The 72089-nt window shown below is 36.1% G+C and overlaps 2 protein-coding genes across 2 annotated transcripts; both read left to right on the top strand.

Annotated features, from left to right (window-relative positions):
• Positions 1-24286: 24286 nt before the first annotated feature.
• On the top strand, positions 24287-27841 carry LOC128549914 (uncharacterized). Its single transcript, XM_053527691.1, has 5 exons — positions 24287-24509; positions 26159-26320; positions 26671-26898; positions 27373-27431; positions 27686-27841. Exons 1-5 carry the CDS (start codon positions 24314-24316, stop codon positions 27839-27841), a joined length of 801 nt encoding a protein of 266 aa, XP_053383666.1. The 5' UTR covers positions 24287-24313.
• A 437-nt stretch (positions 27842-28278) lies between these two features.
• LOC123537590 (uncharacterized) lies at positions 28279-54747 on the top strand. The gene is made up of 7 exons (XM_053529236.1): positions 28279-28483; positions 28882-29046; positions 42395-42450; positions 43308-43362; positions 43664-43849; positions 51183-51521; positions 53206-54747. The coding sequence occupies exons 1-7, from the start codon at positions 28393-28395 to the stop codon at positions 53277-53279; spliced, it is 966 nt and encodes a 321-aa protein (XP_053385211.1). The 5' UTR covers positions 28279-28392; the 3' UTR covers positions 53280-54747.
• The last annotated feature ends 17342 nt before the right edge of the window (positions 54748-72089 follow it).

Genomic DNA, 72089 nt, shown 5'->3' with positions numbered 1-72089 from the left:
CAAGTCGTCTGTGTTCAAGGGTGCGCCAACCCAATGTTTCTGCTTAGCTGGAAAGAGGAGGAGAAATCTCTTATGACCTACTGCATTGCACAGTGTTGAACCGTTTCTAATGTATGTGTTAAGTATATTGATGCAAAATGGTAGGTGCATATTTCTGCTGATAATGGACAAGGGTTTAATATACAAGGGAGTTGACCTATATAATCATTTATAATTTCTAATGTCGGTTCTGTGTTTCTGCTGGCCGGTCTATTTAATTGTGCTTATATCGTTATTACGAGATTACGTGAAGTTGTCCGAACTTTGTATACTGTTGTTCTCAGGCTGAGCAAAATAACGTGCTTGAAATAAACTGGTATATATTATTACCGTCTGTTGTCATGTCATTCTGTTGTTTTCTTTTTTCTCTGTTTATTTTGATTGTGTAAATTAATGCGGATACTGTATTTGTTTCATGCTATATACAGTGGTATAAAAAGATTTCATATCTGCCTTCGAAGTTTTCATTTGTTGATCTTTTCCGACATTTTTGACGCAACTGAGATGACACTGGTGTAAAGATTTGTCAAATTTGATTAACTCGATTTGAGGCACGGGCTGCACGTGCAAAATGACTTTTTTCCAGCAATGTCGACATGTACGAACATTCTATCGCAAATCATTCATCGCACTTGAAAGTTAGTCGACAGACTAAAAGGAATACGTTAAAAAAAAACAGAATATCATTACTAAGAATGCCATGTTTAAGGCACGATCAACGCAATGAGGCCATTGGCATGGTTGACGCTGAACTTTCATGTCGTGAAATTGCACGCCGTATGTGCTGTTTTCACCTGACAGTCATGAAATAGGTTAGGAGACATGATCAGACAGGGTCCATGAGTAAAAGACCGCGCACAGGCCATGAAAAAGTGACCTCGATATTGTATAAATAAGAGGGTCATGGTGACCCTGGATCGCTCACCTGAGTAATATGAGCTACATGTTTTAAATGTCAAACTGAAGAAGTTTAGAAATATTTTGGAAGATTTTCCGATGTACAATCAAGTAACCTCTAGGGCGGGGCCAATTTTACCCCGGGGGTCATGATTTGAACAAATTTTTTAGAAGTCCACTAGGCAATGCTACATGTCAAATATCTAAGCTCTAGGCCTTCTGGTGTATTTTTAGAAAATTTTGAAGATTTTTCTATGTACAACCAAGTAACCCCATGGGGCGGGGTCAATTTGACCCCGGGGGTCATGTTTGAACAAATTTGTAGAGGTCCACTAGGCAACATGGTTATTAAAAGAATGTCTTGACGAACTAACACCAGTGATAACAACAATTATGAATGCATCTCTAGATGCTGCGTATGTGCCCAAAGCGTTCAAACATTCACGAATAAGACCTCTTCTAAAAAAGCCAAGCCTAGATTCTAATGTCCTAAAAAACTATAGACCTGTGTCAAACTTGCCGTTTCTGTCTAAAATCTTAGAAAAAGTGGTAGATGTTCGAATTGAAAATCATCTGAGGAACAACGAACTTCATGAAGTTAATCAATCTGCTTATAAAAAATTCCACTCAACCGAAACCGCCCTATTAAAAGTTCAAAATGACATTCTTCAATCGTTGGATAAGAACAATGTGACTATTCTTGTGATGCTTGATCTCTCTGCAGCATTGACACTATTGACCACGGGACGTTGATTCATCGCCTTGAACGTCACTTTGGTGTTACAGGCAAGCCACTCGCATGGATGATGTCATACCTTAGTGACCGCTACCAGACCGTATGCATAGATGGCGAGCTATCACAACCAGTGCTAATGAAGTACAGTGTACCCCAAGGGTCTGTCCTGGGGCCAAAGAACTACACAATGTACACAAAACCAGTCGGAGCTATCTGCAGAAAGCACGGACTGAACAATCATTTCTATGCGGACGATTCGCAGTTATATCAATCCTTCAAACCAATAAATAAAATGTCTATTGAAGAGACCATTCATCGCGTTGAAAGTTGTTTAAAGGATATAGTAAGTTGGATGAATACTAACATGTTGAAACTCCATGCTGAAAAAACAGAATTAATCATATTTTCATCTGAACACAAGACACAATCTGTTTCAAACATATCTGTGAAAGTGGACGGCTCTGAAATCAAACAATCAGGCAGTGTCAGGAACCTCGGTGCTTTCCTGGATTCGAACATGAGGATGGAGCAACATGTGAATAGTGTGTGTAGGAATTCCTATGCACAGTTGCGGCAAATTAGTCACATCAGACAATATATAACCGCAAACGCAACCAAATCTCTAATCAACTCTCTTGTTACATCACGTTTGGATTATTGCAACTCTCTTCTATATGGAATTCCAAAACGGTCAATGAACAAACTGCAATATGTCCAAAACACGGCAGCTAGAATCGTAACCAGAACATCCAGATACGACCATATAACGCCTGTTCTGCGTGAACTCCATTGGCTTCCTGTGCAATGTAGGGTAGAATACAAAATTATAACACATACATATAAGGCACTCAAAGATCAATCACCAGCTTATGTAGCGAACATGCTAGAAATATATACACCATCCAGAAATCTGAGATCGCAGAATAATGCATTAAAACTAGTGGTGCCCAAATGTCGAACAATACGATTTGGTGACAGGAGCTTTCAGACAGCTGCTGCGAGGTTATGGAATGCCCTCCCATCTGGCATAAGAGAGTGCAAGACCGTGCAAAGTTTCAAAAAAGCGCTAAAGACGCATTATTTCAAACAATTCTTTGGCAACTAACATCTCACTGATTACCTGATTTATAATGTAGGTACTTTGCCGGCCAATTAATTACTTTAATTAAGAACTCCAGTGTGACAGAATAATATTGGCGGTGTTTTTTTCTGTGGGATGTATCGTGGATGTTCTCCGGACCGTTTAGGTAGGGATTGGCCCAATCATCCGGGACGGTTTGCATGCTGTGATGCATGTCGCAGACATCATACCGTTTAATTCTGTCTGTTCAAAATGTAAGATATCTTCTGTTCTATTCTCCTCTGACCTGTGTCTTTGATAGGTCAGTTAATGTTTTATGATATTGTATTTTGTTTCATGTTTTGATCTGCCTACCTTCCAATTTAAAATGCTTGGTATCTTATTACCGTAATGTAATTTTAATTTCTTCTATAATAGTTCAATTCCCATTTTTTATTGAACATTATATAAATGTTTTTATGTAAAGCACTTTTGAACGTATTTTTATATGAAAAGAGTGCTATATAAATGTGGTATATAATAATAATAATAATAATGCTACATGTGAAATATCTAAGCTCTAGGCCTTCTGGTTTATTTTATTTTTTTAATTTTGAAGAATTTCCTATAGAAATCAAGTGACCCCTGGGGCGGGGCCAATTTTACCCCGGGGGTCATGATTGTAGAAGTCTACTAGGCAATGTAACATATCAAATATCTAAGCTCTAGAGCTTCTGGTTTATTTTTAACAAATTTATGAAGATTTCCCAATGTACAATCAAGTAGCCCCTGGGACTGGGTCAATTTGACCCCGGGTGGGGTGGGGGAATCAAGATTTGAACAAATTTTGTAGAGGTCCACTAGGCAATGCTACATGTCAGATATCTAAGCTCTAGGCCTTCTGGTTTATTTTTTATAAAAAATTTGAAGATTTTTCTATATACAATCATGTAACCCCATGGGGCGGGGTCAATTTGATCCCGGGGGTCATGATTTGAACAAAGTTTGTAGAGGTCTACTAGGCAATGCTACATGTCAAATATCTAAGATCTAGGCCTTCTGGTTTATTTTTATAAAAAATTTGAAGATTTTTCTATGTAAAATCAAGTGACCCCTGGGGTGGGGTCAATTTTGCAAAATGCTACACGTGAAATATCTAAGCTCTAGGTCTTCTGGTTTATTTTTAGAAAATTTTTGCAGATTTTCCTATGTAAAATCAAGTGACCCCTGGGGCGGGGTCAATTTTGACCCCGGGGGTCATGATTTGATCAAATTTTGTAGGCAATGCTACATGTCAAATATCTAAGCTCTGGGCCTTCTGGTTTATTTTTTAATTTTTGTTTGAAGATTTTCCTATAGAAATCTATGTAAAATCAAGTGACCCCTTGGGCGGGGTCAATTTTGACCCCGGGGTCATGATTTGAACAACTTTAGCAGAGGTCCACTAGGCAATGCTACAATCTATGGCTTCTGGTTTTTGAGAAGACTTTGTAAGATTTTCCTATGTAAAATCAAGTGACTCCTTGGGCAGAGTCAGTTTTGACCTCGGGGTCATGATTTGGTCAAACTTGGTAGAGGTCCACTAGGCAATGCTTCACACTAAATATCTAAGCTCTAGGGCTTCTGTTTTTTGAGAAGAAGAGTTTTAAAGTTGTTCCTTTCGGTTGCCATGGCAACCAGAGTTCTGCATGGAATTCTATTCTTTGAACAAATTTTTGTAGAGCTTTACCCAAGGAATATTCCTGTGAAGTTTGGATGAAATTGGCCTAGCGGTTTATGAGCAGATGTCGTTTAAAGTAAAAGTTTACAGACGACGGACGCCGGACGCCGGACGGTGAGTGATCAGAATAGCTCACCCTGAGCCTTTGGCTCTGGTGAGCTAAAAAGTAAAGAGGTATATATTAAGTGGTAATTTTTCAATGATGCCCAGTATATTTATCTATGTCGCTGCTACAACGGAGATTGATTCGTAGAATGTACATTGTACGTTTTGTGTAAAACTCAAATATGTAGGACAAAAAGAAATATTCACTAAACTTCAGAAACGCCTTATGTCGTTTACTTCGAAGGATATCGAACGTCTTGTAATTCCATATGTTTGTCATCACGCTCGGAGTGCCAACCCTCTTGTGATGTTGAATAGCAAATAAGTTGTTGAAAGAAATGTTCGTACTCCTAAGATAATTTATGACGATATCATTACTAACCTAATACCAAAACATCAAACATGTATAATAATCTTTTTGTCTAGATGAAGTTTGCTTTAGGGTTAGAAAAAAAAACCCATATGAGCCGCGCCATAAGAAAACCAACATATAGTGGCTTTGCGACCAGCATGGATCCAGACCAGCCTGCGCATCCGCGCAGTCTGGTCAGGATCCATGCTGTTCGCTAACGGTTTCTCTAATTGCGATAGGCTTTGAAAGCGAACAGCATGGATCCTGACCAGACCGCGCATGCTGGTCTGGATCCATGCTGGTCGCAAAGCCATTATGTTGGTTTTGTCATGGCGCGGCTCATATCATGACATCCATCGTTTAAATTTACGAATAGTTATCTGTATCATTTACATCAGTCTTAGTTATTTTATTTCACACTTTTCAGTCTTCAAAGCGCTTATGAATTATCACCATGGAAACACAATATCATCATACTGAGGCATCAGTGTTGTTATATTTTCTGGTCCTTTGAGAACATGGAGTCCATTCAATATATGTGTAATAGAGTTCCGCTTAAACCGGTGCTAGGGGAGTTGAGAGCTGTTGCACATTTCATTACCTTTCAAGAACAAACTCAATCAAACCGAATCTGCTATTACTCTTCTTGGCTGCATTTTTTGCTTCCAAAGGAACTTTTTAAGATTTTATTCATATGAAGGTACATTATGTACAGAATCCTAAACGGGGCCTCCGTGGCCGAGTAGATCAGGTCGCTGACTTCGAATCACTAGCCCCTCACCGATGTTGGTTTGAGCCTCACCCAGGGAGTTGAATTCTTCATGTTAGGAAGCCATCCGGCTGGCTTACGGAAGGTAGGTACCCGCTTGTGATAAAATGATTTACGGAGGGGCATCTTGGGTTTTCCTCCATCCTTAAAGCTGGAAAGTCACCATATGACATATAATTGTGTCGGTGCGACTTAAACCCAACAAAAACAAAACAACAACAACAACAAAAAAAGCCAGAAACCAAAATTAAAGTATTAAAAAGACTTTCTTAACACACAAATTTTCTGTATTCTATACACCTTAACTTTGCTTTTGCTAAATTCATATTTGAAGTTTTTATCCAAAATTTAAGTTTGTGAAACATATATTTTTTTATGAAGATTTAGTCTAAAGTTTTTTAAAAAAAATTTCTTTTCATATATCTTTAGAAAGTACTTCTGAAGCAAAAAAGTACATTCATTATTCATCCAGAAAGAAAACATGAAACGCTTTAAAATTCTCTTTTTTTTCTTTGATCAAACAGCTTTTTAATTGTTTAGAAAACAGCGCAAAGGCCAAACAATCAATCTTAGACGTCAGAACACTAAACAAAACCACACAAAACTATGGAACGCCAAACACGAGTTTGATATTTTATTTTCATTCGGCAGACGGAAGTTTTCATTCTGATGTCGTCATTTTACATCATTTGGCTGTAGTGAGTGCTTACTTTGTCATTCACCAGTGGTAACCTGTCATTCGTTTGTTAACTTATCACCCGACAGTGGTAACTTGTCATTCGGCAATGCTTGCTTGTCACTTGGCTTTGATAACGTTTCATTCAGACGTTGTCACTTTACATTATGATATGATCTGATGTCATTTGACAGTGGTAACTTGTTATGCGGCAGTAGTAACTAGTCATTCGGCAGTAGTAACTTTTCATGCGGCAGTGCTTACTAATTATTCGGCAGTGGTAACTTGTCATTCGGCAGTAGTAACTTTTCATGTGGCAGTGCTTACTAATTATTCGGCAGTGGTTACTTATCATTCGGCACTAGTAACTTTTCATGTGGCAGTGCTTACTAATTATTCGGCAGTGGTAACTTGTCATTCGGCATTGGGAACTTTCCATTCGGATGTCATTCGGCAGTGGTAACTTTTCATTCAGCAGTGTTTACTTGTCATTCGTTAATGCGAACTTCTACGGTGCTAAGTAGTCATTCTGATGTTGCCACTACACATCATTCGGCTTTGGTAAGTTTTCATTTGGCCATGGTTACTTGTCATTTGGCAGTGCTAAAATTTGTCATTCAGCAATACTAACTTGTCATTCAACAGTGGTAGCTTGTCATTTGGCAATGTTAACTTGTCATTGACAGTTGTTACTTGTCTTTCGTAATTGGGATATTGTCACTTACATTATGATGAGGCATATTTCATTCTGATGTGGTTCGAGGTAACTACTCACTCGACAGTGCTAACTTGTCCTTCGGCAATGCTAACTTGATATTCGGCTAAGCGTTTTCATCATTTGGCAGTGGTAACTTGAGCCGAATATCGTAATAGCAATGCCGAATGACAAGTTAGCATTGCCGAATGACTACAAACCATCAAATTCGTGTTTGGCGTTCCATACGAAACGATGACAAAACATAAACTTTGACTACAAAAAAAAAAAAATAAATAAAAAGTGTTCTTTTGTATGTTAAGGTGACATATTTCGTGCTGGCATATAGGAATAAGATTTAATGAACGCAAATCACACAGAAAATCATAGATATTTGGCACAGCTAGCTGTCAAACTGATATTAGAAATCATAGAGTATGGAAGTGTATATGATTTTATACCTTTGTGAGTATATAAGATATTTTACTATTGTATATTACTTCTGTGAAAGGTGGATTAGGTTTTAATTATATGCACAAATCATAGGTATGAAAGAACTATTTCAATTAAATTGGTGATATAAAACGAAATTGTCAAAAACATGATTATACGGGGATTTTGTAGGTATAAAAAAAAACCCAGGAAAGTTAGACAATTTTGATTATATCCTTTGGTAATGATAAGTGTTTTGTAAATATTTTCTTAAGCAAATTCATATTCAGTATCTTGTGAAATATAAAATGGATGAGCGGAACAAAATATGAACGATGCGTTTGCTGCCAAGTGAGGTAGTTTTACCGTAGGGAACGAGCTGCAATATCGCGTTTTCCAGCTGCAGTCTCGAATTTTCAATATGGCGGACGCTAATCGACAAGAGACGTATGTAAGTTTTATTTTGGCACAAACCATGATACTTTTGTCGGCGTTATAGCTGATTAACATGGATTTTGACATAGATTCTGTAGTAATCTGGACACGGAACTTTACATTATCACCGCTAGAGAAATCGAAAGAAAACTTCTTCCCCCGTTGCGTATCTCGCTTATGGATGAATGAGTTGTGGCTTGTTGTAACTGTAGAGTCAGTGTACCCGGTGTCGGACTGTACGCGGTTTCGCACACACGGCAAATTCATGTTCTTCGTGAAAATAAAGCAGAAAATTTAACAATTCTTTGTTATTATTTCACGAAACTGAGTTATTCCCTACATAATTTGACACCAGGGGCCGTATTCATAAAGCATCTTAAGTATAAGTATAAGAAATTGATTATTTACTTAAGTATTACTTAGGTAAGAAATTTATTTTACTTATTTGTTATTCATAAAACAACTTAATAAGTAATTCTTGGCTTTTATTGTGGTCGAAAACATTAAAAAACAGCATTAACTTCAGACAGATACAACATGCACAATTATGTTTAAAGTGCTTTTATCTGAAAAACAACACTTTAATCGTACTCACGATGCTATTTTGTTTTCTGACTTAAGTCATTTCTTAAGTTTAAGCTGTTTTATGCATAGGACTTTTCTAGGAAGTTTTTTTACTTAGACTTAAGCTGAAATCACCACAGACTTAAGTAAAATCTTCAACTTAAGTCAAAACTTATACTTAAGATGCTTTATGAATACGGCCCCAGAGGCCTTTCCCCACTAGAGCCTCGCTCTGGCAAGTGCAGACAAAAACAATAACACCAATGGAGGCCAGTAGGTCAGCTGAAAATTTTTAAATTTCATGAAAATAATGACTATGCAAACAACAACAATGTGCAAATTAAATTTAAAAATCACTATTCCATCATATATTATTATGTAAGTATTTACCTATTACTTTACCCAAATAAAAACGATTTCAACATTTATTGAAAGTATCCCAATCTGCATATGTTTGTTTTTTTGCTTTAAGTTTTTTTTTTAAACTTAGAACTTAATCAAGTAATTAGAGTTATGGGGGTCACTACTAGTGATTTAAAAGCTAGGGTTTTATTTTCATGTCAACTGCTTTAGCCTTTTCCAGTCCAGCTAATTGTACGCTGGTCGGCATATTGTGCTAGTGGGTTACTTATGGGGGATTCTGACCCAACACGAAATTATTTCAGAATCAGCCCAGGACGTCAAATCATGTTGACCTTCTATCGCTGAAAGGAAACCTCTTGATCATTTAAATTTGCTGCCTAGTTGAAATATTGCAAATGAATAATGTGTTCATATATGCATATCCAAATCTTTTTCGGCGACGCCGTCTAAATTCGTTTTCGTTACCTATGCCACGTGACTTCAGTTAGCAAATCAAACTACTTGATAACGCATTATAGATAATTTATCAAAATGGAAGATTTATGCAACGCTCTGCCTGATTGGACGAGAGTGTCGATTTCTTTCACTCTGTTGATTGTGCTATGCTGAGTGAAATGTAGACAAAGCGTTTATCCTAAACGACGCTGTTTACAGTTTTAAAGCTAACTTTGGCTCAGTATATTTAGCAAGAATATTGATATATCTCAAAATGATATGTAAGTTTAATAAATATGATAAAAACCTGTTCAAATACCAACATATATCAAATTAAAGAAAGAGCTGAATACGGTCTGCGTATCACATGAATAAGTGTGTGATAAGAGTCTTTTATGTATAGAAGTGCTTTTTAAAAGATTTTCCTTGTTACAATTGTCGTCTGTATATGAAAAAGTTTCTTGCTTTTGTGGCTTGTTCAGATTGCATATTAAAATGAGTACTTGTTTGCTTTGATATATTTGTTATAAATTATTTAACTGATTTATTATATATGAATATTTTTCTTTAGTATGGTATGCAAATATTGAACTCAGCTGAAATCTGTTTTATTATATATATGCTATATAATGACTGAATCTCATTACACTGAAACGAAGGTACGCTGCATACAGTTTATCTGTGTGATATGACTACGGTCAAACTTTGCTTATGAAACAGAAATATTGAAATAATTACAATTGTATGTTTTGCTTGACCTTCACTTTTTTATAGGTGTCCAAAGATTCATGAATAGCGAATATGCATTTGTTAAATGGGATCAGTTGGCCTATTTTAGAAATAAATAAAAATAATAAATAAAAAAATCCTTTAATTGATTTTTTTCTCATGTATTCTAATCAAACTTGATTTGTAGCATCTTTATTAGACCCGCAGCCAACTTTGTTCAGCTGGGACATTTAACCCCTTTTAGGGGCTGCTAGAGCTAAAACTAGAAATGCCTTTATACAGCGTCTCATGAACAGCTCGGTGGATCTTTGTCATACTTGGTCTGGAGCATCATTATAAGGTCCTCTTCCAAATTTATTTATATAGGAACTTGGGCCCTGTTAGGGACCACTATAGCTAAAAGTAGATATGCCTTTCTTCGGATTAACCACTAAAATGTAATGGATTTTTATCAAACTCGATGTGTAACAATATCGTAAGGTCTCTTGCTATTTTGTTACAAATGGGGATAGGGACCAATTTAGCTAAAAATATAAACACGTTTAATGACCTATTCTCATGAACCGCTTCATGAATCTTCATCAAACTACTGCTGTAATTATTCGTCTAAGGATAAACGAAACAAAATTGCAACCCTACGAAACCTTTGCGAAAAATTAAAAGAGAGCCATTTAAATTTTTAAAGTGCGTTGTTTAGTTTTGCAAAATGTTAGATGAAAGATGAATGTTAGATGAAAAATTTATAAACTTCTTTCCTTATTACAATTCGCCGACCATCATTTTTAAAGATATTTCTTGTTTATCGGTACATCCTGTTTAATTCTTTTTTATTTTCATGCGCCAAACATTATTACCTCTACGCCGTTTGTCTTTTTAAAGACATTTCTTGTTTAAAATTGCAAACGATGTTTATGTGTCCCGCTTGTGAGGAAATGAACCTTGTATTTGGCCATTTACTTCTTCATGTTCTAAATATCGGCACATAAATGTTTCTGAATTGAAAGTTTGAAAAATTGACATTACATAGCCGATCAAAACCCTTTTTCTGTCTCGTTAAAAACGTTTGAAAACATAAATAAAGTTACAGACATGACTTCGGCGATTTTTGCCTTTTTACATGTTAGCTCCAACTAGTTCTGATATACATCTGTTTTGGTTACAGATTAGAATCTAAAAGCTGAAAGGTTACAATGTTATGTATTAAACACATTTTCGTTCTAATTAGTAAAATAGAAATCCTGTCTTAGACTTCGTTTGTTACGAAGCAAACATACGATATTCAAGAAATTTTGGACCATTTAGTGGCATGTCATGGAGATAAAGTTTTAGAAATAAGGACAAAAGCAGTAAAGGAAAATTCGGTCTTATCAAAAAAAATTCAGAATCGTTCCTGTAGAAATTCTTGTATTGTCTAACAATAAATGACTCTGACTGGACAGTTGATGTAAAAGAACATGACTAAACAAATAAAGACCAAAGTAACGCACATTAAAAAAAAATGCTTCTCTCTTGCTCTCGCAGCGTGCACGTCGCGGAGAAGGCATGCGGCTCCACCGGAAGTCTTCATAATTATACTGAGGTCAGCTGATGCAACTAATTGCGAGAGCGGGGGTGCCTCCCCTATGTTTATTGTCATGATTAACAAACGACGAATATGGTACTCCACCATGACTACGAAAAGACGCCCGTTGCGGCTCTACGTACGATCAGCGACGAAGGCCCATATGGGACTTCCGGCGGCGAGTATAAACAAACTCGACAACAACAACGGTTAAAAAAAGAACGTCCTGCATTAAATGATGTAGGTGGGGATGAAGAATGTTTACTTAAAACATAAGAATATTTGCTTAATAATTTAATCATTGACAGTATTCATACTCCATTTCCGAAAGAAATGTTCTACTCCGTATAAATAACACCAGCCTCAGTATTTTGAAACCTCCGACAGTCCACCTTGAAACACATCTCCAGATAAACTACATTGTAATTGTAATGATTCCTTATTTTTCTGGTGACTACGGTGTTCCGTTTGGACAATCGTGACTTTTTATTTAATACTAATCCGCAGTGCACGATGGTACGATGACGAAACCGCATGGCGCGATGGCACGATGATGAAACAACGATGGTACGATGGTGAAAACGCGATGGCACGATGATGAAAACGCGACGGTACGATGGTGAAATGTCGATGTAATATCGCGTTATCATCATCGTACCATCGCGTTTTCACCATCGCACCATCGTGCCATCGCGTTTTCAGTAAAATGATGACAGTAAATTGATTGCAGGTGCAACATGCCAGCGGGCATTATCTTGTTACACAAGCAATTAGGGCCTTGCTTAACACCTTGAAGGCGACAGCACGACTAAAGTATAAGGGAGGGATTATCTAGTTTGTCCATCGTGGCCTCGTAAGCGGTTACGTATATGGGAGTTTTAGAACAAATGTAATACAGAGCAGCTGTCAATGTCGCCGGTGTTAACCTATCATGTACGTACGTCAACATGGGCTAGGTGCACGAGGTCTGCCGGACCTAGAAAGTTCATGCACATCACCCGTCCTCCGATTACAACAAACGACCTACATCCGAAACGCCTCCCACAACCGTCCAATGATTCCATTTTAATCAGCTTTTGTCGGATAATTTAGTTTAAACATATACCAATAAATGTGTACTATCATATACAGAAATTATCTGATCCGGGTTAATGCTCATAAGGCCCCCTTGCAAATACGAAAAAAATTGAAACTGGTTGGGTATCCCATAATGTTAAAACATAAGATTATGGCATGTTCGTACAAACTCAGGCTTTGTACATATTTATTTAGTCTGCGTTAGGTTTCATATTTTCAAGGTAGTGTGTACCATAGGTGGTTTATTGTTTTCTTTTAATTAACCTTTAAGACTTGAGTCGCGTAGTAGTTTGATATTTGGATGGTACCCTACTGATGTTCGAAATGTACAAAAGCCATATCTGTAAACATTTGATAGCCGGTGTAATGAAGTATTTCGACCCCCATAGAATAATGACCCCCCGGTCATTATTCTATAGAAAAAGTGACCCCCCGGTCATAATATTATGACATCATAGTACTATGACTCCCCCACGTGAAGTAAACTGAACCTCACGAAGAATATTGATTCCCATAAAAAAAAACGACCCCCGGTCATTTGGTCAAATTTAGTGATAACTCATGTATCTAAGGCCTAATTGCTGCATTTTATGCCCCCACTCGGGGGAGGGGGGGGGGGCATACAGATTTGCCCTTGTCCGTCGTCCGTCCGTTTCCGTTTGACCATTAGCCCCAGATACCATCACAGAAATTAGAGCATTCCGCAACGGGAAAAGGGATTCTATTTCTAGATGTATACATTTTTTTCAGGAAAATAACAATTCACAATACGTTCACAAAACACACCAGTGTCAATAATCCCTGCAAACTTCGGTATGAAGTAATTCTTCAGAAGAAACTGCACAAGAAACTGCTAGCATAGAACTTAGTATTAATAGAAGTTGCAATACTTAGCAGTGGCAGTAAAGTACGGTAGCGGCAACAATAGAAAGTAGTAGTAGTAGTAGTGTGTAGTGGTAGTGGCAGTTGCTAGTAGCAGGCAGCAGCAGCAGCAGCAGCAGCAGCAGAGGAATAAGTGACAGCAACAACAGCAGCAGGAGAAGAAGAGGTAGATGTACAAGACGTATTAGTGGAAGCAGGTATAGTAGTATCAGTAGTAGCGTGAGTAGTAGTAGTAGTAGTAGATAGTAGAAGAGAAGAAGTACATGTAGTAATAGCAATAGAAGTAGCGGCACCAGTAGTAGTAGTACAATCAAAATGTTAACTATTGGCAATGGAGGGTATTAGAGGTGTAGATCTAGTAGAATTGTCCGTTAGGTTTGGTGGGGATCACTTTTTAATAGATATTATCGTCGAAAGTCTTTTTAGGAGCCGGTGTTTTACACGGAAAGAGTAACATTTTTAAATAGAATAATGTCCGGGAATCGATATTGTATGAGAGTTCGAATGTAGTAATTTCGGCAGTGAGTATTTTACATGGAAGGAGTCACTTTTTCTATAGAATAAAAACCGGGGTCGTTATTCTATGAGATTCGAAGGGAGTCATCTTTAGGGATTCAGTATTTTACTTGGAGGGGTCAGTTTTTCTGTAGAATAATGACCGGGGGTCGTTATTCTATAGAGTTTTCTTTTAGGGAGTCAGTTTTTTATAAGGGGAGTCAATATTTTACAGGAAAGGAGTCACATTTTCTATAGAATAATGACCGGGGGTCGTTATTCTATGGGGGTCGAAATACTTCATTACAAGTCCGGCCCCCGATGAGTCTCATTTTAGTGGTTTACTGTGGTTTGACTCCCGAATGCCGGGTGGGACGTAAAAGACAATGTGAAAAGCATTGTTATGAAAGAGGGAGTCATTTTATCTTTTTTGAACCAAGCCGGATGAAAATGTCCGTAGTAAATAGGACAATGAATCCATTATTCTGCTATAAGTTAGATTAATGAATGAAAGCCACTCTAACCTGTATTTACCTGTAAATTTAGGAGGCACGATAACAAAAAAAAATGCATATTGAAACAACTCTAGCATAAATGCAAACGTTATTTCAACACTTGTATCTCTAGCATAAATACAAACGTTATTTCAACAATAAAAGTTGCTTTATCTAAAACCTTTTCATAATTAACTTAAATTGAAACAAAATTTATCTTTCACGTGACAAATATAGTTATACATGAATATTAAATGAGTGCATTATACACAGTTCAACTACAATATTCAGAATCAACTAAAGTGTTACATGAAGACAGAAATATCAATGGGGACAAATATCAATGTTTCTGTGTAGGGATCATTATAAAAGAACACAAAGAATCTAAAATCCATTAAAAAGCACAAATATTCATTGCAAGTGTCTTTTTCATTGCTGAGTGATAATAGCTAATCTTAAAAATAGCGACTGGAAAAAGAAATATTATGGACCAAAAATAACTCATTGAATATGCATATGTTATAGGAGTGAATATTAAAATAGTGTCAATATGTGGTATTCGTTCAATATTCAAGGTTTTGTAAAACACATTACCATGTGAAGACTAAATCAAAGCCCTGAAAGGACTAATAGCCTGTGCTTATTGAGTGATATTTCAGGGTTAAGGTTAGGGCTAACTTCGACTTTCCTAGAATATGGCGCCATTTTATGCTGTTAACCAATAAAAACGCCGTCCTTCCATGCTGTTAACCAATCAAAGCGCACATAATTTTATTTATGCGTGTTACATTACGAGTAGAATTTTAGGTATGCGCGAGAGTGGGTTCATGTAGAAAAACTGATACAAAAAACAGTGAGCGGAGAGATTCCGAATATTTCGAATGTGAATATAAAGTTTATAATTATTCCAGAAATCATTGTTGCTTGTTTTTGTTGTTTAAAACATTGTTACAATGTCTTCAGTTGCTCACACACTCACACAATACCAAGATTATAAAAAAATAATATGGGACTATTTTAACACGTCCAGAATATTTGTGTTGAAGCTTGAGAGTTGATTTAGAGCTATAGCCACTGGCTAAAAAGGCTGTTTTGGCAAGTTCTACTTTTACAAAGGTACATTTGTGACTTCCGAAAGAAGTATTAATATCTAATCATGCTAAATACGGATTTCAAGAATATATACCGTCATAAAAAATTCTACGAATTAAAATGACACCAGTCCTTTAGTTATAAAAATATTACTTTTAAAACAGAACTGCACGCTAGCTTTTGAAGCTATCGATTATTCAAATACTATAGTATTCGTATTGAAAACATGTAAATCTGTTTTAGAGCACGTATTATGATGTGTTTTGGTGGAGTTCTTAAATTAACAAATTCCTGTTTCACAGGCATATTGAAAGCGTTGTTGGTTCGAGCGTCACAAGAGGGATGCACAGGTTCTAACGTAAGTCGAAATTAAATGTTTTTCCTCCGTATACTGTACTTATCTAGCAACAGTTTTCTGTTGTTTAATCATTAAGATACTTTTATTGACGGAAATGATTTGATATCTAAAATAAGATAGGAATATTCATTGAACTTGAATAACATAAAAAGAATACAGTTTGAAGTAGACAAAATCATTAAGCAATAAAGATTACAGAGAATAATTTTAATGTAGTCATGCAAGTGAGCATGGCAAAAATAAACAGAATATCACCTGAGGCAAAAAAAAAGCTGTCAAACTCACCGGTATGTGCTATATGTTATGTTCTAAAGAAAATTAACTTTTATAGCAAGCATAAAACCTTTTTGCACTGAAATAACACAATTGTATTTGCTAAAGGTATTACAATGAAAATAACCAGACGCTTGAATGGGTAACGCTGAAAATGTTAGGTTTAGTCACATATTATGTGACATTCAGTATTGTGCTTCGTTTATATTTAGATTTATTGAGTCTCCACCGGTAAACCATATGGACTTCTCCTCTGTAAGACTGTTAGTGTGTTAGTTATGTAAGTCGAAGCAAGATACAGAAGACGCTTCAGTGGTTCGTTAGCGTGTCAGGTGTAATCGACTTACATAACTAATACACTAACAGTCTTATAGAGGAGAAGTCCATATGGTTTACCGGTGGTCATCTAAATTTCAAAGCTGTATCTTAAAAAAACAAGAAAGTAGGTCAGTAGGTCACATTCATGGTCACTGAAAGTCAGTTTTAAGATCGCTGTGCAAAACTGTACATGTCATCCAAATTTCAAAGCTGTATCTTAAAAAACAAGAAAGTAGGTCAGTAGGTCACATTCATGGTCACTGAAAGTCAGTTTTAAGATCGCTGTGCAAAACTGTACATGTCATCCAAATTTCAAGGCTGTATCTTAAAAAACAAGAAAGTAGGTCAGTAGGTCACATTCATAGTCACTGAAAGTGAGTTTTAAGATCGGTGTGCAAAACTGTACATGTCAACTAAATTTCAAGGCTGTATCTTAAAAACAAGAAAGTAGGTCAGTAGGTCACATTCATGGTCACTGAAAGTCAGTTTTAAGATCGGTGTGCTAAACTGTACATGTGATCATGTGATCCAAATTTCAAGGCCAGTAGGTCACATTCATAGTCACTGAAAGTGAGTTTTAAGATCGGTGTGCAAAACTGTACATGCGATTCAAATTTCAAGGCTGTATCATAAAAAACAAGAAAGAAGGTCAGTAGGTCACAGTCGGGTGACCCCTAATCACTTGGTGTCATCAGGTATTTATAATTAAACAGTCTAGGAAATATGATCTGATAATTTTTGAAGTATTTTTTTCTCATATAACAAGTGACCCCTAGGGCGAGGCCTCTTTTTACCCCAGGGGTATAATTCGAAAAATCTTGTTAGGGATCATCTAGGCAATGATACGTACAAAATATCAAAGGCCTAGGCCTTGAACTTTGAAACAAGATGATTTTTAAAGTTTTTTCCTATATAAGTCTATGTAAACCTTGGGAACCCCTGGGCGGGGCCGCTTTTCAACTCAGGGGCATAATTTGAATAATCTTGGTAGAGGACCACTAGGCAATTCAACATACCAAATATCAAATTCCTAGGCCTTGCAGTTTCAGACAAGAATATTTTTAAAGTTTTTTTCCTATATAAGTCTATGTAAAACTAGGGACCCCCGGGGCAGGGCCTTTTTTCACCCCAGGGTAATAATTTGAACAATCTTGGTAGTGGACCACAAAACAACGCTACATACCAAATATTCAAAGGCCTAGGCCCTGCAGTTTCAGACAAGACTATTTTAAAAGTTTTTTTCCTATATAAGTCTATATAAAACTAGGGACCCCCGGGGCAGAGCCTTTTTTCACCCCAGGGTAATAATTTGGACAAGCTTGATAGAGGACCATGAAACAACGTTTTGCTTGCAACAAACTATCAAGCAGTAACTCAGGAACAACTAAATGTATTAAGTTGAAACTTCTCACAATGCTTTCCAATCATCAAACCTATTGAAGGTAGATAGCTCTTGTTCGAAATTAATAAAAATTATGACCCTTGTTAAAGTTTAGTGTACTTCTAAATATCAAGCCGAATCACAATAACGACTGAAACCTTTCACAAGACATCCTTTTCTTTATGTAAAAAAATCAAATTATGGCTCTTTTTGGAGTCGTGTTTTCCATTATCTTTCATGGACAGATCTATTCAATGCTATTGTTTTGCTTGGTTGCAATCTATGCCCCCAAAGGGTCTCCTTATAGATAGTTGAAGTTTTGCTAACAAATAATTATTGCCATAATTAAATGTCAATTTGTAATAAATTGTTATACAGTAATCCAGTTTCATAAGTCCTGGACATGCTGTTGTTCTTTTTCCTGATCATTTGGCATCCTTCAGTTTTACTATAATAAAATTCCAGAAAATTAGCCTGATATAATTAAGTCTGTGCAAGGGACGGGGTCATAAGGCTATTGCACATTTCATTACCTGTCTTGTACAGACTCAGTAAAAACATGCCTGTCATTAAGTTGCTTGGTTGCCATAAATACTTCGAAAGAATCTTTCCCAGATTTTATTACCAAAGTATGACTCTTGTTCAGTGTAGAAATCAAGGCAAGCTCCTGTTGTTTCAGGTTACCTACCCGAATAACAATTTAAAATGTTACAAAAGAAAATGCATTGTTTGCACATTTTTAGAATTTTAGTTAAATAAAAGTTATGTTTCAGCTAAATAAAAGTTTTACGAAGAAGGCACAGGCAATGTTTGCAACATTCCTTAAAATGAAAGTTTTTTTTTACGAACGCTTGAATATCTTTACATTTATAGTACCACATTTTTCATAAGTTTTAGATTATGCTAAAACCGGATTATTTTACAATTGTTTGTGAAACGCCCTCAAATCCTTTATTTCATCTTTCCGTGATTTCAACATTTTTGGTTTATAGGACATCTTACGCTCTAAAGTTTGACTACATTATATACAACTATATTTGTCCATGTTTTTATATCAGAAATCAAACATTCATTCGGCTAATTAATATATTAAGCAAGTCAATATTCTATTTTCAACTTTATTTATAAAAAATAAACTTTATCAGTTAAATCGTAATTACTTCCATTTTTCCACATTATAAAACATCAACTTGAAAATACAATATCCCAGTGGGCATTCGACGTCGGATACGGACGCCGATTCGACGTTGTGTTTTGGTTGAAAATGTAAGTTTTTTAGACGTCGAAACCCCGACGTCGAAACAACGTCGACACCCGACGTCGATTCAACGTCGACACCCGACGTCGATTCAACGTCGGGTTTCCAACGTGTAAACAACCTATTTTTCATAATGATTTTCTTCTAGAAGCTATAATTAAGCGTCGATATCGAAGTTTTCTAAATCAGGACTTTTATGTGAAACTTCCTTTGATTCCAGTTTCTCTAGTGATAACTTTGTTGGATTTAGAAAGTATAATTGTTGACTCGTTTCTCGTTGTTTACAACCGGAAATGAATATAGCACGTGGGTTTTTGGCGCGTTAAGTAAAAAAAGTTTTTTTTTTCATATTTTTAAAGTTTCTGTGATTCATTTAAGTTTAATTCATGATAAAAATGAGTTTAAAATATCTAATTTAAAAAAGATGAAAAAAAGTACAATGTTTACTTCAGAAAAATCGTCTCCTAGCGGTGACTCATACTTTATCAAGGGAGGTAAACTAGTGAATGCAGTTCCTGGAGAAATTGCGATGCATCTTTTATCCATTTCCGATTAATTTATTAATTAAGAAAATGACTAAATTTTATTGTAAAACATTAACCAGGTCCACTTGCAACAATTACAATTTCGACCAAAATTCAACGTCGATGCAACATCGAAACCTGACGTCTTACCGATGTCGCACTTTCGACGTCGGGAAGACGTTGTATTTTGGTTGTCGACGTCGCGACCTAATAACAACTTTTATTTTATGCTACCTAATGAAATACTGTATTCTATCAGTTAAATATATACATATTTCATCACTCACACTGTGAAAATATGAAATCTATATTTTCACACTGTGAGAGATATAGCTCCGCCCCCTCATTACATTGTGTATGAATTTTAAATTAGTTGCTTAAAACAGGATGAAAATTGTAGCCGCACTTTGTTCTTTATAGTATATTTCTCGATTCAAATTATTTTACTTAAAGAGAATTTCATACCGTTATGCAGCAAAAAATAAAACAAAATGGAACTTTATGTTGCATGCGTCTTTATAACGTCACAGCACGTCTGACGTCATGTCTGTTTACGCGCGTCTTTTTCTCGCGCTGAGATTAAAATAGTTGCAGAATGCACATCTCAACGTAATTGAGCATTTATAAAATAAAAAGAAAATTTTTTGTTTTTCGTGAATATAGAATATATCTGACCTCGAAGTGAGAAAATTTTCACATTTTCACTCGCGCTACGCGCTCGTGAAAATATTTGAAATTTTCTCACTTCTCAGTGAGATATATTCCATATTCACTCAAAACAAACAAATATCCTCTATAGAACCGACGTCGTTTCGACGTCGCATGCCCGCTGGGATGTTTTTTTTTTTTGTTCAGATGATTTTTTTATGTTTCATCTGAAGGCGTGTCCTTTAAAACTCTACCTTTTCAGTATTGTTGTTAATTATACTTCTTTGCAAAATCTGTTTAAATATGACTTGACGTCTTTTTGCTTATGAATCTGGTGTGTTTGCGAAAAGTGTTTGGCGAAATGCGTGGTTTTGTGTCAAAGCTGGTCAGTGTGAAGAACGGGAAAAACGTGAGACAGAAAATGGTAAAATAATTTCTCTATGCAGGGGGATGAAAAAAATAAAACATCAATTGTAAAATAAATGATAGAAAATTTAAATTTCAAACACATTATCGTAAAAATTTAAACTACGAAGGGCATAGTGGATAGATTTTTAATCAACGACATCCAATAAATCACGAAAAGCCGGGCGGCTGGAAGACAGTTTAACTGTCATCGCAAAAGTATTTTTAATCTGCGAGATTATGAACCGTCATAGATAGCGTTAGTTCAGGTAGGCATAAGGTAACGACTGCACGTCAAGACCGGTACATGACGTTAACGCATCTACGTTACAAGTTTAAAACGCTACAAGTACCGTTATTCAATACTGCACAAAGCTTTTTAAGCCATTAACTCAATAAAGACTAGGCGGCCCAACGAAGCTCAGACTATTAAAAATTGTAACCGTAACCATCGGCGGCTTTTAGCTCAATGTCAGATACATTGGACTCGTGCCGCTTTAATCTTGGTAGTGTACGTGTTTTCGCCGACAACGTGAACTGTTTGTTAATAATCGCTTTTTGGAACGGGATCGATTAGGTAGGTGCAGTGTTATGGTTTAAAGCGGGAAAATGGGGATCGAAAAGCAGATATGGCCGTCATGTGGGGTTGTCGGAGGTTAATGGCTAGAGAAAGTGTATACACCGATTCTTTTTATTTTATTTTATTCCCCTTATTTAACCATTTTAACGATATGTTTCTAATATTCAGGAAAGGACCGACTTCCGACGCTGTTATAACGCGTGCTACAATCCTATTGTAAAGTAAAACATGTTCTCAAAAATGGTCTTATAAGTGTTTATACATAAGTGCATTGAACTATGAAATAGAATTAATTTCAATATACTTAATTCCTTTGCAGACAGTGCAACCAAGAGAAACGCCTAAATACTTATAGATACATAACAATAGTATAAAAAAATGTAGTCGCAACTTGACCGCGATGGTTGACCTTCAGCTGATTATTCATATCGATTATTTCATTGTAGAAATAAAGGTTGATGAGGGTATCTATATATATCTGTATGGAATTAGTTTGTATACAGTGCAGTATCAAAGTATGTATACTTACATTTGATCAGTTAAAACTTTCCAATACACTAATTTATAATTACACAAATTTATATTTACAATATCTCATGCAGCTCGTGTTTTACGTACACTCCTTTTTAATAATAGGTTTTGCCTCATTATGTATTATAATACAAAGGTCAACCATCGGGGTCAAGTTGCGTCCACAATATCGCCTAACAGTTTGACCATTGACTATTGTAAATATTGGCTATTTTGCGATATATAGCGAGAGTAAATATACATTAAATATACATAAAAATTGAAATAAAAAATGTAATTAAGTATTTGACATGTTTAAGGCATTTAGCAAAATGTAGTGAAATAGAGGGTATCTTAAGATTTTTAGACTATATTGTTTTATTTCAAGCTTACAGTGTGCGATTCCTTGTAATTGTCGCTGAGGCTGTGGTGAAAACATTCAAAGAACATATACTTCGAACAATTGTCGAACATTTTCACAACACTATTGCGCTCGACCCACAGGACATATTCAACCTAACAATGAAACATTATCCATGTATGTATAGTTATATGTAGTTAGTTGTAATTGTTTCCATACCCGCTGCAGACATAATTATAAACAATAATTCTTGACAGATGCGACTAAGTCTTTCTTTCCTTTTTATACATCTGTTTTGAAAAAAAAAACGGACGTATTATGTTATGGCGCATGCGTTTGTCCGTCTGTCCGTCCGTCATATTCGTGTTGAGGTGTTGACTTTAAACTTGGCACATAGGTAGATGGTGATGAGACAATGTGCAGAGCACTTAAACCAGCTCTGTAGGGGTATATTGTTTTGCAGATGTCGGTCGGTCTGTCGGTCGGTCGGTATGTAGACCAATCCGTTTCAGGATGATAACTCAAGAACGCTTGGGCCTAGGATCATGAAAGTTGAAAGGAAGGTTGGTCTTGACCAGCAGATGACCCATATTGATTTTGAGGTCAGTACGTCAAAGGTCAATGTCACAGTGATCTTGAACAGTTAAACGGTTTCCGGATGATAACTCAAGAATGCTTGGGACTAGGATCATGAAAGTTGATAGGGAGGTTGGTCATGATCCGCAGATAATCCCTATTGATTTTGAGGTCAGAATATCAAAGGTCAAGGTCACAGTGACCCTGAACAGTTAAACGGTTTCCGGATGATAACCCAAGAACGCTTGGGCCTAGGATCATTAAAGTTGATAGTGAGGTTGTTCATGACCAGCAGATGACCTCTATTGATTTTTAGGTCAGTATGTCAAAGGTCAAGATCACAGTGACCCTGAACAGTTGAACGGTTTCCGGATGATAACTCAAGAATGCTTGGACCTAGGATTGTGAAAGTTGATAGGATTATTGATCATGACCAGCAGATGACCCCTATTGATTTCGAGATCAGTAGGTCAAAGGTCAAGGTTACACTGACCAGGAACAGTAAAATGGTTTCCGGGCGATAACTCAAGAACGCTTGGGCCTAGGATTAGGAAAACTGATAGGGAGATTGGTCATGCCCAGCAGATGACCACTATTGATTTTAGGGTCATTAGGTCAAATTTAAGGTCACATTGGCCAGTAGCAGTTAAACGGTTTCTTGACGATAACTTGAGAACGCTTGGGCCAAGGGTCATGAAAGATGCTAGAGAGGTTCATCATGACCAGCAGATGACCCCTATTGATTTTGAGGTCAATAGGTCAAAGGTCCAAGGTTACATTGGCCTGGAACATTTAAACCATTTCCAGACAATTACTTGAGAATGAAACTTGATAGGGAGGTTGGTGATGACCAGTAGATAACCCCTATAGATTTTGAGGTCAGTATGCCGAAGGTCAAGGTCACATTGACCAGGAACAGTTAAATCCTTTCCAGACGATACCTTGAGAACGCTTGGGCCTAGGATCACGAAGTATATAATTTCTGTTCCTTGTGCAATTACTGAATGCATCAAATGGGGCATTTAGTGTTCGACGAGCTCTTGTTACTTTTTATTCATGCATGGACAATCAAATAAAATGGCACAAATATTTACCACAACAAGACGACGTGACGGGTTCATTTGCTTTAATCTTAGTAATTTGATTACACTGTACAAGACACCCGACACCCTATTGTTAATTTGTCCAGTTTACAATTGTTAGTTATAATAATAATATCAATCCGTAAGCTCAGTATACGCCTTCTACCCTCAAAGAGCCATTACAAGACACACTTTCGTGTCCTAACGTCCCTTAATGGGGGCATCCGTGTCCTTTGTATACATATCTGGTTCTATATTAATGTAGTTGAGTACTGTGATATTTTGAATGATAGGTTTGCAAAAATTGAAGTAAGTTCCCGTTTGTAACAAACAATGCGAACACTTTTAGATATTCATGTTCTACTAAAAATGCAGTTCTTTTTTTTGTAATAAATAGTGCGAGAACACAGTTTCAGCACATTGTGTATTATTATGCATTTTCTTTTTGTAGACACTGGCGTCAGCAGATTTCTTGTTTCGTTTGTTCTACAACCTAAAACAGAAAACATTGACCTTATTCTTCAACGAATAAACATTTATGTCGACGTGAAAACACCAATTGAAGTGTTTGGATTGCCCATGCATATGGAACCTAATTCTTTCAAGACGAGCATGACTGTATGGGATGGTAAGTGTTATTTTATGAGCCGTGCCATGAGAAAACCAAAATAATGGCTTTGCGACCAGCATGGATCCGGACCATCCTGCGCATCCGCGCTGTCTGGTCAGGATCCATGCCGTTCGCTTTCAAAGCCTATTGCAATTATAGAAACCGTTAGCGAACAGTATGGATCCTGACCAGACTACGCGGATGCGCAGGCTGGTCTGGTTCCATGCTGGTCGCAAAGCCATTATATTGGTTTTCTCATGGCGTGGCTCATATACACATCATAAAGCTAGTTTCTTCCTTTTAAAGATGTGTTCTGCTCATCTTTCACTGACTGTTTTTGTCGTTAGATTTTGATTTAATACTTATTAAATGACTTGCCGATCAATAGTCAAAACTATTTCCTTGGGACCGAATGGTAAGCCTTACAAGTTACTCAATACAGTTGACTTCTTTGCCCAGTAAACATGTACGTGTTGAATATAGACCGTTTAAGTTACACTGGTACCGGAAACGTCAATATTTTTCTATACACTGACGCCTGAATTTCGTATCGGGTGCGTAAAGTTATTCAGTGTATGTTGTTGCACTATTTTTTCTATTTAGTTCAGTATTGTCAATCCTATTCAGACTATTGAACATATATATGATATTTACATGATATTCATGTAGATGCGTATGTAATGAAAAGGTTATTATCTTTGCATCGAGAAATATGCGGAAGAATATTGCGCTCCTAAAGTCACGCAATTCGCGCAATATTTCCGCTGAAGAACTCGTGCATATTTCCCGATACAAAGCTAATAACCTAAAATTTAACGGCAGATATTATGCACCGGCGATATATATAAGAAGTCATATAATCCTAATCTTTACAAAATAATGTATTAATTCCAACAGTTTAAAACTGTAAGATTCTAATATAATTTTGAATTGTGTGATTTATTTCATTGACTCCTTTGATATTTTTATTTGTCCTGTTTCTCTTAGTCTGGGCACCACATTCAAAAAATTATTAGGGACCTCTGTGACTTCTGTGACCCATTAGTTTAGGTCGTCGACATAGAATCGCTCGTCTATCATATGAAAAAAGAACCCGAACAACTGATATAATTTAATTACATTGTATCCAATTGATATGACAAAAACTGAATTTTTTATATATCCTAGTAAAATATTGCATGAAGCTTCATTCAAACCTCCTGAGTTTCAGTTTATTTTTTATTTATACATAATTATGTCGCCTTTTCACATTGGTTTTAATAACGTATTTTGGAAATGCAGATCTATATGTTAAAATCGCCATATAAACATGGCTATTATCATAAACAGCTGTTTAAAACTGACATCTGAAGGGCACCGAACCCTTTATCTCACGAATTTTGAAGATGATAACACTTATACCGAATGCCAAATTTCAGTATAACAGACACACAAGAAAAAAAAAACGAAAATAAAAATATGTATTTGAATTTGTTTCAATGGTCATATGATTTCATGGTCACGTTGTACTTGTTTAATTGTATGATTAATATAACGTTATGGTTACGAGTTTGAGTTGCGTAATTATCTTTAGAATGTAACAATTAATTAATTTCTACACCTTCTTTATATATGTCCTGTTATTTGCAATCAGTCTGCAGAACACGTGTTTGTCTCATACATTGTAGGGATCAAAACAGTTGTACGCTTTGAACTAATGATGAAGTATGGGTCGTTGGAAGAGCGAGGCACATTAGAAGGCGAAAACCAAATTGCTGAATTTTTACATGAACAGTTTCAGATTTCTCTTCGAGATATATATGATATTACTTTCATGGAAACGGAACAGGGTGGGTAATTTATGTTATGATCATTTGTGCCAAAGCACACGAAGAAACATTCAGTTATAAAGTCATTTTGTGTACGTTTATACGGAACTGTGTCAGCTCATGCATAAGTGAAAGTAGTCCGGCAACATACAATACAAAATGTACTGTATGGATTTTTTTCTGCCTGTTCATATTTACTTGTGAATTACAAGCTGTGCTTTTGGCAGAATTTATATTGGTATATAATAAAAGGCAACATTGAACGTATTGCCTTGTATTTCACTATATCACATACATGTACGTCAAAGTTTAATGGATTTTTTTTTTGCGATAGAGAACTCGTCTTATACAGCCTATCTTCATTACAACAGGGAATACTGCTGTCGAGTTTTCGTTACCGCCAATAATGACAAAACAAAAACAGACATTGTTAACGAATATGGAGTTTTTCTTTGGCGGCTCGTGTGAGGATACATGCAAACTGCAGGGTAATACGGACACAGTGGATGAATGTAAATCCTGCGGTTATGTCAGCGTTTTCGGAACAAATGTATACACAGACCATCAGTCATTCCAGTCTAGAACAGAAACATGGACAGGTTTTATTACTTTTTCGTCACCTGCTAAAAACAGAATAGGTCCCTTGGTTGATTTTAGTTTTTTTTCTATAATATTGACATATCGTGTTTTATTTGTTTAAAGGAGTAAGAAGTCAGTACCACTAGTATGTATTACATTTAAATATGTAAGCGTGGTTCTACATGACAATCATTGTTAAAGTTTGGCTCATGTTTAATATATTGTTGAGTTTAGGCCACCTTGAATCCATGTGTATCATATGGCGACATTACAATGTACGCATAATATATAAGGTCTTCTTCTATTATCAAAAGCTAGTTAGTCACTATATGATCTAAAATTGTGTTGCTGTGTCAGACAAAAAGGAAACTGACTAGTACCTGTTGCCTCAACACAAATTTACGGTGTCTTTGTATTACATTTAGACGAAAATAACTATAAAATCAATGTGTAAAACTGAAATTTGTCCATACATTATTTTTTTCACACTACAGGAAACGAAAGGAGATTCGCCATGATGGAAATTGAAAGCGATGTGTGTCCGGATCACCAGGTTTTTTTATTATATATTATAATGGATATGTTGTAAGGTGTCATGTTTGGGAGTTTTAAATATACTCATTAAATTAATTAAAAGTTTAAAGGATCAAAACAATATTTATACATTTACAAGTATCGGAATTCTTTTTTAGGATTTACAATGATAAGAACATTCGTACATGTATAAAATAATCAAAACCCAGATGAATTAATTTTTAAAAAGTTTTTGTTCTTAGCCGTCTTACCATGTTTATCGTTTGCGTATAGGAAATTTGCACAAGCGGTCAGAGTGGATCCAAGTGCGTTGGAATTGGAAGATGCGAACCAAACTTTTACAAGATCAACATTCGTAAGTTAAAATTAATTTGTACATGCTTAATTGGACAGAGCCGTACTAAGCCGCATGTCCCATTATATATTTAATCGAAATAATTTAGTAAGTAACGGTATTAGTGTATGGCGGTTTGCAGGGATATGGGCCACAGTGAGAAAAATATTGAGGAATATAGAGACCTATACCACATTGTAAATTGAAATGAGTTATCGAAATTTCCAATGCAACTCTTTCCGGGCACGCAGTTGGAAAACGTTATGACGTCATAACTATGGCGGTTTCAGAGAAAATAAGGACGGCAGAAAATACATGACTGCTGAATCATTGGAGGTGATATGTCCTCCAAAACAATGTTGTTATTGTACTATTTATATATTTGCTGAAGGTAATGTTTTCTTTTTATATATAAGCACTTTTATGAAACATGATATATCGAGTAAATGCTCAAGAAATAAAATTAGTAACACTATCAGACTACAATCGAAAGGTGTCAATTGCATGTTAACCATCTAAGCCCATTACATTTTTATCATATTAAAATCAGTTTACTAACTTATTACTGTATCGTTTTATTTCAATCTAAACTTCTGCAGTGTCCATTGAAGTGTATGGAAACATAAAGCTTTTAGATCTTTTCGGTATGGATGTAGCGATTGCCGCAATAGAGGACAGCTCGGCTGACTTTTACGGATTTTGTAGGAGTGCTATACAAGCTAAGTTCTTTGATCATGGTAAGATTTTAAGCATAAGTTTCGATATGTTTAACAAAGTTTTAATGCTTAGTATAGGTGTTTGTTCTACATATGTAATGGATAAGTAATTTTAGAATATTTTATTGTTTATATATCGAAACTTATGTTGCAGCGATAAACATACGTAAGGGGAGCAGTGGTCTACTGGTTAATATGCCAGCCACTCAGTCTGGGGGTCAAGGGTTGGTTATCCACTGGAATCACTACCATGCCTTCCCATATGGCACCAGTACTGTTTTCAAAGTAGCGGACTCGGGATTGAAAATTCTTCAAGCGTTCATCAAAATTGAGTTTAAATAATAAGCTAAACATACATAAATTTCTATAGAAAATTAAGGTTTACTACGGAAATGATATTGAAGGCTTTTCCTTATTAGGCAGATCCAAAACTGGAATGAGCTTATGGGTAAAGCCTTCTCCTGGGAGGAAAGAGGCCGTGGAAAAACTTTTTGATACGTTGGAGAAAAATGACAAAGTACAGTTTGAGAATTTCGTTGTGAATATATTAGAAAATTCGTTCACCTCAACATATTTGGAACCACGTGAGTATTATATGATTAGTTAAAATAGCTCGGTACATGTTTATCTATTGGCATTTCACAATTGAGATATACTGAAACCATCATACCAAGTTTCTAAATAATTGCCTTTCATGTCAGTATGCTTTTTATTATAAATCAGCTTACACACTCAGGTACATAACTCATCTGTGGGCCATTTGGTTCCATGAATTTTGTTATGTAGACAAAGTACATGTACATATTGTTTTTAACCAAACACAAGAGATTAAATTAGGAAAATGTTATTTCAACCAGCATAGTTGGTATTTCGAACTAACATTTTATGTGTGCATGCGTGTAAATTCCTTTCCATAACACTAACCGTCTGCTAAAAGTTTCATTTAACATTTTCCCTGCTAAATTTCTTAATTGGATTGGTCCATCATTCAATTTGGATAGTACCACTTGTTTATCAAAGGGGTGTTCACTGAAAATTTACTTACTAAATAGCGAACAGTGCAGACCATGATCAGTCTGCACGAAGGAGGTGTGGACCAGTTATTACATTTATGATAGATTGTAATACTAAATACTTGCATTAATAGAATAAAATTTATATCACATACACTTACAGTCCGGACCCCTACCCTCCTCCGCCCCTGCCAACCGTTAGCAAGTATTTTAGCATTGTAACACATACTGAGCGTAGATGACGATCATAAAACGGGTTTTGTAACAATTTCTTCATGTTTTAAAAATATTCATGCTCTTTAAAAGTAAAGATTGGCATCTGGGAAACTGACAATAGGTTCAACACTTCCTTGCGCCGGAACCCCCGTTTTGTACCGTGTGTATCATAAACCGGTAACCAAAATTAATAGGCTTACGAGGGGTGTTCCAAAAGTAATGTCACTTGCATCGGTTCTCCTATACTGCAAATGTTCTGATCATTTTAACTTGCTCTGCCCTTCAAAATACTCTCCGTCAGCCTGAATACACATTTTTGAGCCGGTCAATCCTATTTTGGAAGCATTGTTCATACTCTTCTATGGGAACACCCATCAGATACTGATAAACAGCAGACCAAAGGGCATTTCTCGATTTGTATCTCTTTCCAGACAGATGATATTTAAGTTTGGGAAACAGAAAATAGTCGCAGGGGGCCAGGTCTGGCGAAAACGGAGGGTGTGGAAGGACGGTAACCTTCTCTGACTCCAAAAACTCGGTCACAATGCGTGCCTTGTGAGCGGGTGCATTATCATGCAAAAGTCGGAGGTACTTAAGTCCTGTTTTGGGGCGGCGACTTTTGTAGTAGTTCTTCAATTTTCTTAGAACAACTTTTTTTATAGAATTTTCCTATGACCGTACTGCCTTTTGGTACCGGAATTTGAATGATTGGACCCTTATGAGTGAAAAAAAAATACATACAAAACCTTCTTCACCGTTCGTATTCGTTTGGCAATACTTGGGCTAAACCACACTAGCAGATACAGTTTACAATAAGCAGTAAGCCAGGTAGGGCCTTAGATTGTTATTTTGTAGTATACATGTATATGTGTTATCATTCAGGGGGTGGGGGGAGTAGGTTACTATATTTTTTAAAGACCCACCACAACCTCGTGACTTGCATGAACTACATGATAATCTTAGCTCGACTATTGGAAATATTTCAAAAGGAAATAATTTGTTATCACCCTTATCACCCTTGCGTCGGCGTCTATAAGCAGGTTTCTCAACAAATACTAAGCTAACTGCTTTTAAGCTTCACCACCCATATGTTTGGCATTATTAGTTGACATCCCAAGACAAGTTACATAGCTGTGGCTTTTATTTTTCCAATCTTATGCCCCTTTTTAACGAAGAACTTCAGGTTAAAAATTTGCATGGAGGCATGTTTCTGGGTCAGATGGTTTTTTTTAATCTTTAAACTTGTCTTCAGCATCCACATCATGAGGTGACCTCAAATGGCATGTAATATAGTCCTATCTTTTATTTTGTCAAAATTATGCTCATTTTTAAGTTAGAATGTTTTGTTAAGGTTTTGCATGTAAACATGTTTCTCAGAAATAACATGAACAAATGTTTACAGATTAGGCATACATCTTAAAGCAGCATGCCTCCATATTTGAGTAAAAAATAATTGAAGTTTGGTCATATTATGAACATTAAAACATTAGACTATGTATTTTTGTCTCTAAAATATTTCAAAAGTTCCAAATCAAGAAAAAAAGATGACCGTGCCGGGAATCGAGCTCCGGACCGCCATGGCAATATAAACATTTTCCCGTCGTTGTAACCAATAGCACTATAGCTGAAGTAGTGAATAATGACTTCAAAATATAGATATTTATAATCGAAACAGTTTACCTGGAGTAAAAGCGTGACAAACGCGTTCCGATTTTCATCGTAAAAAGTAGTAAAAACAGCAAATTCGCATGTGTTTCCGTAACATAAAGTTTGTCAGTAATTAAGCTTTAAAGTCTTCATCAGCACGCCATGTACCCGGATAATCCTAACTCCGTTCAGCGACCCTAACTCAGTGCCAACATGGCTGACAGAAAGATCATGTATGTAGTTAATTTCCTGGTCTTTTTTCGTGTTTTTATGTGAGTATGCAATGTTAGCCTAAAACTTTTGATAGTCATAATATCCTGTATTGATAACATGTTTTGTGTACTAAATATTTCAATCGAAATGTCACATTATGTGGCTGGAATTCATTAAAATGTACTCAAAAAAGTCTTCAAAATGAACATGTTTTATGTTTCTAACTGTTTTAAAGTACCAGAAATTGCAATAAGACCTTACTTATTAAATGTATTAGTTCCATAAATATCTCTTTGACAATGTTTAACAGTATCAAAGTTTGAAATCGATTTTTATAACTTAAAAATTGTATTGATTATGAGGTGGGTTTAAATTTGCGGATAATTCCTAACTGGTATAGGAAACAGTGCTGGATAAATACGAACTTAAAATGGATAAACACCTAACCAAACGAAAACGGCTGTTCGTCTGTGCTTTTTTATGGACTGTTGATGCTCAAAGTTCTTTGATCTACCCACCCCTGCAGGGATGTGGGGTTCCTATGTCCAACTCGTGATTTTTTGCCAGCGGACAAGTGCATTTTTCATTCTGTGTGTCCGCGGACAAGCATACTTTTTCAGGTATAAAATGAGAAAACATAAAATATCATTTAGATTGTGTGTTGCTTCAAGTGTATGGAGATGATAAAGATAATAGGTTCTTTGACTAGGTCTCGCGCACACTGTAACTCGGTGACTATGATAAAATATCAGAAAAGATTTAGATACAAGCAGATTTATTTAACGTCGGAAAGTATAAACATATAACACTAGCTTAAAGCTATTTTCCGACAAACACATGTAAATAAGCTCAACATAAGTAAAACAGCTGTAATAAAATGCAAATATGACTGTTAAAGCACATTAAAGCAAATAAAGCATCTGGCTCTAAGTAGATAAGAAACAAATCACAAATTATCACATACATGTTACAGCACATTAAAACAAAATAGCACATAGGTACAAAATGTACTAGCAAATAAAAGGAAAAAGTAATTTACCACATACAGATTTAGCGCATTTAAAGCAACATAAAAGAATTAGCTGACACTACACAAAAATAAGAAGAGTCACATTTTACAACATGCATTTAAAAAAAAACATAAAAGAAGAAATCATATACATGCTAAAGGGAACATAAGAACTACTAAAAGTAGCTGAAGAAAAATATTTGCTTCATTAGCATATAGCATTCTGTAACTAAAACTAAAAAAGGAAACCAAGGGTTACACACAGAGAACTAAAAGGACATTTAAAGACATCAGAAACGTAAACAACTTTAAAAAAAATATTATGACAAGTTTGTAAGTAGAATTCCAACTGCTGAGACAATAAGTCACTGTCGAAGGAAATATTTGACCCAGTAGTCAGCCAAATTAAAATCAAAAGCACACAGAGATCGTAAGAATGACTAAAACAAGTCGGAACGTTTTAAGAGTCTTTCTCTGAATTCATCTGGCTTTGCACCATTGCGTGGGCAGTGTTTCGGACATGACCTCAAAAGATCCCGAACACTGCTTACGCGATTTCAGACTTTTATAAACGTTAAAAGGCGAATATTTCAACAGCTTATTTTTTACCACAATTACTGTGATATGCTTTTCTTTTCATTGTCCTAAATAAAGAACTCGATCTCCAGTCTATTTTCTCATTTTCAGGTATAAAATGAGAAAACATAAAATATCATTTAGATTGTGTGTTGCTTCAAGTGTATGGAGATGATAAAGATAATAGGTTCTTTGACTAGGTCTCGTGCACACTGTAACTCGGTGACTATGATAAAATATCAGAAAAGATTTAGATACAAGCAGATTTATTTAACGTCGGAAAGTATAAACATATAACACTAGCTTAAAGCTATTTTCCGACAAACACATGTAAATAAGCTCAACATAAGTAAAACAGCTGTAATAAAATGCAAATATGACTGTTAAAGCACATTAAAGCAAATAAAGCATCTGGCTCTAAGTAGATAAGAAACAAATCACAAATTATCACATACATGTTACAGCACATTAAAACAAAATAGCACATAGGTACAAAATGTACTAGCAAATAAAAGGAAAAAGTAATTTACCACATACAGATTTAGCACATTTAAAGCAACATAAAAGAATTAGCTGACACTACACAAAAATAAGAAGAGTCACATTTTACAACATGCATTTAAAAAAAAACATAAAAGAAGAAATCATATACATGCTAAAGGGAACATAAGAACTACTTAAAGTAGCTGAAGAAAAATATTTGCTTCATTAGCATATAGCATTCTGTAACTAAAACTAAAAAAGGAAAACAAGGGTTACACACAGAGAACTAAAAGGACATTTAAAGACATCAGAAACGTAAACAACTTTAAAAAAAATATTATGACAAGTTTGTAAGTAGAATTCCAACTGCTGAGACAATAAGTCACTGTCGAAGGAAATATTTGACCCAGTAGTCAGCCAAATTAAAATCAAAAGCACACAGAGATCGTAAGAATGACTAAAACAAGTCGGAACGTTTTAAGAGTCTTTCTCTGAATTCATCTGGCTTTGCACCATTGCGTGGGCAGTGTTTCGGACATGACCTCAAAAGATCCCGAACACTGCTTACGCGATTTCAGACTTTTATAAACGTTAAAAGGCGAATATTTCAACAGCTTATTTTTTACCACAATTACTGTGATATGCTTTTCTTTTCATTGTCCTAAATAAAGAACTCGATCTCCAGTCTATTTGCGCTTTCATGAAGGTTTAATATTACAAATCAGAGCAAGTGAAATTTGACTATGGACAAGTGGATTTTTAAGTGTCCGTGGACAAGTGAAAAATGTAAGGATACCCACACCCCTGTCCTGTCAGTCCATGCATCACTCCCCCCACCCCACCACACCACACGCACATAGTTTTCTTCTCTATTTACCGTCTGAAAAATATCATATTTAATAATTAATCATAAATCTAATCCCATTTAAACAATATCAAAAATATTCCATTAACACCTTTATAAAAATATCTTACACTATACGATATACAAGATTTGAAACAAACACAATTCTTCTGAAACTGTGTGTGTGTGTGTGTGTGTGTGTGTGCGTGTGCGTGTGCGTGTGCGTGTGTGTGTGTGAGAGAGAGGGTTTTGGGACTACAGAACTTCGAACATCGGTGGAATTAAATAATTTCTTATATAAATATAATAATTTTGACTTTTATACTGAGTTATTTTTTAGGGTTTATCCAGATTTTTCCAAACATTGCTATTTGCATAATATTAAAATTATGAAAAAATATTTGACTGTAGTGGGCATACATATAACATCTTGTAAAATTAATGATAAAGTTGGAAGACAAGCTTATAAAGTAATGTTTACAATAATCAGACCATGTACATGTCAACTCATTCATTTCTATAGAATACTAGTCAGTTAGGTGTTTATCCGTCACGCAATTTCGTGTAAGTTAGGTTTTTATCCATTCCTCATGTAAACTGAGTTCGGTTTTTATCAAATCAAAGTTATGTTTTTATCCCTTTTCTCGCTGTCAGTGCATTTGAACATGTATTGTGTCAACATGTAGTGGGTTAACAACATAGCGTAAAAGGGCCAATAAAGTAGTATATCTTTGCTTTCAAACAACAAAATAGTCGAGGCATCAAAAGCATAGAAGTATTTTTAAAGATTTTTTGTAAAAGTTTTCATTGAAAAAGTTGCCTTATTCGTCGTTTTTCCACCTGAAAACACAAGGGTTGATATATTTAACATGATACATTTTGAAATAAATATACACTTGATCGATGGAGATAGATATAACAACAGAAACATTCCTTTAAACATCGTAATTACACAGAAAACAAAGTTGTATCGGCTTTACATCCTCGGTGTTGGCACTGAGTTAGGGTCGCTGAACAGAGTTAAGATTATCCGGGTACATGGCGTGATCAGAAAAATAGCATTTATTTCAAGATTTCTAAAAACAGAAATATTTTTTTTTGTTGTCGACCGATCTGGAGGCATGTCGCTTTAAGCATCATGGGTAGACCTCACAGGCCACGTTTCATAAAGAAGGCTTACATTTTAGCAAAATAATGCTCCTTTCTCAACTTCAAAATTTTTGCTAAAATGTTTTGTAAAGTGGAAGAGCTTCAAATAGTCGAGCGCGTTGTTATCAGACAGCTCTTGTTTTGATTATAGATTTATTCTACAATATTGCAGGCGGAAAATTAAAAATCCTTCCAGATTCAATTTATTTCCACAGCTTTGTTTGCAAATTGTTTCAATTTTTTCTTTATTCGGTCAGTCTTTTTTCGGTGTATTTAAAGATTTCAAAAATACAGCTAAACAAATATCTTTCATTGTGGAAACAAAGTGTTATCTAAACTCCACTAACTACACGAAGTACTGGGCATACTTCCTCCCCTTTTTAATAAAGCATTAAGATAGTAAATACACAATATCTTTTATGAATATATAACTGGTAAACATAGTATTTTTCTTTTTCAATACAAATGATGTATACTTACAATCACGAAAACACAGCAGATTACAGTTAGTCCGTGGTGGGTCTTCAAACATATTTCAATTGGTATACAGATTATTTTCACAGGAAAGTTCAATAAATCGAGAACTCACAACGAAACCGTTCTTACTAGTGGTTAATATCATAAAAGCTGTCAGATGACAGCGCGCTCGACTATTCTCAGTGCTTGATAGTATAATATAAGCTATGAGTAAAACTTTAACATTACATTAAGCATATTCTAAGTCGAAAAGGGGCCAAAATTCAGACAAAATGCTTGATAGAGTTGTCTGCTCCTGTTAACAGACTGTGGTCATGATGGTAAACAAGTATGCAAAATATGAAAGCAATATCTCCTTGGACTTTGAAAATATTTGGGGTGTTACGCAAACTTTAACATTTGTGTGACGCTCACGCTAACGCCGACGCCGGGGCGAGTAGGATAGCTCCCCTATTATTCGAATAGTCGAGCTTAAAATGAAAATATAGAAATCTATAACTTTGTTTTTCGTGAACCAGTTGTCATAAAACTTTACGACAAAAATGTTTTATTTTAAAAAGTGCAAAAATATTCAAAAGTGAAATTTATTGAGTTACTCAGAAAATAAAAAATAGTTGCAGTTATCAAATGCATTTAAAATGTCCTGTTTTTGACAAGGATACACTTTTGTTAATATGATCAAAGGTAAACACTATACCTGTATACCTGTATATGATAAAGACCTGAGTGCAGAACTATTTGGTGAAGTTAAAGTGTATTTTAAACTTGATGAAGTAAAACTTATGCTTATATTGAAAGTTATATGTGTTATAATTTCATGCTAATCTTGAGTGATGCTTATTTTCATCTACCTCTATTGACTGTCCAGGTAATATACAACCTATTTTCAAACACTCCGCGCGTGATACGTAAGACAACGATCTATATGATTTTGACCTGAAATGCTTTAAAAACCGAAAGCAGGGTATATATTCACGAACATTTCCACATGTATATGCGTAAATGAATCAGAGATCAGATACATAAAATGACCAATATTGTAACATTGACATTGCAGCTTTCCATTACCTTCGATAAGACACTTTGTCATCTGATTTAGGATGGGTCTTGGCAAAACGTATTCTTCAGTTTGAAGAAGAGTTTAGTCATGTCGGAGGTAAGGACGGACAGACAAATGACAATAAAGCTTAGCCAGGATTAAATTATTTTATACTGATATTGTATCAAGTGTAACCATTAATGGGCATTTATCAGATTGGTTCAGGGTCCAACGTGGCTGCCATTCAGGGGGATCCCCTTTCCCCTTATATTTTTATACTTTGTGCTGAGATATTAGCAATTTTAATTAAACAGAATGAAAATATTAAAGGAATCAGATTAAACAACATCGAATTTCTACTATCCCAATATGCTGATGACACTACTATAATGTTAGATGGAACTGAAAAGTCTTTGAAAAACACCATTCAAACCTTAAATGTTTATGCTAAACTTTCAGGTCTTAAAATCAATGTAGAAAAAACTGAAGCTATATGGATTGGTTCAATGAATAAAAAGCAACTTAAGCATTTGTCCTTATTCAAACTAATTATTTGTTGAAAATTGAAGAAATTAAGAGATTATTTATTCAGTGGTCAAAAAGAAAAATCACTCCAATTGGCAAAAATGTGGCGATTAAGACCTTAACATTACCAACAAGAAATATCTTTAAAAATGATGGTCGGCGAATTGTAATAAGGAAAGAAGTTTATGAATTTTTCATCTAACATTCATCTTTCATCTAACATTTTTCAAATTGCAAAACTAAACACTGCACTTTAACAATTTAAATGGTTCTCTTTTAATTTTTCGCAAAGGTTTCGTAGGTTTGCAATTTTGTTTCGTTTATCCTTAGACGAATAATTACAGCAGTAGTTTGATGAAGATTCATGAAGCGGTTCATGAGAAGAGGTCATTAAACGTGTTTATATTTTTAGCTAAATTGGTCCCTCTCCCAGTTTGTAACAAAATAGCAGGAGACCTTACGATATTGTTACACATCGAGTTTGATAAAAATCCATTACATTTTAGTGGTTAATGCGAAGAAAGGCATATCTACTTTTAGCTATAGTGGTCCCTAATAGGGCCCAAGTTCCTATATAAATAAATTTGGAAGAGGACCTTATAATGATGCTCCAGACCAAGTATGACAAAGATCCACCAAGCTGTTGATGAGACGCTGTATAAAGGCATTTCTAGTTTTAGCTCTAGCAGCCCCTAAAAGGGGTCAAGTGTCCCAGCTGAACAAAGTTGGCTGCGGGCCTAATAAAGATGCTACAAATCAAGTTTGATCAGAATACATGAGAAAAAATCAATTAAAGGATTTTTTTATTTATTATTTTTATTTATTTCTAAAATAGGCCAACTGATCCCGCTTTAACAAATGCATATTCGCTATTCATGAATCTTTGGACAATGACGTCACACCTATAAAAAGTGAAGGTCAAGCAAAACATACAATTGTAATTATTTCAATATTTCTGTTTCATAAGCAAAGTTTGACCGTAGTCACATAGATAAACTGTATGCAGCGTACCTTCGTTTCAGTGTAATGAGATTCAGTCATTATATAGCATATACATAATAAAACAGATTTCAACTGAGTTCAATATTTGCATACCATATTAAAGAAAAATATTCATATATAATAAATCAGTTAAATAATTTATAACAAATATATCAAAGCAAACAAGTACTCATTTTAATATGCAATCTGAATAAGTCACAAAAGCAAGAAACCTTTTCATATACAGACGACAATTGTAACAACGAAAATCTTTTAAAAAGCACTTCTCTACATAAAAGACTCTTATCACACCCTTATTCATGTGATACGCAGACCGTATTCAGCTCTTTCTTTAATTTGATATATGTTGGTATTTGAACAGGTTTTTATCATATTTATTAAACTTACTTATCATTTTGAGATATATCAATATTCTTACTAAATATACTGAGCCAAAGTTAGCTTTAAACTGTGAACAGCGTCGTTTAGGATAAACGCTTTGTCTACATTTCACTCAGCGTAGCACAATCAACAGAGTGAAAGAAATTGACACTCGTCCAATTAGGCAGAGTGTTGCATAAATCTTCCATTTTGATAAATTATCTATAATGCGTTATCAAGTAGTTTGATTTGCAAACTGAAGTCACGTGGCATAGGTAACGAATTCGTTCTTAGACGGCGTTCGCCGAAAAATAAACCACCTCATTATGAGTCTACCAAACCCTAGTGATGAAATTGTCAAGACAATTTATAATATGTTTTTCAAATATTTGTGGTCTGGGGGCCCAGACAAAATAAAACGTAATATCATAACTCAGTCATATGAATATGGAGGACTCCGAATGGTAAATCTGGAGATTTTCATGTCAGCTTTGAAGATAACATGGCTTAGAAGATACCTTAATTATAATACTAAATATTTTAACCTAGTGAAAGATATATACCCTTTCCTGGAAGATTTGACAAAATATGGAAATGATTTTTTGAAAAGTAAAATAACTACTGTCAAAAACATGTTCTGGAAAGATGTGTTCATAGGTTTCACACGATGGAGCTTACAATGCCCAAACTCATGGAGTGAATTTTGCTCCTTACCTGTCTCGTATAACAGTATGTTTAAAGTTGGAAGAACAAGTATTTGTTTTCCAATATTTGTATTTATTTATTTATTTTGTTGGGTTTAACGTCGCACCGACACAATTTTAGGTCATATGGCGACTTTCCAACTTTAATGGTGGAGGAAGACCCCAGGTGCCCCTCTCCAATATTTGTAAGAAATGGCATTATTTTAGTTAATGATTTCTTAAATGGAAATGGAAATTTCTTGTCCTTTAATGACTTTATTAATAAGCATAATATAAACAAAATATTGTAGAATCTATTAGAAGTTTTCTTAACAGACTGAGAATTCCTCATCATGCAAAAAATGAAGATAGTCCTGTACAACCTTTGTCAGTCAAAATTGTCAATAGTAAGAAGAAAGGTTATAGGTTTATTTATGACTCACTGCTAAAATCTAGTAAGTGTCCATGTTCTGATAGAAAATGGTGTGAAGAATTAAACCTGAATGTTAACTTTAATTGGTCATCTATATATAGACTCCCATTTATTGTCACTAAGAATTCAAAGTTGCAGTGGTTCCAGTACAGAATAAACCATAGAATACTAGGAACAAACTCTTGGTTAGAAAAAATGGGCATTAAAAACAATAATAGTGTTTATATTATGCTTATTAATAAAGTCATTAAAGGACAAGAAATTTCCATTTCCATTTAAGAAATCATTAACTAAAATAATGCCATTTCTTACAAATATTGGAGAGGGACACCTGGGGTCTTCCTCCACCATTAAAGCTGGAAAGTCGCCATATGACCTAAAATTGTGTCGGTGCGACGTTAAACCCAACAAAATAAATAAATAAATACAAATATTGGAAAACAAATACTTGTTCTTCCAACTTTAAACATACTGTTATACGAGACAGGTAAGGAGCAAAATTCACTCCATGAGTTTGGGCATTGTAAGCTCCATCGTGTGAAACCTATGAACACATCTTTCCAGAACATGTTTTTGACAGTAGTTATTTTACTTTTCAAAAAATCATTTCCATATTTTGTCAAATCTTCCAGGAAAGGGTATATATCTTTTTCCAGCGCTGCACTGAACTTTTTCTGTCCATCTATTTTTTTTCTCCCTTTTTTTCACCTTCAGTACTTATAGTTTGCGTTTTGTTTTCCACTTTGTTCAAGGCTCCATTTTACTTTGTAAATGAGTCTTGCAACAGACTCTCACTGATCTTGTCTCCTTAATAACATGTTTTTATGTGTTTTTTTTTTCGCCCTTATATCTCTTCCTATATCATAAATTGACAGAAGTAGTGGTATCCTTTTACTGGTGTAGTGTACTGTCTTGTTTATGTGTGTTCATAAAAAGTTAACATAAAGATCTGTCAAAAGTAACATGGAAATTGCCTAGTTTGAAATGCTTACTATAATTATCTCTTAGATAAAAGCAACCTTAATGTAAAACAGTTGTATCATTCTCCTTTCACCATTTATAACAAATTAATGTCTAATACTGGTTGCTTGAAAATACATATTTTTGGTTTACATCTTAATCATTGCCTAGCTTGGCGCGGTTGGTTTTGCTGGCTGTGTAGAGCATTGTCGGACTGCATAGATGTGCAGGCTGATTGTGATCTACACTGGTTGCGGGTGTGGGGCCAACAGCGTCCAGTATGGTGCAATCTGATGAGCGTTTGCATTGATCTCTATACAACCAGTACCTTTTTTTTGGTAAATACCCCTTAGAATATGGTGCAGTCTGATGGTTATTTGCATTGATGTCTATTCAGCCAGTACCTTTTTTGGTAAATACCCCTTAGAATATGGTGCAGTCTGATGGTTATTTGCATTGATCTCTATTCAGCTAGTACTTTTTTTGGTAAATACCCCTTAGAATATGGTGCAGTCTGATGGTTATTTACATTGATTTATATTCAGCCAGTACCTATTTTTGGTAAATACCCCTTAGAATATGGTGCAGTCAGATGGTTATTTGCATTGATCTCTATTCAGCCAGTACCTTTTTTGGTAAATACCCCTTAGAATATGGTGCAGTCTGATGGGTGTTTGCATTGATCTCTATTCAGCCAGTACCTTTTTTGGTTAATTACCAATTAGAATACTTATTAATATGGTACTCCGCCCAATATTGGAGAATGACGTCCATATATAGAAATTTAGCTGTCTTTATATAAAAAAAAATAATAAGAGGTAGTATGTAAAGTTATGATATTTTAAGTAGTTCCATATCAAACATTGTTAATGTAGTCTTTTCAAAAGCCATAGAGCTTGTATGTTATTATATTTATGTGATTTGTGGAATAAAATATATGCCCATAAAAAAAAAAGCTTAGCCAGGAACTAGTAAGTGCTGAGACGTAGAAATCACTGTATTGTAAGCAATCAGTTTATGAGAGATAATGTAAAGTGATACACTCTCATGTCGCTTAGCAACGGCTTAAGCGGAGTTCTTTTATAGTAAAATTGAATGTTCTATTTAGTTAACCACTCGGCTACGGAGGATGATGATCTATAAAGGCCTAATTATACATTTATACTTTTATCAGCAATGGAAGACAAAAATTCCTGCTATGGACGGAATACCTTAAACAAGTTATTCCTAAACTGTTGAATTGAAAAAAAGAAAGAATCTTATTCCAGCAAAAAATAGTGAACATGTGTGAATTTCATTTCAGAAAAACCGATTCCAAAATATGTTGATAACCATTGCTTTGGGTGTGCCGACAAAGAGGTATTGTTTTTTACATGTATATTAACAGAAACTGTGTATAATGATCAAAATAAAAGATTCAGTTTCAGAGCCTTTATACAACATTGACTACTTTTCAAGAGTTAGTGTTGATGAACCGTCACATATTTCCAGTCCAATAACTTCAACTGGAAAACTAGAACATTTACGGCTCTGAATTTGTGTCAGTTTGAAATACTGTTTGTGGCAGTTTGGTAGATTTTCCTCTTTACACAAATATTTGAGCCGTGCCATGAGAAAACCAACATAGTGGGTTTGCGACCAGCATGGATCCAGACCTGCCTGCGCATCCGCGCAGTCAGGTCAGGATCCATGCTGTTCGCTTTCAAAGCCTATTGTAATTAGAGAAACTGTTAGCGAACAGCATGGATCCTGACCAGACTGCGCGGATGCGCAGGCTGGTTTGGATCCATGCTGGTCGCAAAGCCACTATGTTGGTTTTCCCATGGCACGGCTCATTTAGAAATGGTGATTTTGTATACTCAAAAATAGAATCGTCAGCATAATCATGATTTAGTGTATTTTGCGTTTTCTACTTAAAAGCAAGAGGTACATAAAGACATTCTTGTATTGTTTGAAAATTTAGTTCTTACAGTATAATTATAAAACTTCTAAATATGTCTTATGTAGCAGGAATGTTTCAATGAACTGGGATATATCTTCCATGATACATAAATCAACAGTAGTTTAATTGTTGTTAAAGAAAGTTTTTTTTACTTTCTGTACGTTCTATATATTAAGTCTGTATACCTTCCGATTCGTTTTGCAATATGCTCGGATGTCAAAGGTTATGAAAGTATCATATGATTGTTAATATGTAAGTTATATCCGTATTTCAGGTCTGGTGCATATTGTCCAACAAATCATTGTGTCTTTCGAAATTTGATTGCCTAGGTTAAGTATATTATATAAAATAGGTTTATTTGTTAGTTACATTTTCAATATGTTCATTTCGTTTTTTTTGAAAAAAAAATGCGAAAGGCATGATCAAGATAATGTTCAAGCAAATATATTTTAATCAGTCGATTATAACCCGATATTTACATTGATAATTTTAAACTTTCTTTATATTGTAGTATGATTGCACATGAACTCATTATTGTCAAGGTCGGTAGTTGACACTTTACCCTAATTAAGGTTGAAGACAATTACATTAATCACATGAGTAAAACACCAACAGTCTTAAAAATTTCAGAAAAGCAAGCGTTGCCTACGAAATTTGCGATTGATACAGAAATAGTTCGTGTCAGCATTTTGATGTTAAGCGATAAAGATTTTGTCACTGTAACAGAGGACTTTAAAAATGTGATGAGACAGCAAATAGCAGACCAGCTGTTTTGTTCAAAGGAATTATTGACAAAAGTTAATATGGTTGAATCAGGTAATCTGATGATGGCGATTGTTAGATGACAAGATGGTGATGTTACGATAAGAAAGCGATATTCAGTTGGAAGGATAGTGATGGTTGGATTAACTGCCATCCTACCATCCTACTATACTACCATCGCTATCCTACCATCTTATAATCCTACAATACTACCATCCTATCATCCTTCCACCCTACTACTCCACTGTAACAGTATTTTATAACCTTCCCATGATGCTTTGTATGTCGTACGTAATCTATTTCGCATGCCATACTGATTCAGCCTAGTGTATGCGAGCGGCTACAGTAAAACCTATTTCATATATACAGTGTTTGCTGTTAATCGTATAATGTGAAGATTAACTCTTTATATATGGTGTAAGATTAAGTGAACTAAATACATGCTTATGAGACAATGCTAAGTTAATCATCCGATTCAGAGGACTAGCATTACTTACCTCAGCAGTGAATTAAGTAATTAACCATGAGCGCTAATGAGGAACATCGGCGGCTGTAGACGCACCGTCTCATAGTTCTACGGCTGTGTCTTCGCTGATACCCTTTCCACAGAAACTGGATATGGACAGTGATGTCGCTACTAATTGGAAAAAAGTTCAAACGCTTTTGGACCAACTATGAGAAAGCAGCCGGACTTGTACATAAATCGAAGAACAGCTACATTTCTTACGTGCATAGGACCAGAAGCGATGGATATCTTTGATGGGTTTGATTTTGCAGACGACTAACAAAAAGATGATATCGATATTGTTTTGAGTAAGTTCGAAACCTTCCGTGTCGGACAAAGAAATGTGACATATGAGAGATATGTTTTTCACACCTGTTCTCTAAGCGAGTCAGAAATTTTTGACAGTTATTTGATCAAGGTGAGGAAGTTATCTGAAACATGTAATTACGGAACGTTAGAAAATGCATTGATCAAGGCAGATTAGTTTTGGGTATACGAGAAAATGGATTGCGTAAACGCCTCTTACAAGAAGATAAACAAGCAAATTCGATGAATTGGAATCCCCCGCCGAAAGGGTCAGAGTTGAGGAACGGCAAAAAAATATATCCTGCAAAAAGTTAAGAATGTTACCAAGAAGCACATAATTTCATTAGCTTCATTAGTCAAATCAAATTAAAAGAAAATGAATGGTTTGTTTGGGGGGGGGGGGGGGGTGAGGATACAACAGTTTACATTTGATTATAAATATTGGTAGAAAACGAAAAATGAAAAAAAAAAAAAAAAAAAAAAAATGGGGGGGGGAGGGGGGGGGGGGGGGGGGGGGGGGTGACCAATGTAAGGTGGTGACCAGGTGTAGGTACACAACATCACATGTTTATAATAAATGTGCATGGAAAAGAATGGAAGAAGTTTAATGAAATTCTTCCAATTGGTTGGTTTGTTATGTACAGATCTGTGGATTTTTAAACAATTAAAGGGCAATAACTAAATGGAAAATTGACCAATCGAAAAAAAACTTGAAGGGCATCATCGCAGTATCTTGGTTCATGTCTATTTCAAGTTTGATGAAATTCTACCTGCTAGTTACTGAGAAATGGCTGCAGACGGACATTTTTCATTAAATCAAGGGCAATAACTCTGAGGGAAATTGACCTATCAAAAAAAAAAACTTGACGGGCATCAGCGCAGTATCTTGGTTCATGTCTATTTCAAATTTGATGAAATTCTACCTGTTAGTTACTGAGAAATGGCTGCAGACAGACATTTTTTATTAAATCAAGGGCAATAACTCTGAGGGAAATTGACCAATCAAAAACAAAAACTTGACGGGCATCATCGCAGTGCGTTGGTTCATGTTTATTTCAAGTTTCATGAAATTCTACCAAGTAGTTACTGAGAAATGGCTGCGGACGGACGGACGGACGGACTGACTGACGGACTGACGGACTGACGGACGGACAACGCCATTTCAATACCCCCCTCCCGATTTCATCGGCGGGGGATAATTAACGTTGGAAATATGTATAGACATGTGCCGAGCTTCGGAAGCGTCGTCTACGAAATTACAGACATTAAACAAAGGTGCATCTTTTCAGGAAGATGTTCAGGTCGTAAAACCTAAACGGAAACCTACAGCTGATCGTAGAAATCTTCATCGAGGAAATCCAAGTGTAATATTGTGGGACATTTTGTGCTGCAGGAAATTGTCCTGCCTATGGGATCATATGTTAAAAATGTGGAAAATTTAATCACTACGCTACGGAGTGTCGTTCAATAACAAAATTTCAAAGGTCCCACGTGAAACAGTTTGACATAAGTCGGAGTCTGAAAGTGATGATGAAGTTTTGACAGTCAATACCAGCGGAAAAGTCCGGGTTAAAATATTTGCAAACATACTGCTCGTTTATCAACAGAAAAGTGTCAAGTTTCAGTTAGATAGTGACGCAAAAGCAAGTATTATTTCTAGATTGTATATACCGGATGAACTATCAGAACACATGCAGACAACCATCGAGGAAATTGAAACAAAATTTGCGTCAGTATTTGAGGTTGAAAGTCAGTTTGAAAACCACTTACATTTGGAAGTAGATGATACTGTCAAACTTGTGAAAATGCCTGTACGCAGAGTATCAGTAGCTATGAAGGAAAAATTGAAACGAGAGCTAAATCAACTTGAAAAAAGGGGAATAATTGCGACAGTCGATACACCAACAGACTGGGTTTCAAGTTTAGTAGTTGTCAAGAAAGACAAAGGGAAACTTCGCATCTGCGTATACCCTAAACCACTGAATACAGCGTTAAAGAGGAGTCACTATTTTTTACCTGTGGTGGAAGATCTGCTCCCAGAGCTAACTAACGCAAAAGTTTTCAGCAAGTGTGATGTCAAAAATGCATTTTGGCACGTGGTGCTGGATGAGAAATCTAGTTGTCTCACAACATTTGAAACGCCATTTTCGCGATATCGTTGGTTGAAAATGCCATTTGGAATATCTCCAGCGCCAGAATACTTTCAGCAATTTCTTGAACAAAACTTAACAGGTCTTTTAGATATTTAAGCGATCGCTGATGACATTATAATTTATGGCAAAGGTGAAACCTACGAAGAGGCTTTGCGCAATCATATCAACAACGTGCAGAAACTACTTAAAAGGTGTCAAGAACGAGGCATTAAGCTAAACAGAGAAAAGTTTCAGCTTCATAAATTTTAAACTGAATTGCAACTTGTAGGTCATTTACTCACGGATAAAGGAGTACAAGCAGATTCGTCGAAAATGATGCTATTATGAAAATGCCAAAGCCAACAGACAAAAAAGCTGTCCAACGGTTACCGGTAACAGGTCTTGTCAACTACCTAACAAAATTTCTCAATAAGCGTAGCGAGATGTGCGAACCGTTAAGACAACTTACGCATGAAGATGTTGTCTTCGATTGGACACACGAACATGACGAAGCGTTTGACACAATCAAGCAATCAGTGTGCAACGCGCCGGTATTACGTTACTATGAGTCAAATATAAACTCGAAACAGTAATACAGTGCGACTCTTCTGAAAGTGGACTTGGTGCAACATTACTCCAGGAGGGACAACCAGTTGCATATGTGAGTCGTCCACTCACACAAACAGAGCAAAACTATGTGCAAATCGAAAAGGAACTGCTGGCGGTGGTGTTTGCATTTGAGGAATTCCACCATGTTACATATGGTCGGAAAGTTTTATAAAAAGTGACCACAAACCACTTGAAATCAATAAAAAAACGCATTTTCGGGCACCAAAGCGCCTTTAACGGATGATACTGAAATTGCAGACTTATGACTATGAAATTTGCTATAAAAAGGGAAACACATGTATATTTCTGATACGCTTTCTAGAGCTTACATAGCTAATGGATGTGTTACGCACATAGAAGAAGTACTGTTGACAGACTATAAGAAAGAGATAGAAGCTACATTTTGTCTGATTATTTGGCAGTTTCTTCTAAGACAAAAGACAAATTAGAATCAAGCAAGCTACGCTCGAAGTCCAGACATTGGTAGGGCTGATTAAATACATTAAGAATGGATGGAATGAAGTGTCTTTTTTAAGAGAAGTAAAGCCGTAAATAAATTATTCTTTCCGGGATGAACCATCGGTAGATAACGGTATCATATTTCGCGGTGATAGATGCATCATACCAAAAAGTATGCGTAGAGAAAATCTAGATCAGCTTTATTCGCATATCGGAATTGAAGTTTATTTAAAACGCGCTCGTAGCTGTGTGTATTATTGGCCGATATAACATTGCAGTTAAAGACTTCATTAGCAAATGTGACACGTTAGAAAGAGAACAGAGTAAAGAACCGTTAATCAGTCACAGTATTCCAGATAGACCTTGGGCAAAAGTCGGAACGGACGTGTTTACGTTTGATGGCCAGGACTATTTGATAACTGTAGCTTATTTAAGTTATTTCTTTGAAATAGACCGACTGTATGAAACAATGTCGAAGGAAATAGTCGCTAAGTTGAAACAGCATTTTGCAAGGCATGTAATTCCTGAACATGTGATCTCAGATAACGCAAGTGTTTACAAATCAGAAAAGTTCAAATCATTTTCAAAGGAAATGGGATTTCACGCATGTAACTTCATCTGGAATCAAACGGAAAAGCTGAAAATGCTGTTAAGACAGCGAAACGTATAATAAAATACCCAAAACATTTGTATAAAGACCCGATGCTAGCACTTTTAAATTTTAGAAATACACCTCAACAGGCCATAAGTTACAGTCTAGCTCAGCAGCTGATGAACAGAAAAACGCGAATATTACTACCGGAGAGATCAAATCAGTTTAGCCTAGCATACCGTTAAATGTTAAGGCTAAACTTCCGAAAAGCAAAGACAGACAAACCTACTGTTATAACAGGACTGCGAAACCATTAGACTGTTTGCGAGCTGGTGATACGGTGAGAATACAGCCGAATGAAAAGAATAAAACTTGGGGAAAAGGAACTGTTGTCGAAAAACTGCAAACGCACTCTTAGAGAAAATGGCACGGTAGTGAACCGAAATAGAAAACATCTCCGGAGAACGATTGAACTTTTCAATGAACAAAGGGAGGAGACTGAAGACATAGATCAGAAAGTAAAGGACCAAGAGTTGTTACCCTATACAGATTTTCGAGCTGAAACGGAATTGAAACCGCAAACAATCGGTCAATTAGTGAATTCAGAAACATTTGCAACACCGGTAACGCAGACAAGATCTGGTCGTATTGTGCGAATGCCATTAAAGTATAAAGACTATGCCACATGATGTCTATAATCATATAGCTGATAAATGATGGATTCTTAATATTAACACAATATAGGCTAAACGTATGCAAGTTATGCAAGTGTGATTGTTATTGACTTATCAATGTTAATGTGGAAATTACTTAGCAAAGAAACCCCTAATGACTTTAAATTTAACAATAAATACTAATTTAATTTTAAGCTAAAGTCTAGTATTTTCTTCTTTTTCTTTAAAAGAGAAAAGATGTAACAGCATTTCATAACCTTCTCATAATGCTTTGTATGTCGTACGCAATCTATTGCGACTGCCATGCTGATTCAGTCTAGTGTATGCGAGCGGCTTCAGTAAAACTTATTTCATATATACAATGTTTGCTGTTAATCGTATAATGCGAAGATTAACTCTTTAAACATCAACCATCCTACTATCCTACTATCCTACCATCCTAGTATTTATATTCTTCCGTTGTATTATCCTACTACCATTTTATTATACTACCATCGCTGTCATACTTTCCTACCATCCTACCACCCTACTATCCTACCATCTATATCCTTCAGTTGAATTATCCTACCATCCTATTATACTACCATCACTGTCATACTATCCTATCATTCTACTCTCCTACTATTCTATCATCCTACTGTTATCGCCGTTATTCATTTGCATCCCTCGTTGTAATATTTAGTACATATTGTGTGCTAGGGCGGCCATTTTCTTACTGTGTACCAGTAAAGTGTACTCTATCTTGATTAGCGTTGATTGCAACGGTAACTAAATGTTATAACGTGCTAAGAAAGGAACGAAAGGCGATAGTAGGATACAAAGACAGTAGGATGGTAGTAGTGGATATGATAGTTTAATTGCATGATTTGTTGGGTTTAACGTCACACCGACACAATTTATTTATTTTATTTATTTTGTAGGGTTTAACGTCGCACCGACACAATTTTAGGTCATATGGCGACTTTCCAGCTTTAATGGTGGAGGAAGACCCCAGGTGCCCCTCCGTGCACTATTTCATCACGAGCGGGCACCTGGGTAGAACCACCGACCTTCCGTAAGCCAGCTGGATGGCTTCCTCACGTGAAGAATTCTACGCCCCAAATAAGGTTTCGAACCCACATCGATGAGGGGCAAATGGTTTGAAGTCAACGACTCTAACCACTCGGCCACGGAGGCCCCGACACAATTTATAGGTCATATGGCGACTTTCCAGATTTGATGGTGGAGGAAGACTCCAGGTGCCCCTCCGTGCATTATTTCACCAGGAGCTGGCACCTGGGTAGAACCACCGACCTTCCGTAAGCCAGCTTGATGGCTTCCTCACATGAAGAATTCAACTTAATAGCATGAATCCTTATCGTAAATCGCCGGTCCATAGTTTGACAATGTGCTATTGACCGGACAATAGTTCAAAGTTTAATTTTACTGGGCCAATGTCAAAACTTTCAGAAAACAATAATGAAATTTTATTTCTGATGTCATGTTATAAGACACTGATATGCTTGCCAGTCATTAGTCAAAAATCTTTGCCTTACGTCCTTCGCCAAGCCATCCAATAAAATATATAATATTGTACATTATTGACATCTTGAAATTGGTTTGCCATGTTCTCAGTATATACATGTACATATCAGAAATGATATAGTGTGGAAAATATCTTCAATTTTTATTATCGTTTGCCTGGTTGTTATATAGTTCATTTTTGAGGTCGGCGATGTTTTTTGTATATTTAATGATGGAACAGTCTGTTATTTAGGTAATGTTATTCAGTACGTACGACTGGGGTTCTTACCTAAATAAGGCAAAGTAAATCATGTCGATTTCCCTAATCGGCAGACGAGTCGATAAATTGAATTCTCAATCGTCAAAGCGAATAAGATATTTTCCTCTTACAGCTGTAATAATATTCTTCTAATAAGCTTAAACTGACACAGCGTGTACACTGACGAAATGATATAGATATTAAGCAAGTGGTTACAATCCCACTAGTTGATTAGAGCAAAACAGAAATCTTGTTTTCTGCCATGTAGTTCACAGAATGTTGATACTCTCGTTGACGAAATGTATACTTAGATTAGAAGTAATCTTTTACTGCTAATGTTTATTTTAGAAGATGGAAAATTTGAGTTAGGATTTGACATTACCCTCCGTGATGACAACACAGAGCTCAAGAAACTAGTTATTTTGCTTCAACGCATCGTCGACCTAGAGCAACTGGAAATCATAACAACAGAAGCGTACTTTATAGCTGTCTCAGAAAGTCTTATGTTTCAACAGTTTATCTCCGGCTACCCGAAACCAAGGAAGGACGAAGGCGTTTCTTCGTACTTTTGGAATGCAGTAGTAGGCGGAAGCTTTTTCGCTTTACTGATTCTGGTCTTTACACTCTTGGTCAAGGCTGGAAGGAAACTGCACAATAGACCTGTATATCAAACACCAGACGTCAATGGTAATCAATCTGTTTATATACTTAATAAACAATTGCTTTAATAATTTATCAATAAAACTATAGATAAAAAGTAAGCAAGTATTACAACATTGCATTTGGCTAAAATACAATTTGCCCCGTGTAACAAATTGTTACTGTCCTTGAGCAGTTTCATAGATAACATCAAACGTTTTTAATATTTTGCATCTTTATATCTGACATATTATCATCAACAGGTATTGTACCTCATTTTTTTTTATATTTTAAAGACTATATTTAATCTATTATTCGACAATGGTATATTTGACACGATATAAGGTAAAATATACAAGTCCCATGAAACAGACTGAACTAATACCAAGCTCAAATGAGCAAAATACGAAAATCCGTTAGATTTTTAAATGGTGCCATTGTATTTTCTGTGAAATACACACTTGAAACAATTTTCACATTTCTGATAAAGTATCATTCATAAACGAACACATGTAATAACCAAGCGTGACTGAGCGGACGCACCATGTCGTTTTAAACGTGTTGATGATAACGATACTGCAGGCTGCTTCGAAAAGAAGTTCCTGTCAGAATGTTTGACTTTTTTCTAAAAAATTCTGCCACACTCTAATTAATAAAAAAAGATCGAACTTCTCATAAACAGATATTTTATAGATTAGTTATTTGTACCACTGCAATAGTGATTCAAATGCTAGGAAAAGGATTACACATGAAACTGCAAGGCATGTCGAAGAAGAATTAAACAAGAAAGGGGTCGTATCATATAAACTTGATCGTATTTATTAACGTGGTATAATGTTGCAGCCTTGCAAGGAGATGATATTTAATGCAGTTTCTATCACAGCTCAAACTCTGATGACTCGCAACAACACTATATCTAGAAAGAAATATTATTTTCCTACGATAGCTGATTCAATCAAGGCATCACAATATCTGTAAAATTAATCACACGTGTCTACACATAAACTCATCTGTTTTACATAAACTCATCTGTTTTATGTACTGGACGAAATGCTGATGCTTTAAAAATAATCAGAGGCTAATTCATATTGCTAGAATAATTTGACATGATATGCATAACTGCCTAACAGTAAATCAAACAGTTCTTAAGTGTTCTAACCAGCATACAAAAGTTAGATAATTGTATTGTCATGAAACAAGTGATTTCACATTGGTCTAGTTATTTGTCTAGGGTGTCGTATTTCCCCTAGCAATTTAATTAATACTATCATATCATTGAAGAAATTGTGAAAGTAGAAATGTCAGTATTAGAAAATACTGTTTTATGAAACACTGATGTTCTCTACAAAATAAACCACGAGCATTCCAAGTTAAAAAAAGACAAAACTTATAGTTTTTACGCACATAAACAAATTTTAGTTTGAGCACACGAACCTTGACAAAACAGTATTTAGGTAATTGTTACACCCGAGGTGGCAATCAATCATTGCATTTGGTTATTGTCAGTTCTGATGAGGTATCATTCAGGCATCTAAAGTTAAGTTTTGTTGTCAAGAAAGGTGATAATTATGAAGCAAAGATATTTTTGATATTATTTAGCTACTATTTGATACTTGTTTGTTTACACAATCTAGCCAAATAGACATTTTTCATCAGAGCATGAATTAACTGTAAACCACTGAGACTGTCTTTGAATTACTGTATGATAACTGTATTTTTGTTTTACTTTCAGCAGAGAATCATAAGACTGTTGAAAAAGCTTCAAAAAGGCGACCAGAGATTCAAAGCTTTTTAAAAAGAAAATAGTGGAAAATTATATACGCTTTCAAGTTTTGTAGCCACATCTTTTGATCCGTCCGTTTTCATAGGACTAACAACGGAAGCATCACAGAATCTCACACATGGGTAGTCATCACACAATCAGATAGGAAAGGGTATAAAACAGCCCTTATTTGCAGTTATGCAAATTTTCTTATCAATTCCTTTGGTTTAAATATAGTAATCTATTCAAACATTGCGTCGAGGATCGATAGATTTCGATTGCATCTTGCTGTTCAATGAAAATATCAGCAAAATAATCCGTATGAATATTTGAAAATGAAAAAAACAACTTATATGGAAATCTTAAATTCCGGTCTTAGTGATTTTGTCTGGTAAAATGAACAGCCGTTTTTAATTCATATGTTAAAATAGACTGCAAATCTTTTGGTCGGAAATGAAACTAGTTTTATCCTGTAGTCGTTACTATATTCGTCTTGGTTGTAAAATAGCTTTTAGTGAAATTATACGTAACTTATTTTGTATATCGTACATCTCCATTTGTTTCTCTTGAATATTATGAAGAAAATGCTTATCTTTATCATAGTTTTGCCTCATACATGGCACAGATATGAACTGAACATAAATTTTGAAAACTTTATTGTCTGTGGAATTTTCATGTGATATTTTTAAAAGTACTTATAAAAGTTGACTTTCGATTCTTTGGCTATTTATGACAGCAGAGTATCATGTTTGAAAAGTCATAGATTCCCTTTTTAGAGTATATCATTCCCGCGGAATTTGAATATTCGAATAATTGGTTCCACACGAAACACGCGCGGGGACCAAGGGTGTTAAGCTTTTAAATATGAAAAATTGAACGGGTGCATATATTAGATAATTGTGAAGCGATTCCTTTGAAAATATCATTATCATGATCTACGATGGTAAATTAAATTATAAAAACAACGGCCTATTGCGAAAGAATCCGAAGTACAAATTTAACATTTAAAAATGAGTTATCGTGAAATAGTGAATATTTCCAAATGTACTTATTATTAAAATACGGAAAAATATTTCAAATAGAATTTCTAGCAATAAAATATTGCTTTTATCTGATATAGTTTAAATTCATCATTAAAAAATTGTAGTAAATGTTGTTTTTTGTCCACGTCTTTCCCTCATGTTTGTACATTTTGGTTCATTTCGAAAGTTACTTAACTTTTAACAATCGTACAATTGTTTTTCTATTTTCTTTGCTGGCCTCACCTCACTTTTCATCACATTTATCTAAATTGTGTATCTTTATATACCACGTGAAAAAAGAGCAGAAAATGATTAACGAATATTTTTGATTTCATCAGATTTATATTCTTGATACCGGAAGTTAGGCCTACAGCTTTGTATCTAAATTGAAACGGCTACAGTCATATTTCTTTGAATTCATCTTATTGTGTATATTATCTAACACTTAAAACAATGTTGATGTTATATGAATAAATGTTCTATTGTGTCTTGTTCTTGTTTCTTTGCAACGAGAGTATAAAAGTTTTAAGGCTATTAGACATGTGCTTTGCAATACATGTCAAATCATCATCATGCATGCGAACTTTCCATTAACGAATCTCCGAATTTATGTCCCAACGACATAGACATTTTGGTCACATCCGCGACATATTTTTTCATAGTACACAAATAGGGAGCGTTGTTTGGCTAGTTTATTCCATGCATTCATAATTGCAAGTCATTTTACGAGACAGATTTGAGTAAATAATTATTTCACTGAAGAAACGTGAGCTATTGAAGTTGTTGTGAGTTATAAAAAATAACAAAAATGTATTGATTCGCCCTTTGCTGTCAGCTTAGTTTTAGTGCCCGCTAAGCTCAATAGTGAGAGCGTACACCTGCGGATAGCAGGGTCGTAAGTTCAATCCCTGGCGAGGTGTATGTTCTTCTTGTCTATTTGCTAGAAGAGATTGTGTCAGACGTCATTTCAACATCGATCTCTGATTCATGTAGAGAAGTTGGCAGTTACTTACAGAGAACTGGTACAGATTCCAGGAACACCGGTTATGTTAACTGCCCGCCGTTACATAACTGGAAGACAGTTGAAAAAAAGCGTTGAGTGTGGTCTAAAAACAAGTAGAAGACTGTTTTACGCTGGCGAAAAATATACTGACCAAGATATAGCGCATTTAGTGTTCATCCGGTCGAAACGGTCTTACTTACTGTTCTAAGACACTTCTGAAGCAAACGAGTAAGGGTTCTGACTTATATGACGATTTATTTTATATCTAAGTCTTATGGGTTTTTTTTAAAACAAAATAGTCAAAACATGTATATTATGGTTGACATTTCACACTTGACTGAGCAGGCAATGTATAAATACGTGTATTGTCAAAGAAATCCGATTAACAGTAGGACGCCACCATCTTGGACTCAACATAGCCTATAGGTTACAACGCACTAAATAGCTGTTCTTCATTATTCTATATAAAATTGACATATTTCTAGTGGCTGCAGCACACATCACGACCCATTTTGAATATCGGTAACTTACATTTTCTTTAAGAATATTGTCAGTGCTGAAAAAAAAATCAAAATACGGCCCTGACACGAAAGGTCACGAAAAGGGAAATAATCTCCACAACAAATGACGAACAACCTAATGTTTGAAGTCACTAATTGTTGGTTATCCCGGAGAATACATCAGGACTGCTACAGACTCACGTCTTAGGATAGCTTGCCACCATTACATGTCTGATATGATGTAGAAAACTGCATTTAACAGTATTATAATTAAACATACACATTTGTTAGCTTAGCATTCGGTATGGCTCATGGATATTTAATTAATGCTTATATTCATTGCTAACAACATATACTTTGACTTCTCAATCAATATTGTTATTTAGTGTCAGTCTCTAATTCTGATCATTATTATCTTTAAAACTGCCGCTTTGATCAAACTGAATTAGCATCTATCAATGTGGACAATTGTTGAGAAAATCTGTTGAATTTTTTTTTCTGAAATCAGTTATTTTTGCATTTAATTTCGTCAGATTAACCCTTGTTGCTACCTATTTCAACACTTAAAAAAATTGCAAACACTGGCAAAATATTTTTTTTGAAACAACATTATACATACAAATTTCGTTATGTGAACTACGTTATATAGTGAGTGGATACATTCATTGTACCTGTATGACAACTAGAATAACATTAAATATACGATTCTTTTTTGTAACATTTTACTGAAACAATAAAAAAACTGTTAAACAGAACATATTTACCACAGACATATATTTTTGTCAAATATTTGCATTTTAAAATGTGTATGTTTAATAAAATCTGTTTTACACCATTTTCTAAATATCTTATTTTGAAGTTTAACTGTGGATGGCAAAATAATGTTTAAATACAGGACAATACATTTAATTACAGGTATTATGACTTCATTTTATAAATAATCCAAGACTGGAATTTGGAAGAAGCAAAAACTGCAATACACGTTGGGACAAAAACAATTACTGTTTGGTAACGTAGTTCACCATTCTATAGTTTGCAGACTAAAAATGTGACGTTGCCGTTAATTTATGTTTTATAATTTTTCATAACCAAAGCCAAATACTTTCCTGACAATTTTATATTGCAATATGGTAATTTTATACAACTTATATTTTCACAAAACTCTATTTTACACTTTCTTAAGAAAAGTGGATTATGAAATTTATGAATTCACTTAATTTGACTATCTGTGATATAAAGAAAAAAGGCCTCTCACAATGTCCGCTAAAATCCATTCAACAAGGCCTCTCACAATGACCACTAGAAACCTTTCCACAAGGCCTGTCACAATGTCCGCTAAAATCCATTCAACAAGGCCTCTCACAATGACCACTAGAAACCTTTCCACAAGGCCTCTCACAATGTCCGCTAAAATCCATTCAATAAGGCCTCTCACAATGACCACTAGAAACCTTTCCACAAGGCCTCTCACGATATCCGCTAAAATCCATTCAACAAGGCCTCTCGCAATGACCACTAGAAATCATTCTACAAGGCCTCTCACAATGACCACTAGAAACCTTTCCACAAGGCCTCTCACAATGTCCGCTAAAATCCATTCAACAAGGCCTCTCACAATAACCACTAGAAACCTTTACACAAGGCCTCTCACAATGTCCGCTAAAATCCATTCAACAAGGCCTCTCATAATGACCACTAGAAACCTTTCCACAAGGCCTCTCACAATGTCCGCTAAAATCCATTCAACAAGGCCTCTCACAATGACCACTAGAAACCATTCTACAAGGCCTCTCACAATGACCACTAGAAACCTTTCCTCAAGGCCTCTCAAAATGGCCCCTAAAATCCATTCCACAAGGCCTCTCACAATGACCACTAGAAATTCCACAAGGCCTCTCACAATGGCCCCTAAAATCCATTCCACAAGGCCTCTCACAATGACCACTAGAAACCTTTCCACAAGGCCTCTCACAATGTCCGCTAAAATCCATTCAACAAGGCCTCTCACAATGACCACTAGAAACCTTTCCACAAGGCCTCTCACAACGGCCCCTAAAACCCATTCCACAAGGCCTCTCACAATGACCACTAGAAACCTTTCCACAAGGCCTCTCACAATGTCCGCTAAAATCCATTTAACAAGGCCTCTCAAAATGACCACTAGAAACCATTCTACAAGGCCTCTCACCATGACCACTAGAAACCATTCTACAAGGCCCCTCACAATGGCCACTAGAAACCTTTCCACAAGGCCTCTCACAATGTCCGCTAAAATCCATTCAACAAGGCCTCTCACAATGATCACTAGAAACCATTCTACAAGGCCTCTCACAATGACCACTAGAAACCTTTCCACAAGGCCTCTCACAATGTTCGCTAAAATCCATTCCACAAGGCCTCTCACAATGTCCGCTAAAATCCATTCAACAAGGCCTCTCACAATGACCACTAGAAACCATTCAACAAGGCCTCTCCCAATGACCACTAGAAACCATTCAAGAAGGCCTCTCACAATGACCACTAGAAACCTTTCCACAAGGCTTCTCACAATGTCCGCTAAAATCCATTCCACAAGGCCTCACCACTAAAATCAATTCACAAGGCTCCTCCCCTTAATGGCCCCTAAAATCCATCCCACAAGGCCTCTCACAATGACCACTAGAAACCTTTCCACAAGGCCTCTCACAATGTCCGCTAAAATCCATTCCACAAGGCCTCTCACAGTGACCACAAGAAACCTTTTCACAAGGACTCTCGCAGTGACCACTAAAATCCATTCCACAAGGCCTCTCGCAGTGACCACTAGAATCCTTTCACAAGGCTTCTCACAATGTCCGCTAAAATACATTCCACAAGGCCTCACCACTAAAATCAATTCACAAGGCTCCTCCCCTTAATGGCCCCTAAAATCCACTCCACAAGGCCTCTCACAATGACCACTAGAAACCATTTCACAAGGCCTCTAACATTGTTCACTAGAATCCTTTCCACAAGGCCTCTCACAGTGACCACAAGAAACCTTTTCACAAGGACTCTCGCAATGACCACTAAAATCCATTCCACAAGGCCTCTCACAGTGACCACTAGAATCCATTTCACAAGGCTTCTCACAATGGCCGCTAAAATATATTCCAGAAGGTCGCTCACAATGACCACTTAAACCCTTTCCACAAGGCCTCTCACAATGACCACTAAAAACCTTTCCACAAGGCCTCTCACAATGACCAACAGAATCCATTTCACATGGGTTCTCACAATGACCACTAGAATCAATTTAACAAAGCCTCTCACAATGACCACTAAAATTCTTTTCACAAGGCCTCTCACAGTGACCACTAGAATCCTTTCACAAGGCTTCTCACAATGTCCGCTTAAATCCATTCCACAAGGCCTCTCACAATGACCACTAAATCCCCCACAAGGCTTCTCACAATGTCCGCTAAAATCCATTGCACAAGGCCTCTCCCAATGACCACTAAAATCCAATTCACAAGGCTACTCCCCTAAAATCCATTCCACAAGGCCTTTAAAAATGACCAGTAGAAACCATTTCAAAAGACATCTCACAATGACCACTAGAATCCTTTCCACAAGGCCTCTCACAATCACCACTAGAAACCATTCCACAAGGCCTCTCACAATGATCACTAGAATGCATTTCACATGGCTTCTCACAATGACAACTAGAATCCATTTAACAAAGCCTCTCCCAATGACCTCTAAAATGCTTTTCACAAGGCCTCTCACAATGACCACTAGAATCTTTTCATAAGGCTTCTCACAATGTCCGCTTAAATCCATTCCACAAGGCCTCTCACAATGACCACTAGAATCCTTTCACAAGGCTTCTCACAATGTCCGCTAAAATTCATTCCACAAGGCCTCTCACAATGACCACTAGAATCCTTTCACAAGGCTTCTCACAATGTCCGCTAAAATCCATGCCACAAGGCCTCTCACAATGATCACTAAAATCCAATTCACAAGGCTCCTCCCCTTAATGGCCCCTAAAATCAATTGCACAAAGCCTCTCAAAATGACCACTAGAAACCCTTTCACAAGGCCTCTCACAATGACCACTAGGATCCATTCGACAAGGTCTCTCACAATGACCACTAAAATCCATTCCACAAGGCCTCTCACAGTGACCACTAGAATCCATTCCACAAGGCCTCTCACAGTGACCACTAGAATCCATTTCACAAGGCTTCTCACAATGGCCGCTAAAATCCATTCCACAAGGCCTCTAACAATGACCACTAAAATCCATTCCACAAGGCCTCTCACAGTGACCACTAGAATCCATTCCACAAGGCCTCTCACAGTGACCACTAGAATCCATTTCACAAGGCTTCTCACAATGGCCGCTAAAATCCATTCCACAAGGCCTCTCAAAATGAGCACTAAAATACATTCCACAAGGTCTCTCACAATGACCACTAAAATCCATTCCACAAGGCCTCTCACCATAACCACTAGAATCCATTCCACAAGGCTTCTCACAATGAGCACTAAAATCCATTCCACAAGACCTCTCACAATAACCACTAGAATCCATTCCACAAGGCCTCACAATGACCTCTAGAATCCATTCCACAAGGCCTCTCACAATGACCACTAAAAATCATTCCACAAGGCCTCTCACAATGACCACTAAAACCCATTCAACAAGACCTCTCACAATGACCACTGAAAACCATTCAACAAGGCCTCTCACAATGCCCACTAGAATCCATTCCACAAGGCCCCTCACAATGACCACTAAAAACCATTCAACAAGGCCTCTCACAATGACCACTAGAATCCATTCCACGAGGCCTCTCACACTGACCATTAAAATCCATTCCACAAGGCCTGTCACAGTGACTACTAGAATCCTTTCACAAGGCTTCACACAACGTTTGCTAAAATCCATTTCACAAGGCCTCTCAATGACCACTAGAATCCATTCTACAAGGCCTCTCACAATGACCACTAAAATCCATTCCACAACGCCTCTGACAATGACCACTAGAATCCTTTCCACAAGGCCTCTCACAAAGACCACTAGAATCCATTCCACAAAGCCTATCACAATTACCACTAAAATCCATTCCACAAGGTCTTTCACAATGACCACTAAAAACCATTCCACAAGGCCTCTCACAATGACCACTTAAATCCTTTCCACAAGGCCTCTATAATGACCACTAGAATCCATTTCACAAGGTTTCTCACAATGACTACTAGAATCTATTTAACAAGGCTTCTCTGAATGCCCATTGGCCGCTAAAATCCATTCCACAAGGTCTCTCACAATGACCGCTAAAAACCTTTCCACAAGGCCTCTCACAATGACCACTAGAATCCATTTAACAAGGCCTCTCACAATGGCCACTAGAATCCATCTCACAAAGTGTTTCTCATTAAATTCCATTTACTTAACACTAAGTCAAGGGCCGGAAGTCTTGTTTTTTTTCTGACTGTTATATTTATACAATGTAAAAGCCACACCAAAGGAAACATTACTTTTTTATTTTGAAGAAAAGATACACAGAATTTTCTACAATTTATAATACAGTTGAAATTCGATATCTTGAACTGGCTTTTCTCAAAATTCCGGCTATCTTGAAGACATTTTTAAATCCAGTGTCGTCCGCAAAATATCATTTGTAGTAGAAATTCGGTTATCTCAAAGTAAAACATTTGATCTCTTAGAATTTGACATAACGAGTTTCAACTGTTTATACAATGTGAACAATGCAAGAAAGACACACTAGTTATCATATATAATTATATATTATTAAAAGAAGAAAAACAGTTAAGCAATAACATTTTTATGGCCAGATAATTTTGGGATTTATATAAATGAAGTGATTCATACAATGAAATTAAGTGGACAGTCAAAAAAGGTATCCTCTACAAACTTGAATCAAGCATGTAGTAACAAGGAAGCATGTTAGTTTGCATTTCTGCAAGAATTAACCAGCAGTTTTAAAAAAAATTAAAACAGATGTAAGTTGCTAAAATGCTGATAATACCATTTTAAGTTGAAATGCTGGTAGTAGTATTTTAAGCCTAGTTACCTGTTAGTGAATATTCAATTAAAAGTTTCTGTTACTTGACAACACAGTTTATCTAATGTGCAATTTGAAGGAGGACTAAGATGCCTATTCAACAACCCCACCCCCCACCCCCAACCCTATACATGGAATGATAAGTACAATTTTAACAATCTTGTTCCTTTGGCAAAATATGGTTATACATGTATTTATTATTAAGAAAGGTATTGCTTAAATAAGTGGACAAACTTTTGGTGCTGAGGTGTGTTTCACTGAACTGAGTTATGACAAAGTTATTAACAACAATATAAAATGGAGAATTGTACAGGTTCAAACAGGATTCTGTTACTCTGTACAATCTAAGATAGTTAAATTACCTATAGTTTCATACAAGATGTTTTCTGTATAGCCATATGGGAAAATGAGCCCCTCCCCCAGGTGGCCATTTTTTCAATGAATCAAAATTGTTTGAAGGAATTTGGTAGAGGGTCACCCAAAAAACATTTGTGTAAAATTATTTTGAAAACGGACCAGCAGTTTCTGTTGAAAAGATTTTCAAAGTTCTATATAGGCATATAGGGAAAATAAGCAAAACCCCTTGGGGGCCATATTATTCGCTGAATCAAAATTATTTGAAGGAAGATAGTAGAGGATCACCCAAGGAACACTAGTCTTGTGTAAAATTGTTTTGAAATCAGTTTTATATATAGCCACCAGTCCAAAGGACAGGAACAACAAAGGGAAGAAATTTAACCAACAAGAGGGCCATGATGGCCCTATATCGCTCACCTATTATCATTGCACTTGAGGACAAGGTCCTCAGAAAAAATATCTAAGTCCAAAGGACAGGAACAACAAAGGGAAGAAATTTAACCAAAAAGAAAAAAAAATTCTTACAAGGTACAGATATGTCAAAATACACAATAAAAAAGTTACTAAAAATAAGCTATTTATAGTAATGTAAAAGGGAAGTAATTAAAAAAAAAATATTGTAAGTGAACAAAAGAAGGATCTGCCAAGAAAGTCGGTTGACATAAATGAAATTTCAGATCAGTATCTTCATTAGTTACAGAGATATACCCATTTTAATTTGAAATAAAGGGAGGTAATCTGACATAAAATCAGTCCATAGTTATCTACCCTGATTGGCTCAGTCCAACTAATGAAAATAATGAAATTTCAAATAAGTCCTATAAGTACTTACTGATATAAATCCATTTTGATTACAATCAGGGGAGGTAATCAGATATAAAATAACTCTGGAACCTACGTTTGGATCTGATTTGTCATGGAATCCAAGGTTTATTGTTGCTGAAGATATTTTGGAAGTTTGTATGAAATAAAACCATAAATGAAGTATCTATATGGCTGCAAAAGACAAAATAGCCAATTTTGGACCTTTAAGGGGCCATACCTCTGGAACCCATTAAGGGATCTGGCCGGTTTAAAAAAGGAACTGAGATCTTATAGTGACACAATTTTTGTGCAAGTTTGATTAAATTCAAATCATAAATGAAGCTGCTATTGTGCAGACAAGGTCAAAATAGCTAATTCTGGCCCTTTCAGGGGCCATAACTCTGGAACCCATAATGGAATCTCGCCAGTTCAAGAAAGGAACCAAGATCTTATGGTGATACAAGTTGTGTGCAAGTTTGGTTAAAATAAAATCATAAATGAAGATGCTATGAGCAGACAAGGTCAAAATAGCTAATTCTGGTCCTTTCAGGGGCCAAAACTCTGGAACCCATAAAGGAATCTGGCCAGTTCAAGAAAGGAACCAAGATCTTATGGTGATACAAGTTGTGTGCCAGTTTGGTAAATATCAAGTTATAAATAAAGCTGCTATTGTGCAGACAAGGTCAAATAGCTAATTTTGGCACTTTCAGGGGCCATAACTCTGGAACCCATAATGGGATCTGGCTAGTTTAAGAAAGGAACCGAGATCTTACGGTGATACAAGTTGTGTGCAAGTTTGGTTAAAATAAAATCATAAATGAAACCACTATCGTGCAGAAAAGAAATTGTTGACGCACGGATGGACGCATGGACAGACGGACTGACGACGGGTGATCACAAAAGCTCACCTTGTCACTATGTAACAGGTGAGCTAAAAATGTGGCCCCTAGAGTGTAAACAAGCTTATTCTTTGATTTGACCTGGTGACCTAGTTTTTAACCCATGACCCAGATAAAAATTCATCTGAGATTTCATGCAGACAAACATTCTGACAAAATTTCATGCACTTCAAATGAAAAATGCAGCCCCTATTGCATACACAAGGTTTTTCTTTTATTTTAACAGATGACCTAGTTTTTGACCCCAGATTCGAAATTGGGCTTAAGATCATCAATATAAACATTTTGAACAAATTTCATGAAGATAATTATGGTCATAAACGTGGCCACTAAAGTGTTATCAGCTTTTCTTTGTTTTGACTGGATGACCTAGTGTTAACAAGATTTCCCTTTGATCTGGCCTACTGACCTAGTTTTTGACCAAACATGACCCAGTTTCGAACTTTACCTAGAGATCAAGACAAACATTCTGACCAAGTTCATAAAGACTGGGTCACAACTGTGGTCCCTAGAGTGTTCACAAGGCAAATGTTGACGGACGCCGGACAATGACCAGTCACAATACCTCACCTTGAGCACTTCATGCTCAGGTGAGCTAAAAATAGCAAACAAATGGGCCAAGATGGCCCTAGGTCGCTCACCTAAGAAAAACACCATAACAGTGTAAAACATGTTTGACCTTGTGATTTCATGGAAACAAAATTTAATATTCTGACCAATTTTCATTAAGACTGAACCAAAAAATTGGTCTCTTGCGATAAAACAAGCATTTTCTTAGCTATGACCTAGTTTTTGACCCTAGATAACCCATGTTCAAACTCGACCTAGATTTTATCAAGGCAATCATTCTGACCAAAATTCATGAAGATCAATTGAAAAATACAGCCTCTATCACATACACAAGTTTTTTCTTTGATTTGACCAAGTGACCTGTTTTTGACCTCAGATGACCCATATTCAAATTCGACCTAGATTTCATTAAGGCAATCATCCTGACCAAATTTCATAAAAATCAACTGAAAACAAGAGGACCATGATGGTCCTGAATCGCTCACCTCTTCCCACATGACCCAGTTTTGAGTATGATGTCGTTTTTTCTATTATTTGACATAGTGACCTAGTTTTTGAGCTCATGTGACCCAGTTTTGAACTTGACCTAGATATTATCAAGATAAAAATTCTGACCAATTTTCATGAAGATCCGTTGAAAAATATGGTCTCTAGGGAGGTCACAAGGTTTTTCTATTATCTGACCTATTGACCTAGTTTTCGAAGGTACGTGACCCTGTTTTGAACTTTACCTAGATATCATCAAGGTGAACATTCTCACTAATTTTCATGAAGATCTCATGAAAAATATGGCCTCTAGAGAGGTCACAAGGTTTTTCTATTTTTATACCTACTGGCCTAGTTTTTGACGCACGTGACCCAGTTTCGAAACTAACCTAGATATCATCAAGGTGAACATTCAGATCAATTTTCCTGAAGATCCATTGAAAAAAATGGCCTCTAGAGAGGTCAAAAGATTTTAATAATTTTAGATATACTGACCTAGTTTTTGACCGCAGCTGACCCAGTTTCAATCTTGACCTAGATATCATCAAGATGAACATTCAGACCAACTTTCATACAGATCCCATGAAAAGTATGGCCTCTAGAGAGGTCACAAGGTTTTTTGATTATTTGACCTACTGACCTAGTTTTTTAAGGCACGTAATCCAGTTTCAAACTTGACCTAGATATCATCAAGGTAAACATTCTGACCAATTTTTATTGAGATCCATTCACAAGTATGGCCTCTAGAGAGGTCACAAGGTTTTTCTATTTTTAGACCTACTGACCTAGTTTTTGACCGCACATGACCCTGTTTCGAACCTGACCTAGATATCATCAGGATGAACATTCAGATCAATTTTCATACAGATCCCATGGAAAATATGGCCTTCAGAGAGGTCACAAAGTTTTTCTATTATTTGACTTACTGACCTAGTTTTTGAAGGCACGTGACCCACTTTCGAACTTGACCTAGATATCATCAAGATGAACATTCAGACCAACTTATAGATCCCATGAAAAATATGGCCTCTAAAGAGGTCACAAGGTTTTTCTATTATTTGAACTACTGACCTAGTTTTTGATGGCACGTGACCCATTTTCAAATTTGACCTAGATATCATCAAGGTGAACATTCTGACCAATTTTCATGAAGATCTTGTGAAATATATGGCCTTTAGAGAGGTCACAAGGTTTTTCTATTTTTAGACCTACTGACCTAGTTTTTGACGGCACGTGACCCAGTTTCGAACTTGACCTAGATATCATCAAGGTGAACATTCTGACCAATTTTCATGAAGATCTTGTGAAATATATGGCCTCTAGAGAGGTCACAAGGTTTTTCTATTTTTAGACCTACTGACCTAGTTTTTGACGGCACGTGACCCAGTTTCGAACTTGACCTAGATATCATCAAGATGAACATTCTGACCAACTTTCATAAAGATCCCATGAAAAATGTGACCTCTAGAGTGGTCACAAGCAAAAGTTTACGGACACATGGACGACGGACACCGCGCGATCACAAAAGCTCACCTTGTCACTTTGTGACAGGTGAGCTAAAAACAGTCTCTATCGCATACACAAGATTTTTCTTTAATTTGACCTAGTGACCTAGTTTCTGACCTTAGATAACCCATATTCAAACTCGACCTAGATTTCATCAAGGCAATCACTCTGACCAAATTTCATAAAGATCAATTGAAAAATACATCCTCTATTGCATACACAATGTTTTTCTTCGATTTGACCTAGTGACCTAGTTTTTGACCCCAGATGACCCATTTTCGAACTCTGCCTAGATTTAATCAAGGTAATCATTCTGGCTTAATTTCATGAAGATCAGTTGAAAAATACAGCCTCTATTGCATACACAAGGTTTTTCTTTGACTTGACCTAGTGACCTAGTTTTTGACCCGAGATGACCCATTTTCGAAATCGGCCTAGATTTCATCAAGGCAATCATTCTGACCAATACTCATGAAGAATAATTGAAAAATACAGCCTCTATCGCATACACAAGGTTTTTCTTTGATTTGACCTAGTGACCTAGTTTTTGACCCGAGATGACCAATTTTCGAATTCGTCCTAGATTTCATCAAGATTATCATTCTGACCAATATTCATGAAGATTAATTGAAAAATACCGCCTCTATCGCATACACAAGGTTTTTCTTTGATTTGACCTAGTGACCTAGTTTTTGACCCGAGATGACCCATTTTCGAACTCGGCCTAGATTTCATCAAGGTTATCATTCTGACAAATATTCATGAAGATTAATTGAAAAATACAGCCTCTATCGCATACACAAGGTTTTTCTTTGATTTGACCTAGTGATCTAGTTTTTGACCCGAGATGACCCATTTTCGAACTCGGCCTAGATTTCATCAAGGTTATCATTCTGACCAATATTCATGGAGATTAATTGAAAAATACAGCCTCTATCGCATACACAAGCTAAATGTTGACAGACAACAGATGCCAGACGCCGGACATCGAGCGATCAGAAAAACTCACCTGAGCATTGCTCAGGTGAGCTAAAAAAATCATGGTGTAGGGTAGAGAGGCTAATGTGGGTTGAACCTTGATGGAATTTAGTACAAGATTACCCAAGGAGCATTTATAACAAATTATTCTGAACTTGGGACAGCAGCTTCAGAGGGGAAGATTTTTTTCAGTACAGCTATATAGAGTAAACTTGCCAAACCCCTAAGCAGCCATGTTTCTTAACAAATCAACTTGACTTTTTTGAATTCTGGTACAGGGTCACCTAAGGAACATTGCTGTCAATTATTCTGAAATCTAACCAGGGCTTTGAGAGGAGATTTTCAAAGTTTTCCATACAGCCATACGGGAAAAACTAGCCTTACCCCTGGGTGGCCATGTTTTCCTAAAACAAACGATTTGAAGTAATTCAGTGTAGGATCACCCGAGATCGAGAAAACCAGCCCTGTCCCTTGACAGCCATGCTTTTTAACTAAAAATGAATTATTTGAAGAAATTAGGTAGAGGATCATGTGAGGTACATTGCTATTGTATTACTTTGAACTCGAGCCAACAGATTCAAAGGTGAAAATTTCAAAGATTGCCATATAGTCATATAGGAAAAACAAGCCCCTACCCCAAAGGTCATGTTTCTAAAAGAAGCAGAACTATATGAAGGAATATGGTAGAGGTACTTAAGGTACATTGTTGAAATTATTTTGAAATCTGGCAAGCAGTTTCAGAGAAGGAAATTTTCAAAGTTTTCCATTTGGGAAAACTATCCCTGCCCCTATGGGCCATGAAATGATCTGAAGGAAATTGGTAGCGGGTCATCAAAGGAATATTCCTGTCAAATTATTAAAAAGTCAGGCCTGCTGTTTCTCAGATGTACATTTTAAAGGATTTTCCTATTGGTTGTCAGGCAACCAGAATTCAGCATGGATGACCTAGATTTGAAGGAATCCTAAAGGTGACCTTCCAAGCACCATACCTGTGTGGTCTGGTTGAATTTGACACAATGGTATGGGAGGAGAAGTTCTTTAAAGATACTGTAGATGACAGATGTATGACACATATTCAACAATCCTAAAAGCTCACAATGAGCACTTTGAAACCAATGATGAAGGACAAGACAAAAACAAGAGGGTCATGATGACCCTGGATCGCTCACCTGAGTAATATGAGCTACATGTTTCAAAAGCCTAATTGATGCTAAAATATTATAAAAATTAGGTCAGTGGGTCATAATTATGGTCACTGAAAGTCAGTTTTAAGATCAATGTGCAAAACTGTCCATGTATCCAAATTTCAAGGTGGTGTCTTAAAGCAAGAAAGTAGGTCAAGATCATAGTTAGGTGATCCTTATCACATGGGGTCATCAGGTAATTATAATTAAATAGTCTAGGAAATATGATATGATAATTTTTCAAGTATACTTTCCTATATAACTCGTATAACAAGTGACACCCCAAACTGGGGGCCTCTTTTCACCTCAGAGGCATAATTTGAACAATCTTGTTAGAAATCCACTAGGCAATGCTGCATACCAAATATCAAAGTCCTAGGCCTTGAACTTTCAGAAAAGAAGGTTTTTAAATTTTCTCCTATATAAGTCTATGTAAAACTAGGGACTCCAAGGGCAGTGCCTCTTTTCACTTCAGGGGATTAATTTGAACAATTTTGGTAGAGAACCACTAGGCAACTTAATATACCAAATATCGAAAGCCTAGGCCTTGCAGTTTCAGGCAAGAAGATTTAAAAAAGCCTAGGTCTAGTGGTTTCAGACAAGAAGATTTTTAAAGATTTTTTTCCTATATTTGTCTATGTAAAACTTGGGACCCCCGGGGTGGGGCCTCTTTTCACCCCAGGGGCATAATTTGAATAATTTTCATAGAGAACCATAAGATGATGTCACATGCCAAATATCAAGGCTCTATACCTTGCAGATTTGGACAAGAAGATTTTTAAAGTTTTTTCCTATATAAGTCTATGTAAAACTTGGGACCCCTTGGGTGGGGCCTCTTTTCACCCATGGGGCATAATTTGAACAATTTTTATAGAGGACCATTAGATGATGTCACATGCCAAATATCAAGGCTCTATACCTTGCAGATTTGGACAAGAAGATTTTTAGTTTTTTCCTAGATAAGTCAATGTAAAACTTGGGACCCCCAGGGTGGGAACTCTTTTCACCCCAGGGACATAATTTGAACAATTTTCATAGAGGACCATTAGATGATGTCACAGGTCAAATATCAAGGCTCTAGGCCTTGCGGTTTTGGACAGGAAGATCTTTAAAGTTTTTCCTTTCGGTTGCCATGGTAGCCAGAGTTCTGTGTGGAATTGAATTTGTTGAATAATTTTGAAAGGGGGCCACCCAAGGATCATTCCTGTGAAGTCTGGTGTGAATCTGTCCAGCGGTTTTCATGAAGAAGAATTTTTTAGAAAATGTTGACGGACGGACGACGGACATTGAGCGGTCACAAAAGCTCACCATGAGCCTTTTGCTCAGGTGAGCTAACAATCAGTAAACTGATTTTAGTCCACATACCTTGGATAAAACAAGAGGACCATGATGGTCCTGAATCGCTCACCTCTTCCCACATGACCCAGTGTTGAGTATGACGTCGTTTTATCTATTATTTGACATAGTGACCTAGTTTTTGAGCTCATGTGACCCAGTTTTGAACTTGACCTAGATATTATCAAGATAAAAATTCTGACCAATTTTCATGAAGATCCATTGAAAAATATGGTCTCTAGAGAGGTCACAAGGTTTTTCTATTATTTGACCTATTGACCTAGTTTTCGAAGGTACGTGACCCTGTTTTGAACTTTACCTAGATATCATCAAGGTGAACACTCTCACTTCTCATGAAAAATATGGCCTCTAGAGAGGTCACAAGGTTTTTCTATTTTTATACCTAGTTTTTGACCGCATGTGACCCAGTTTCGAAACTGACCTAGATATCATCAAGATGAACATTAAGATCAATTTTCATGAAGATCCATTGAAAAATATGGCCTCTAGAGAGGTCAAAAGATTTTTCTAATTTTAGACCTACTGTCCTAGTTTTTGACCGCAGTTGACCCAGTTTCAAACTTGACCTAGATATCATCAAGATGAACATTCAGACCAACTTTCATACAGATCCCATGAAAAGTATGGCCTCTAGAGAGGTCACAAGGTTTTTTAATTATTTGACCTACTGACCTAGTTTTTTTAGGGCACGTGACCCAGTTTCGAACTTGACCTAGATACTATCAAGGTGAACACTCTGACCAATTTTCATGAAGATCCATTCAAGGGTATGGCCTCTAGAGAGGTCACAAGGTTTTTCTATTTCAAGACCTACTGACCTAGTTTTTGATTGCAGTTGACCCAGTTTCAAACCTGACCTATATAACATCAAGATAAAAATTCAGACCACTTTTCATACAGATCCCATGAAAAATATGGACTCTACAGAGGTCACAACGTTTTCTCATTATTTGACCTACTGACCTTCTTTCTGAAGGCACGTGACCCATTTTCGAACTTGACCTAGATATCATCAAGGTGAACATTCTGACCAATTTTTATGGAGATCCATTCACAAGTATGGGCTCTAGAGAGGTCACAAGGTTTTTCTGTTTTTAGACCTACTGACCTAGTTTTTGACCGCACATGACCCACTTTCGAACTTGACCTAGATATCATCAAGATGAACATTCAGACCAACTTTCCTACAGATCCCATGAAAAATATGGCCTTTAGAGAGGTCACAAGGTTTTTTTATTATTTGACCTACTGACCTAGTTTTTGAAGGCACGTGACCCACTTTCGAACTTGACCTAGATATCATCAAGATGAACATTCAGACCAACTTTCATACAGATCCCATGAAAAATATGGCCTCTAGAGAGGTCACAAGGTTTTTCTATCATTTGACCTACTGACCTAGTTTTTGAGGGCACGTGACCCAGTTTCGAATTTGACCTAGATATCATCAAGGTGAACATTCAGACCAACTTTCATGAAGATCCCATGAAAAATATGGCCTTTAGAGAGGTCACAAGGTTTTTCTATTATTTGACCTACTGACCTAGTTTTTGACGGCACGTGACCCAGTTTCGAATTTGACCTAGATATCATCAAGGTGAACATTCTGACCAATTTTCATGAAGATCTTGTGTATCATATATGGCCTCTAGAGAGGTCACAAGGTTTTTCTATTTTTAGACCTACTGACCTAGTTTTTAACGGCACGTGACCCAGTTTCAAACTTGACCTAGATATCATCAAGGTGAGCATTCTGACCAATTTTCATGAAGATCTCGTAAAATATATGGCCTCTAGAGAGGTCACAAAGTTTTTCTATTTTTAGACCTACTGACCTAGTTTTTGATGGCACATGACCTAGTTTCGAACTTGTCCTAGATATCATCAAGGTGAACATTCTGACCAACTTTCATAAAGATCCCATGAAAAATGTGACCTCTAGAGTGGTCACAAGCAAAAGTTTACGGACTGACGGACGGACGGACGACGGACGCTGCGCGATCACAAAAGCTCACCTTGTCACTTTGTGACAGGTGAGCTAAAAACTGACATAAAAACCTATCAGAGTTGAAGAACATAAGGATTGATACTGTTTACAGTAGTTTATAACCAACAAATGATTATAACCTAAAT

The sequence above is a fragment of the Mercenaria mercenaria genome, chromosome 17 (genome assembly GCF_021730395.1).
Source record: "Mercenaria mercenaria strain notata chromosome 17, MADL_Memer_1, whole genome shotgun sequence".
In the NCBI taxonomy this organism is placed as follows: domain Eukaryota; kingdom Metazoa; phylum Mollusca; class Bivalvia; order Venerida; family Veneridae; genus Mercenaria; species Mercenaria mercenaria.
This window is presented reverse-complemented; position numbering and strand designations above follow the sequence as displayed.

Excerpts from the sequence above, each read along its gene's own strand:
- LOC128549914 (XM_053527691.1), top strand. The coding sequence starts at position 24,314 with ATGCATTTTCTTTTTGTAGACACTGGCGTCAGCAGATTTCTTGTTTCG. Across the intron at positions 24,510-26,158 it reads GAGCATGACTGTATGGGATG|GGATCAAAACAGTTGTACGC; the intron begins GTAAGTGTTATT and ends CATACATTGTAG. Across the intron at positions 26,899-27,372 it reads TAGAACAGAAACATGGACAG|GAAACGAAAGGAGATTCGCC; the intron begins GTTTTATTACTT and ends TTCACACTACAG.
- LOC123537590 (XM_053529236.1), top strand. The coding sequence starts at position 28,393 with ATGGATGTAGCGATTGCCGCAATAGAGGACAGCTCGGCTGACTTTTAC. Across the intron at positions 29,047-42,394 it reads CTCAACATATTTGGAACCAC|AAAAACCGATTCCAAAATAT; the intron begins GTGAGTATTATA and ends ATTTCATTTCAG. Across the intron at positions 43,363-43,663 it reads TTCGAAATTTGATTGCCTAG|AAAAGCAAGCGTTGCCTACG; the intron begins GTTAAGTATATT and ends TAAAAATTTCAG.